This window comes from Lactuca sativa, chromosome 8, assembly GCF_002870075.4.
Source record: "Lactuca sativa cultivar Salinas chromosome 8, Lsat_Salinas_v11, whole genome shotgun sequence".
Lineage (NCBI taxonomy): Eukaryota > Viridiplantae > Streptophyta > Magnoliopsida > Asterales > Asteraceae > Lactuca > Lactuca sativa.
The window spans coordinates 9,763,801-9,835,889 of NC_056630.2; the positions used below are offsets into that span (position 1 = coordinate 9,763,801).

At 35.3% G+C, this 72,089-nt stretch overlaps 2 protein-coding genes and 1 pseudogene across 3 annotated transcripts; 1 reads left to right on the top strand and 2 right to left on the bottom strand.

Moving 5' to 3' along the window:
• Positions 1-821: 821 nt before the first annotated feature.
• On the bottom strand, positions 822-3,314 carry LOC111908410 (60S ribosomal protein L24). The gene is made up of 6 exons (XM_023904243.2): positions 3,174-3,314; positions 2,227-2,327; positions 1,654-1,729; positions 1,461-1,562; positions 1,226-1,374; positions 822-1,140 (listed from the first exon to the last, which is right to left on the bottom strand). The coding sequence occupies exons 1-6, from the start codon at positions 3,312-3,314 to the stop codon at positions 993-995; spliced, it is 717 nt and encodes a 238-aa protein (XP_023760011.2). The 3' UTR covers positions 822-992.
• Positions 3,315-21,166: 17,852 nt separating this feature from the next.
• LOC111908514 (60S ribosomal protein L2, mitochondrial-like) lies at positions 21,167-25,107 on the bottom strand (annotated as a pseudogene).
• Positions 25,108-45,720: 20,613 nt separating this feature from the next.
• LOC111908396 (homeobox-leucine zipper protein ANTHOCYANINLESS 2) lies at positions 45,721-51,162 on the top strand. 2 transcript variants are annotated; one of them, XM_023904237.3, is made up of 9 exons: positions 45,721-45,884; positions 47,118-47,344; positions 47,433-47,550; positions 47,643-48,359; positions 48,442-48,543; positions 48,649-48,843; positions 49,714-49,891; positions 49,997-50,361; positions 50,451-51,162. In XM_023904237.3, exons 2-9 carry the CDS (start codon positions 47,127-47,129, stop codon positions 50,841-50,843), a joined length of 2,286 nt encoding a protein of 761 aa, XP_023760005.1. In that variant the 5' UTR covers positions 45,721-45,884; positions 47,118-47,126; the 3' UTR covers positions 50,844-51,162. The 2 variants fall into 2 exon arrangements, with proteins under 2 accessions (XP_023760005.1, XP_023760001.1); XM_023904233.3 differs by lacking the exon at positions 45,721-45,884 and adding an exon at positions 46,368-46,955.
• Positions 51,163-72,089: the final 20,927 nt, after the last annotated feature.

Genomic DNA, 72,089 nt, shown 5'->3' on the forward strand with positions numbered 1-72,089 from the left:
TTAATTCAAATCTTCAAACTTTTAGCAAATATTAGTAAATTATTTATGCATAACTGATTTATACAAAAAAACTTCGTAACTCATACCTGTTAAAATTCAAGGTATGACTAATATCTTTATAACTAAAATTCAAGGTATGACTAATATGTTTATAATTAAAATTTAAAGGTATGACTAATATCTTTATAATATAGTATAAGATTTAATAATTTATAATATAGTATAAGATTTAATAAGGAGTAGCATGGAGATTAGAAAATATTATTTATATATATTACAGACTACATTATTTTAGTGTTTTTCTTTGTGGTAAAGCAACATCAACGACATCCCACATGAGATGCGATAGTGAAGAGATTAGACACAAAGTCATGTCTCTACATGGGTAGACTAACGGTTTCGTATGTGTGACTCTGCAAATGAATATACAACCTTGCAAAACAAGACTTACAATGGGTGCGTGATCAAATGTAAATCATATTACAAGGGAAAAAAGACTAAGTACATATTAGTATCAGTCTTTTATTCTTTTAAAAAAAATCACAAGAAAGACAAGTTATTTTTACTATTCAATCACTAAACTATTTTCAAAAACAAAAGAACTACTTTCAACAAGTAGAAAAAAACTAATTCCCACGTTAACTACAGCATTATACCTTTTTCCCACTTACATAGCCATCAAGGTAAAATACAAAACACACACACACACAATATACTTCTATTTCACCATTTTACCAATATAACAATCAAATAATCTACGTTGGATCACAAAACAAACCAACAACTAAAACGAAACAATAGAAGGATCGCTAAAAATCACATGACTGAAATCATAACCCTAATTTGATTCAAAACAAGATATTGCAGATGCTTAACTCTCAAAATTGGTAAAAGAAAATAGTAACAAACATCTAAAAGACAAGTTTGCCCAGAAGCAAATAACATAAACAATACAAAATATTAAAATGTTCAACCAAGAAAATCAACAAAAATCAACGCTTGCCACCACCACCTCCTAACTTAGGTCCTTTACCTTTAGGGGCACTGCCACCCTTGCTTTGAGTCTTTTGTTTTGACACCACCTCTGCTTTCTTTGCTTTCTTCTCATCTTTTGTCTTCTTAATCCTTTCCTTTATCTCACTAAAATTTCATGAATGTAAAAAAAATATAAATATAAGATTTTTGGTTCAAATGGTAATATCACAAAAAAGAAATAAACATATACCGAAGAGCTGCCTCCCTAGCAGCATCACGAACTTCAGGCTTCTCACTTCTTTTCTTCTGAATAACTTCCAAAGTGGCCCCCACAATGGCTCTCGAATATGGCTTCTTGGTTGCACGTCTTCTCTTCTTCACTGCTTCCTGAGCAATGTCCTGAAATAATTGAATGACAAGAAAGAAAATTGGTCAGATTATTATTAAAATCAGTGAAAAACAAATCAATAGATTTTGAGTCTCACCTTCTTGTGTTGCTTTCTGTACATGGCTGTCCATGTAAGCTTGGAAGGCTTCAACTTGTTATGGAAGTACCTTTTGCATTTGGAATTGGCAAAAAGGAAGACCTAGATTGAAGCACAAAAGTCTTTTAATTCAAGAATCTATGCAGCTAACAAGAAAAGTAACAATCTTGATATGTAAAATAAGATCATGTACCTGAGAGTCTGATCTAATGAATCTGATACCCCTTCCAGGATATATCTTCTGGCCACTGAAACGGCATAATTCAGTCCTACAAACAATTCATCGTAGTTTCACAGTTAACACGAGGGGTTTCCATGGTATGTAACGATTTACAAAAAGGAAATCAAAAGTGCATACGATTTCATGTTGAAGTGATATACAAGCAGAGATAAACATCTACATTTTTTGGTCGTGATCATAGATGTAATGCAACAGAAAGGTTTGGCCACATATGAATATAGAATCAACGTCGACAAAACTATAACCAATCCTAGATCTTACGAGCATATATCGTTGTATATCTCTAGTTGATCGCGTTTCTAACCCTAATAATACAACTTCGTCCTCTTTTACTTAAACGGTTTGGAAACCCTAATATGATTGCAACACATTGGATTGAAATAATTGGGGGAAAATGACGATTAAGCAGGTATCTAAAAAATTAGCCACCTTCTACCACTTCCTAATCAACAAAACCAACAATTGGAAATTCAAACAAAGAAGCTTGAAAACTTTCGACAAATTGTAAAGAAAATGGGAACATACTTCAAAACCATGGCGGCCGCTGCTACAGTTCTACACTTGCTGAAGGAAAAAAAAAAAGCCCTAGGAACACCAATTGTATCCGTCCTTATATAGCACCATCGCTTTTAACGAAAGATATGCGTTTTAATCATATCAGACAGCTCCCTTGAGGAAATAGAGATGGCGCTTGTAACCCCTCTAGTTTTGTTTTTATTTCAAAATACCCAAACTTTTATTTTTTTTCCAATTATATCATTGACAAAATTGCAAAAATGGTCATTGTGGTTGGCAAATTTCTGCAATTTTGGTCCAAAACGATACCTTGGTGCACCACTGGTCCAATTTTGGAACTTTTTATTGTTTTTGGTCCCTATGATTGACATATATATGTAGTGTTGGTCCAAACTCCACTTGAAATGACAAATTTGCCCTTAAATAATTTTCTTTTTAATTTAATATAATTCTCTTTCTAATTATTCTAATTAAAAAAAGAAAAAAAAAACAAATCACCCCTCTTATCCCTCCCTCCCTTGTCGCCTCCCTCTTCCTTTCCTCCGTATTTTTCACGAATAAACTCTTAAATCTAATCCTATTTTGCAATTTCACTACACGAGAGAAATAAAATCCATAAATCTATCATCCTTATATGCCTAACTGTGAATATATTTGATTTTAGTTTGGTTTTTTTACTTTTGAGGAAGATGAAGTGGAAGACTTTGGAGTTATACCTTTTGAATCGATGAACGAAAAGGCCAATTAAATCAAGGTTAAAGATGTTGAAGGTGTGAATTTGGTGAGGTGGGTGGACTGTAAGAGAAAGAAAGGTCAGGAAGTTGATTTGCATGATCCAACAGTTGTTAATGGTTGTTAGAAGTCTTCAATGCTCCAGGTCGGGAACGGAAAGCCCATCGATGCTTTTTTACTTCCCTCGGACCTGCTTTCCTTCCCTTTCATTCGCAGATCGCTACCTGAGTAGCCCTTGTTGCGTTTGTTTCCCTTCGTTCTTCTATTTTGCCAAAATACCTCACTGGAGATGGTGTGTTTACTCTGTGAACGACAAGAGCCAACAAACTCTTGTTTTGCCCCTTTTTGTGATCGATTGCCACCATCGAGCCACCTGTTGCTGAGGTCGATATCCTTCTTCTTCAAACCAGTTTGGCACCGGAGAGAGAGGGAGGTAGCAGTGGTCAAAGGGTGTGTTTAGGTTGTTGCTGATTGGCAAAAGTGATGAGAAGAAGTGGTTCCTAGTGATGTTCGGTGGTCAAAACAACACCACCACCACTCCTTGGTGGTGGCTGTTCTTGGCAGTGAAAGGAGAAAAGGAAAACAAAAAACGTGAAGGGTGGGTCTTGCAATGGATTTTACAATACAAGAGGGGGATAGAGAGTGGCCATTAGTGGTGGTTCACAACGGTGGGGGGTCACTGGTGGGTGGTTGAGGGTGGCAGCCCTTGGTTGTCCCTATTTCTTTCTTCGTTTATTTCACTGGTGTGTGTGTGTGTGTGTCTAAGTGTTTTTGAGGGAGAAAAAACAAATAAAATATAAATAAATATATAAATTAAATTAATTTATGTATTTTAGCAATTAAAAAATGAAAAATATAAATTATAAGGGCATTATCGTCTTTTTAAGTGTGTAGGGACCAAAAACAATAAAAAGATCCAAAATTAGACCAGTTGTGCACCAAGGTATCGTTTTGGACCAAAAGTATAGAAATTTGTCAACAACAACCATTTTTACAATTTTGTCTATATCATTACACGAATGGTCCCTACGTTTTGGGGTAGTTTGCGTGTTTGGTCCCTAAATTATTTTTTTTTCTCGGAAGGTCCCTATTGTTTGTTTTTGTTACGCGCTTAGTCCCCTACTGTTTATTTTTGTTACATATTCGGTCCCTGTTTTATCTAAAAAGACTATTATTTAAATAGGAAAAAATTATGGGGTATGTAAGGTAAAGTGAAGGGTGGAGTTGGGGGTGTGTTTATTTAAATAAATTAAAAAATCAAGGGCAAAATAGTCTTTTTAGGTAAGACAGGGACCAATCGCATAACAAAAACAAACAAGTAGGGACCTTCCGAGTTAACAAAATAAGTTAAGGACCAAACACGCAGATTACCCTAAACCATAGTGACCATTCGTGTAATTCACTCCTATACAAATATCTGTATGTTGCCTAAAATAAAACTATACAGTTAAAGTTTTTTTGTATATACATAAAAATAATAACTTTTATAATAAGTTAATATATATAAATTTATAATTCTTTGAATCATATTATAAAATATACATTTGTCAAAAGCATATCATTCAATTTGTGTTTACATAAAATTAAACATGGTTTTCGATTCAATATTACAATTTAACGTTATTATTGATTATTTTAGAAATTACTTATTTGTTGTTTTTTTTTAATTTCAATCATGATGGTTAATTAACATATAAACCATTGTTTGCAAGTTAACACAATGTATATTTTTTGTCAGGGAAAATGACATTGTAGCACAACAAAGTTTTAGCTTTGTCCCGGATTGGTCACTGAAGTGAACTTTTTACGCAATTAATTCTTAAAGTTTCAAATTTCATGTCAATTACACCATTTTGCAGGATATGAAGCAGACATCCGGTAATACGGGTGACATGACACGTCGTATCCCACCTTTATTGCCACATAGATCTCACACACTATAATAAATCAAATCCTATTATGTGTTGTACTCTTTGCAAATTTTCTTGTAACTCTTTGCTTCTTCTTCCCTAACCCAATAACGCCTTTTGGTGAAGTAGAGGAAGAAGGTGGCGATGTCGGTGGCGGCGAAGCATTTAGCAATGGTGAAGAAAGGTGAGAGATGGAGTGTGGTATGAGTTCATTAATAACTTAGTTGTTACATTAAGAGATGGAAAATATAGGTTTTCTTTAGTTTATCACCATGGAACCTAACTATCTTTTCCTTTCTTTCGTCTTCATTCCGATACGGTTTTCTATGTCGACTAAAGTTGATCAACATAAGTTGAATCCAAAAATGTTAATGGGTTTGTGAATCCAGGTGATGACACACACGATCGCATCACACACCACCTTATATCATCATTTTTTCTCAACACTAATTGACACCCAACAACACCACCATACCCCCTGTATACCATACCACTCTATAACAGTCTTCATCCTCCATTGCATAGACTACCATCTCCATCTTCGTTCCTTGCTATGTTTATCAACGACCCTTGATTCCAACTAGGGACGGATCTAGTATGGTGCCAACGGTGGCACCAACAACACCTAGTTTTTCCCGACGTAGTGCAAAATTTTCGATTTTTTTTCTTTTTTCTACTATAAAATATGCCACCGGCAACACCTACTATGGATCGGCAACACCTATTACGGACCGACAACACCTACTACAAAATCTTGGGTCCGTCCATGATTCCAACACCACATTGGATATCTATCATCACCATCTTTGCCCTCCATCATCGCATCAGCCAACACAACACATGTAATAAAAACACAACAAGAAGGAGAAGAGGGAAAATTCCACACACATTTTCAAAAATCAAATTCTATAGATATCAGACCATATTCACCAAAGATCGCAACCATTAGAGACCACATGTTCATTTGTTATTTTGAGTGAAGCCAGAAAACACGAAGAAGGAGGACTAAGAGTCGAAGATTAAGTGGAGGGAGTAAAAGATGAAGATACAGATCCGGGTGATTTTGAGTCTTGTGATGAATATGGTTTCCAAGGTGTTTGGTTTGTTTCCATGTACAATGATCGAACTGAAGATACATATAGGCGGTGGGTGGGTGAATTTCAGAAGTTGTTTCCAACGAGATTTAGTGGCGATGGCGAGGAAGCCATAGACGAGGTGTGGATGCGGCAGAGATATCTATGTGGCGGAGGAGATGGAGGCTAACCGATTCCAACCTATAAGAAAATCGATTGTGCGGTTGAGAAAAGAAGTAGTTTTCACTCTTTGGTGGGTTTTGTTTTAATTCATGGTTTTAATTATTAGAAAAATCATTTTTTAAATGTAGTTAAAGAAAATCAAAAAGCCACATAGATTATGGGTAACCGGTAAAATTGGGAAGATATTGGTCATTTCTCCTATTTAACAGGTAAAATAACACATTAGTGGCCTATTGCGCAAAAAAAAATGATGATGAGTCTGGGACAAAACCAATACTTTGTTGTGGTAAAATGTCATTTTTCATTTTTTTGTTAATTAATTAAAAACCATATAGTTGGAAAAATTAAATTATAATAAAAACTAGTTTTTTTATATTTGTTATTTAATTTGACTTGTCATTTTAAATTTAAAGTGTTCAAAACATTTCAACTATTTTGAATATAATTTTTAAGTTTATTTAATATTTTTATTGGTCTTTTGAATTTACCATAATATTTAAACTAATAAATGAATATATTATAATAATTATTTTAAAAGTTTACCAATAATAAGATAATATTTTATATTTTTAATAACATATTTTAATTTTCTAGATTAATTATGTTAAGTTAGAAATTAAAAGATTATAGAGGCTTTAAATGCATATGATGATATGAAAATGACTCATTTATAAGATATATAGATATAAATATAGATAAAACTTACGACCTATTTGGTAGGATCTGAATTTTTAGTAGGTATGGATTTTTAAAAGAATTTGAATTTTTAAGATCTAAATTTTAACATTCTGTTTGGCTGGAACATCTAAATTTTTATGTTAAATGATAAAAATTATCATTTTACCCTTTATGTATCATTTCTTTCAATTACGGCATTGTACTTTCAATTCTAACATTTTAATTATGTAGAAATAGGAATTACAATGTTACAATAATCTATCAATTGGAAGTATAACACTACATCTTATTATAATAGGCACAATCTATCACTATCTGGAACATGGGGTATGCATTCTATTTTCTCATAATGTAAAAAAAGAAGAAGAACTCAAGTGGTTGAATTTTATTTATTTATTTATTTATCTTTTAACATTATAAACGTTCAATTGTCATCAAATCGAGAAATGAACTTTAAGCTAAAAACTAACATTAAATCATAAAAAAAATGAAACTTAAGACACTAGCAACCATAATTCCATTGTAGTTCCATATATTCATTGATCGGGGACTTGAAACTACCAAATGGCAAAGAGACCTATAAAAACATTGTAGTGATCTTGTAAGATGCAACTACCAAATGAATCACAGTCTCATTAAATTAGCAGCTTTCGTTGCATCACAAATTCTTTCCTAAATGTGTCCGATGGTTAGTAACCAATTGCTTCTTATTTATAAAACTTCGGAGAAAACTTCATTGGAAATGGCAATGAAAGTACAATAGGGATATGATCGTATTGCTTTGTGATACCTTAATGTTGTGTAGATTTTGTTGTACATAAAGTAGCATACATACAAACCTACAAATCCAAGTGAGTTACTTATCAGAAAGTAGAGAAATATAAATGATATGTAGCAACTGCGACTTTTGACACCGATCGCTATTTACAAAAAGTGACAAACGTCGAATATAATAGACTTAATACACAATATATATCAATATATGATAAAAATGTAAGTTTTGTATTAAGATAAATTGGAAAAATCAACTGAATCATTCGTAAGTCGTAAAAATTAGTGTGCCGAAACACACACACACACACACACACACACACACACACACACACACACATATATATATATATATATATATATATATATATATATATATATATATATATATATATATATATATATATATATATATTATTTATGAAGTACGTATTTTCTTGGTCCCGAAAATATAAATTTCGTAAAAATTTAAAGATATAAATTTTATAAGATATAAAAATAAGTCGCGTAGTTAAATTATCAATGTCAAAACTACGAAGAGAATGGTTGACCTGTGGGTAAAGTCAGCAAAAGGAAAATCCTAATACTAATAATAAGGGCTACAAATAAATTCAAAATTTGCCAATACAACCTAAAGTAAAGTTGTAGTACTCATAGATAGCTACGCGTGGATATAAAAAACGTCGAAAACGGAGCTCTTATAAAGAAGTTACAGATTTTACAAGAACCGACATTTTCAACGCATGCCCGACACGCAATGCACGACACACACATACTTCTAGAAGGGGATACGTGGCACCACAAATTTGGACAATGGCAGAAGAAGAATGGAGCAACGTCACAAGCACACGGCTCGCACCCCAGATGCACGACGCACACTTGCTTTTTTCATCTCTATATAAAACGTTGAAACCACATATTGAATTCATCCAATTTCATTTTGCTAACAACTTTTTCGTTAGACTCTCAAACCATTCCCCATATTTCTTTAGGGTTTCTTTTATTATTATTATTATTATTATTTAAATCTTTTCTCCCTCAATCCCAAGTTATCCCGAGCCTCTGCTCATTTTCCGGCAGTCGCTAAAGCATGTTATAAATGTGAGTTTTACAGCTCCTTTTTCCAACGTTTTTTAAATATAGAGGGAGTACATGTTAATTATTTACCAATTGTTATATATCTTTACAATCGTTATGCTAAAAATATTATTTTTATAAAACTTGTTTGTGCCGTTAATCTATCCGCATAAATAGATAATTATTTTACTATGTTGTCACTCTGTCCGTATAAATATTAATAAGTATTTTACGTTGTCGTCACTCTGGCCATATAAATATTGATAGTTATTATACATCGTTATTACTCTCTCCGTATAAATATCAATAATTATTTTACGTCGTTGTCACTCTGCCTGAATATGCTTCGATAGTTATTAACTTATTATACGTCGTCGTCATTCTGTCCTTATAAATATTTATAATTATTATACGTTGTTGTCACTCTTCCCCTATAAGTATTGATAATTATTATACGTCGTCTCTCTGCCCATATAAATATTGATAATTATTATACGTCGTTGTTACTCTGGCCGAACCTCTAGAGCAACATTATACGTAGTCGTAGCGATGACCAAATTAAGATAAGGCATTGTACTTAATTGTTACTTTGCCATAGTATCCTGTTTAGCTTTAAAAGAAAATTATAATCACTCCAAATAGAAGTATCCAAATGACATACTTTTGAAATAAAAGATATAATCACTTATCGAATATAAAGCACTGTAACCGTATATCAAATTCATCTAATTTCTATTTCTAAACTACTTTTCCGTTCAACTCTCAAACCATTCCCCATATTTCTTTCTTTGGAGTTTATTTATTTATTTATTTATTTATTATTATTATTATTATTATTATTATTATTATTATTTAAATTTTCCCCCCTTGTGAAACATCCCAAAAATCATGACAAAAATTCCATTTTTAAAACCTTAATAAAAACCATAATTGTCCAATCATTCATTCAAAACATAAGTTGTTTTCTTCCAGACAGAGTATTAATTTAAAACATGTTTAATTTATCAGAGTAAACATCTCAGGCTAAACTTCTTGGTGTGTGCGATGCAGTCATCCCAAGCTCTTCCATCCGCTACCGGAAGTACCTGAAACCAAAACTGAAAACCGTAAGTATGAAGCTTAGTGAGTTCCCCAATCTACCACATACCATACACATAATCACGTACTCGGCCCCCGCCCGCTGCATCGGGACTTGCCCGGCATCGAGCCCCGCTCGGTATACAGATTTGTCTCTCTTAGGCCCTTCCTGTCTTTGGGCCTCACCCGCTATACACATACAATCGTATAAAAATGCTAATACATAAAGAACATACTTTACTATACTCCTGATCTAAGGTCTCGCCTGACTTGGGTCCCGCCCTTGGTCTGCTACTGATGAGTTATGGAACCCTATCCATACTCCTGCTGATAGTGAGATACGGGCCCCCACCCACACTCACTTCTCTCCTATCACGGGCCTCGCCCCTACTCTACTAATATTGAGATATGGAACCCCATCCATACTCAGCTAGTGATGAGATACGTGACCTCGTCCACACTCACCTCCCTACCAGTCACATACAAGTATCACAAAGACAACAAGTATAATCTAACATGCACATATCAATCTTCCTTCCTCGGGCTTGCCCCGACATCGGACCCTAGTCCGGAACATACTACCATACAAACATACTTCGGGCTTGCCCTGGTAGCGGACATTGGTCTGGAACCTATTGTACCATCACATGCAAGAATCACAAACACTTCTAGCATACTAACATTCCTCGGGCCTCGTCCGACATCGGATCGTGATCTGGAACATATAACATACAATGCCTAGGGCTAACCCCTAGGTCTTCCTACTATACACAACATAATGGGCCGACATTGTGGCCTTACCCATGCACATAGAAATAGTAAAATACTATTAGAAGATACGTTAAGAAAGTAAATCAAAATACTTTTATAATTCAATAAAATTACGCATAAAAGTATTTTGCAAGAAATATAACACTCAAACATGTGAGACATTTTCAAAACCTCATGTATTCCTAAGAAACTATGATTTTGAAGTTTGTACCTACGGAAGCAGTGGTTGATCGATGAAGCTACCGAAGATTTATTGTCGTTATAGTTAGGCATAGTTGTTAAAGCACCTTTTGTAACCAAAATTCTAGTATTTCAGAATCATATTCCGATGTAATATTTTATTCATAATGGAAGTGATGTTTATGTTTTTATATTATTTTGTTGTCGGCCGAGGGTGTGACATGATAGAACAATATTGTGCCTGCAAGCAAATAACAATAATATGTGTCGTCGGCCGAGGGTGTGACATGATAGAACAACATTGTGCCTGCAAGCAAATGGCAATAATATGTCTTGAGCTTTCTTCGTGTGTAATTGCATTTATCCTACAAATTTAACCAATACATTATACATCAATGATTGGAATAATAAAATGGCATAAATCAACCTCCATAAAACAATCACGAAACTCTATATTTTGTTGTAAATATTTGAGAAAAAACTTTTCCATTACAAAATCAAAACCCCAATTACTTGGCGATCCAAAAAGAATAAACTTTCTTCAAATAGATTCATACATACAAGTGTAAATAGGAAGTATCCATTAATTCTACGGAATTTAATGAATTCATTACCATTTCTAATTGGATATTGGTCGTGCGAGTTTGTAACCATCAATTACCTCGGAGCAAAGGACACAACACAAATAGGTAGGTAGGGAACTGGTTACTTGGGGTAAAACTTGAAGGCATTTGTTCGAGATGGCGTTGGGGAGTTGTTTGAGGGCGACATGATGTGCGACGTCGGCAGGCTGTGTATGGGCAATGTCGGTGGTTCGTGGATGACTGGAGCTGTGGAGCATCAAATGTAGAGGCGCAAAGGTAGGAGGCGAGAAAGAGAATGAACGAGTAAGATTAGAGCAGGAGGGAAAAACATGTATTTTTTAGTTTTTTTAAAGGGACTTTTACATTTGACTGAATAAGATGTATTTTTTTTTCATACAATTTATTAAGAGCTAAACAAACAACCTGAATATTTAAGATTCATATATGGCTTCTTTTAAGAGCCATTAAAGGATAAACAAATATTTAAGATTCATATATGGCTTCTTTTAAGAGCCATTAAAAGGTAAACAAACATCCCCTTAGTCCCGCCATAATAAGTCATTGTATATTGATTATTTAACAATTTAACAATTATGTAACCTTATGATAAATGCATTCATCGTTGAAGAAGTAGAAGTTAGTAGTCCCAACTCCCACGCTATTGTCTCATAAATTCTAACACTACATGGTCGACTATGCATGGAACTACACCACGATCGACATGGATGTGTACGATAACTCTAACTTTTTTCTCTTATAATTTAGAATTAAAGTTTTAACCGATGACTGATTTCAACGATGGAGGATATCAATGATATTCAACTTCATGAGTACATTCCACCAAAAAAATATATATATATTATAATCGTTATCAATTTTTGTTCATGTCCAATTTATTTCGAGTGAAAATGGCGATAATGTAGGAGGTTATTAAAGTCATGGATGAGGACGAACTTTCAATGATGGAGGCTATGAAGCACATAGAGGCATAGAGCTACAACTACTGCAAGCTACAAATGAAGTATAAAATATAATTTCCAAACCTGTTCATTCCGACGTCAGTTCTTTTCTCTCTTTTTTTTTTTTTTTAATTTTTTATTATGTACATATGGAATGTAATGGATGATGACGTAGGATGTTTGAAAGAGATGGATGAGGAAGTTTGAACATGGACTTGTAAGGTAATAATGATTAGTACAAAGTTTTATTGCAACTTTTGATTACCTTAAAATTTTGGTAATCATGCAAGAACAACATATAAGAAAATTTGACGTTAGTGTTGAAATCATAAGTTATGGACAACATTTGAAACTTATTCGTCGGTTTTAGCATGCGAAATAAGTTATGAAGTATTATATACCCTTTAAATTTTTTACTTATTATTATACTTTCTTATACGATTACTTATCATAGATTTGACATCTAGCAAAAGCCCACAAACAAGCTCGTCCAAACTAGAACTGGGATGAGGTAATTATGTTCAAATTTCGGGAGATGATAAACTAGGATTGGAATCAGACATGAATGATATAGACATGGATGATATGAAAGATTCATCACATGCCATTGTAAGAGAGATTGAGTTACCATTAGAAGCCGAAACAAAGTGTTTCATATCCGTGAAGACAATGAGTCTTGATACAATTTTTTTTGGGTGAATTTCAATATTTCATAATTGTTTGGTGGTTTGAAATCTAGTAAGAGTAAACATTTTGGTGGTATGTGTCAAAATATATCTTTCTATCTCTAAGTTCTTGGCGGAAATAAGAGAATATACACATCATGTACCATCAAAATCCGAAATATGAATGTTTCGTAAATGCTGGTAAATGTTGGCCATTTGGAATCCCAAAAGACCATGGTCATTTTCATCAATTTTCCACAATCCCGTGGTATTTTTGTGATATCCGTTTGTTTTTTATATCACTTCTTCAATTTGAAATAGCATACCTTGATAACTAGGAAAAGCAAAGTGAAAATTTTTAACTCGAAATCAAAAGTTTACAAACATCACAAGTCTAGCAGTCTAGATCAACAAAACAATGCATATTATTTATATAATTCAAATTAATTGAAGCCACACTATGCATTATCAGACACAAAGCATGTTCGGGGTGATCGGCCGCACACCCCCCAACAGTTGAGGGCCAATAACAATCTCGACCCCGTAACAACGTAGAGCCCCAACTTTGTTATATATAAAATGTGTCAGAAATTTATAACAAAATTTTTTTTAGTCTAACTGATATGGTGTGTGCATGATATACATGGGATTCGTGTTCAAGTATATTTGATGATAAATTTAAGGGTTTTTTTTTTGGTAGTTTGCGGTAGTGCTTCTCAAGATTTTTCTAAAATTAAACCACTCATTTATGTAAATCGGACATCCTAGGCATCTAGTATCCTTCTCATTGAATAATGAAGGTTATAGATACTTAAGATATAGATGTAAATGCAAGACCTCGAGTAGTTGTTTCGTAAAATGAAAAAGGGTCTTAGCCTGTTTGTTCCTTATAACTAATTACCAAACATAACCATGCTAACTAAGTTAATCTATTACTTTTTTTCCCTATGTAATATTCGCACGGTATATTTGAAGCTACAAAAGCTTTAGGGCGTGTTTGACAAAATTAGCTGGTAGCGGGTAGCTTTTAGCTTGTAGCATTTTGTTAAACGCTACATGAAGTAGCATTTGGATTTGGAGCGTTCTGTTTAAACTAAACGCTAGAAACTTGTAGTGTCGAACGAGACTTTCTGTTCAAAATTGAGCGTTTCGTTAAACGCTAGAAGCTATAAGCTCTCAAACGTTCTGTAGCGAACACGCCCTAAGTTAGGCATTTTAGATTTCATGAGGCACTAAATTAATTATTTTGATGGTTTGAAAGAAGTTCCATCCGTGTTTTTTTTTTTTTTTTTTTTTTTTTTTTTTTTTTTTGTTTTTGTTGTTGTTGTTGTTCAATTCATCAAGTATCCCACTATCAAATTTTAAAATCCAAAACTAAAACTTTCAGTTTCCAAATATGGCATGTTATTTTGGTTGTTTAGCTCAAAATCTTGTTTGCATTGTAAAATATTTTGGAAAATTGAGTAATCTAACCCTTATAAACGATGATTTTAACAAAAATAATCATTTTTTTGGTAAAAAGACCATTTGCTCCAGAACATAGCATTCCAGAGTTATGGTCTTTGTTTCGGAGTTCATACTTTGGATTATAACCTCAATCCTTTTTTTCGTCTCTTTTATATATATATATATATAATGAATGTTTTTTTTAACATTTGTCACATTCTCATTCAATTTGTCAAATGTCATTTTGTGGTTATTTTGAATTAATTTTTTTTTTCAAATGTCATTTTATGATTTTTTTTTATTTTATTAAATTGCACGTAATATTTTAATGTAATAAATGTAGTAATAAATAGATATCAATTTCATTAATCAACTTTCCTTTTTAATTTCAAAATTCCCAAAATTAAAGTTTATTAGTTTCTTTTGTTTATTTATTTAAATTATTTGTTTAAATTTAAAAGATAAAAAACATTTCTATTATAATAATTCATTGGTTTTCTTATTTTTCATATAAATTCAAAGTTCTCAAATACTTTAACCTTTAGATTTAATTTTTCTTTAAATTAACCTATGTAATAAATGGGTCTCACAACTAATATATATATATATATATATATATATATATATATATATATATATATATATATATATATATATATATATATATATATATATATGAAAAATCTTATTTCCACATGTCATAATCTCATTGATTTGGCCACATGTCATTTTGTGATTATTCTCAATTAATTTTTTTCCACATGACATTTTGTGGTTTTTTTATTTTATTAATTTCCACATAATATTTAAATGTAATAATTATAATAAATATAATAATAAATGCATATCAATTTCATTAATTGATTTCCTTCTAATTTCAATTTTTCTAAATTAAAGTCTCATTAGTTTTTTTTTATCTAAATTATTTGTTTAATTTAAAAGAAAAACAAACGATTTAATTTTAATAATTCAATATTTTTCTATTTTTTCTTATAAATTCAAACCTCTCAAATGTTTAGAATTTCATAATTTTTTTCTTTAAAATGAACTAATGTAATACATGGGTCTTACACCTAGTTTATATATATATATATATATATATATATATATATATATAGGTGTGTGTGTGTGTATATATATATATATATAGGTGTGTGTGTGTATATATATATATATATATATATATATATATATATATATATGTGTGTGTGTGTGTGTGTGCGGGCTTAGAACCTTACCTTAAATCAAGTAATTTGTAATTATCTCTTATAAAACAGCTTCAAAATGAGTTTCTCAAATAGTCAAACTTTAACAACCTGTGTGTGTACCTTCACAACATTAGACGAACCAACACACATACTTACACTCATATCGATTTGATGAATCGTTTCGAATCTTGTTTTGTGACTATAGGATGGGTGTTATATTATTTTTTACACTTTTCTATTGTTTCCTAAAAATATATAATGTTTCTACATCTAAATTAATTCATTTTTGTTCCAAAAAAATACAGATCCATGCATTCATAGGCGGCTTCTTGTCTGCCATCTTTATAGGTAGTGTCCCTCTTAGAGGGAATTACCTAAAAACAATGGTTGTAGCGGTTGTTATCAACGACAGTAACCAAACACTCCCTATAGCATTTGGTCTGGCCGTTGAAAATAATCTTTACTATATTACCTTGTTCCTTATAAGGCTAAGAGAAGCTCTGAGACGGGATAGGGAAGTATCGTTCATAACAAATATGGACGATGTTATTAGTTTTGCATAGAGCATGTATTCCATGATTCGTATCATGGTTATACTTATAAATATGTGTTCAAGTATATGCACACAAGAGGTGTATATGGCTGAACATTACAACCTTTGTTCTAGATGACACCCAACTTATATATTGTGTCTGATTTTGAAGAAAGCTTATGTCGGCTGACCCCTGATGCTCTTGAAATTTTTACCAACATCGGTCATGTGAAATGGGCAAGATCCTATTTCCTTAACACATGTTGGAATGTAGTCAACATTGATGTTCCTAATTTTTTTGTGCTATCGGTAAATCAACACAATGTACCAATAATAATGCTTACCGAGTCAATTCGTGACTACATTCAACAGACTTTCCATGAACACAAATTAATGGGAGGTAAAATATTAAATTTATTAAAATACTTGTAAAAGAACCTTATTTGATCATATTTACTTTTTAGCGAGTTTGACTACCGTACTCACCCCATATGCTGAAATGGTGCTTCATAAAAGAATGAAAAAGTTTGTTCGGCGGTAAGCAACAAAGATCCCGCCAGAGATCCCGTCTCCGCTCCCGTTTGACATTTATCGAGTTTTTGATTTTAACCGTCATACATGCTTATGTGGGAAATGACGCAGTTTGGGTATAGCTTGTGGTCATGCTATTGCGACATCACATCATTCGAACATCTATGAATTACCTCATATGGTTCAGATATATTACTGGACTGATGTGTTTCAGACTGCCTACCAGACACCAATCGTGCACCCTCTTCCACCTCCATCAGAATGGGAAATAACAGACCCTTTGATTGCAATTTTATTGCCAATGTAATTGCAATTAATTATGTTTGTAATTGATTTGCAGTATGTACTGAAAAATATTATTATTGTCCTAATATTTGTTACATATTACAAAGATAGAAAACCATAATTTACAAGAACCACGGTAATACTAACAAATAAGAAAACATTACATACTAAAAAGATTAATTAGTGTTACAAAAGGAAAACTTAGTTGATAAACATAAAACTTACAACTTGTACACAATGATTCTAAAAAAGAAAATCCAACTACAAATTAACGTTATCTTCAAGTGCATTTTTTGGGTTTCAAGTTTCTTCATCGAGCGAAATAAGTTACTGATTATCACCAAATTATTGTCTTTTGCTTTGTCAACCCAACAGATAAACCCAGACTGTGGTTCCTGAAAATTTAAGATCAAACACATGACATATATTGTGTAAATTAATAATAATTCAAAGAAAAATAATAAGATGATAACCGACATACCTCTTTAGAACAAGCGTAAAAAAGTCGTCCATGGTTATTTCTAGTAGTTGATGTCCTTGTAATACCTTCAGCGCCAAAATTGCAAGATGTCATTTACTTGGATTATGAGAAATGAATTTTTAGTAGTAAATTTAACAAGGTAAAGAATTTGGGTACTTGAATTCATTTATATAATGACGTTTACTAGGGTTATGGTTCCTGACACTATTCCAGAAACACATTCCGAAGCCACATTCCGGAATTGATATTTCGGACCCTAATTTCAGAATAATAATTATCCTAGATTCCTGACACATGAGTAATCATCCCAAACAGTAAAGGTCAGGGATTCCAGACATTATGTGTAGTCATTCCGAACAGTAAATGTCATAGATTCCTGATAGTGTTTCAGACTAGCTATTTTGGACCATTGTTCTGGAGCCAGGTTCCAGACCAACTATTTCGAAGCAAAGTTCTGGACCAGCTATTTCAGAACCACATTCCGAAAATTATATTTCAGACCATAATTTCGGAACAATAATTGTCCTAGATTCCTAACATATGTGTAGTCATTTTCCAATAGTAAAAGTATTAGATTCCTGACAGTATGTGTAGTTCTTCTGAGCAGTAAATGTCATAGATTCTTGAAAGTATTTCAGACCCTTATTCCGGATCCGAAGCCACTTTCTGGAATGACTATTTCGGACACTTGCTTTTCGACCTTAAAATGCACCTAGCATGAATCCTCAACATTGAAATAAAATTGGAATGAGTTCATCTCATGATGATGTTTGGCATTGTGAAGAAGAAGATTGTTATGTTTGTTCAAATAATAACCCGTTTCCGGAAGGCCTAAATTTCCCACTCCCGGGTAAAATGTTTAATGACATTTTCCAAGCTATGAAGGCTACTCAAGAAGCAAACGAAAGGGACTCTGAAAGAAGTCGCACACTCAATCGACGTGTAGACGATCTAGCGGAACAAGTAAATGAAAAAGAATATGGGTTGCAGAAGCGATGAAAGAAGTGAAACAAGCTAATAAGTAGATTGAAAATGCAAATAAGCAGATCAATAAGCTATGTGGAGAACGGGACCGTCTAACAGATGTTGTTAGAATTAGAGAAAATTTTGTTGACCGAGAACAAAATATGTATCCCTTACAATTCCCTGATTTGTGGAAACCAATCTAAGTATGTAATAGGTTAAATAACGGTTTTTTTGCAATAATGTTAATGAAAAAGGATAATTGTCATTTTAGATAATCATACCGTTCATTTTATAAAATTCAGTTTGAAAAGACATTACAATATCCGTATTTAAAATTAGATTACATTTGTGGCCGATAACTAAGAACTTGCATCCGATGCAAACTAGTTGTGTCTACATGATTTTTAAACAATTCCATGTAGGTAACAATTAGTTTGAAACCATTATCAGTCAATTCGACTCGATCTTCTGTTGTTGGAGTTGTCCTACGTGTTTCTTCGATGATGTTCAATGTGTTCACAAATTGTCGTATATCTTCAGACATTGTAATAAGGAGCCTTTACATGTTATACAATGCTACTTTTCTTCGGTCCTCAATCGGTGAAGGTGGTAATGAAATTTTCAGTATTATCATTCGTTGATTAGCATGTTGATAATCATGAATCATTTCTAATGCAGTCGTATCAACAAGATGTCGTTGCTTGTCTTCAAGACATGGTATAGCATACTCTATAGGCAACTCATCCTGATTGTTCGAGTGAGTGGATGTTGGATATTGAAAATAGAATATACCTAAATTATATTAATATACTATTTAAACACCAATGTGCATAAAAGTATTTAGTAATATAAAAAACACTACCTGAAACATATCCATAACAAAAAAAAGCATAATTGCAACTAGTCTATCGTTGTAGGTTTGTCTGCACTTGCTTTGGTGCCATCTTTTGGAGTCCTATCTGCTTTCGGTTTAAGTTTTAACACCATTTCTGATTTCTTTCTTAATTTTATGGGTGCCTTTGTTTGTTTATTTTTTTTTATCTTATTTTGAAACCCAACATTGTCGTTTTCTATCTACAAAAAGAAAATTCCAAGAACATTTTTAATACATTACTGTGAAAATAAATTATAATTACAAACTTATTGTTTTTCGATTTTACCTTTATCAGCCGCAATTCCGAAAGCTTCCTTAAAATACAACTTCGACGTCCGTAAAACCCATTTTTATAACATCCACACTAACTCGTCTTTGGACTAATATGAGTTGTTAAACAATACTTAGAGAAAATTGTATATTATAAGTATTCCGGATCATCATTCCGGAATAGATCATCAGGTTCCGGATCTACATTACCATTCTGGAACCCCTACAATACCTAATTTCGAACTAAAACAACCGATCAGAAACACATTACATAACATTCATACACGTACAACGAAAAAAGATAAAAAAAAAAAAAGATATTCCAGAGTTGTTCCTTTTGTTCCGGACCATTCCGGAATACATAATTTGTTTCAGAAAATCAAATGCAAAGTCTGCTTCTGTGTAGAACTTACTTGGTTTGACGAATTCATGCTGAAAAATTTGGTCCGAAATGCGGGTAATGGTGCTTCGGATTTGTTAATTCCTGAAAGCGTATTCCAGATTTTCTATGTGTGGGACCCATATATATACCATTGGGTTACATTATTGGGCTTGAGCCGGTTTTTGGGTCCGGAATGACCGATTCCTGAACAAAAGGTTATTTTTCAAAAGAAAAAAAAATAAAAAAATAAAAAACTTGGTTATATTTAAAAAAAAAAACAAAAAAAGTGGTTAGTTTACTCAATTTCCCTATTAATTTTGTGTATATGCTTGTCTAACAACTAGATTAATGCATGTTTGTCTAATAAAGGATTAAAAGAAGCATCACGTTGTTATTCCGGATTTCTCGTATAAACCTTATATTAATCTTTTGGAAAATTTAATGGTGCTGCTCTTGCCTAAAGTATGGAGTATTTTTTTGTATATACTCGATTTTTTTGTCATATGGATGCTTAATAATACGGATTTATATATTTGTATTTTGTATAGTTTACTTGTTTTGGCCTAACTTTAATAAACTGCAAATGACCCTCAAAATGTGATGGTCGGCCTTTACAATATGTCATGAAAAGCTACTTCCAAATACACAAGACTGTCAACAATAAATTTTCAGTAACAAAGAGCTCTGTTCAATTGATCGCTACTTTGTACCCGAGATATACATTATACAATCGTTAGGCTTAAAATACCATTAATGTGGATGCACTTTTTGTTAGAAAAACGCTACACAACACAAGTACGTTTTGATGACATTTTGATGTTATATAGTCTTTTGGAGGAGATTTAGGTTCTGAGTCCTCTTTCCATTTAATTTTCGCTCTCATGTTTGTTTTTTATTAACACGGGCCGAAAACCTCACCTTCGGAATTAAATCATGCTATGGCCCAGGTCCTCCCACCTCTATCCTATTTTTTGTCTTACACTTTCAACACACTTTAAAATTTTACTAGTCATTTACCCGCGCCAAGCGCTGGGTGTGAATATTTTATTCAAAAGTTAAATTGTAGAGACGATTAAATTGTGGATATTTTATTCAAAAATTAAAATAATAATATGTAAATGTACACTCTTGATTACAAATCCGATTATGTCAAACTGTATAAATGTTAAAATAATAATATATAAATGTACACTCTTGATTACAACCCTGATTAAATATTTGTTTTTTTAGTATAATTATGATTTATGTTGTTTTTTTTGTCATAACAGACAAGTAACAGATAAATCGACACTTAGATAACAGATAAATCGACACTTAGGTAGCCAATATATAACTCACATGAGCTCGATCCACTCCAAATTTCCCATCTTTTTCCACCTTTTCACTTTCTCTCACCTTTGACTTTGACTCTGACTCATTAACAACCCCTAAAATCCCCCGTTGTCTCAAACTCCCCCAAGAAACAACTGCTTTTCGTTTCATCTTATGCCCCCCACACAATACTATCCTTATCCCACCTTTTTACCTCATTAAGTAACAAACTTTCATTCTCTTTCACATCATCTTTCATTCTTGGAACAAAAAATTCCGGTTTTGCCCCTGCCACCGTCATTCTTGGAACACCCAACACATTCACAAACGAAGAAGGAGCATCATGTCTTTTTTTTTCCCATTTGAAGATGAAAATGCAGACAAGAAAACATCCTTAACATTTCTCATGTGGGTCCCCGTTTGACTTTAACTTTGACTACTCAAGGTCCTACTACATTTTGAAAGTCCAACCACTACATGATCTGTTTTAGGCCTTAAAGATTCCACCTTTTTGTCTTCTAACATTCCGAGAATTGAAGAGAATGAAAACTGACCTTTGATGGAGATGGAGGGTAGGATCTTGGGGGTGAGGTGAAGTTTTTTTGGAGGGAGTTGACTTTTTTCGGGCGGTCAAAAGCTGCCCTTTCGACCCATCTGACCACTGCGATTCGTGAAGTGCGATTTGGGTCATATTCGATTCGTTCAACTACACCTACTGACGAAGTGTTGCGTTTTAGGTCAATTGTTCTTTATGACCATTTTTCCCCTCTCCCTCTGTGGAAAGTTATGATACGACCCTTTGAATTTCTACCTGCTGACTTGTCTTTACTTGTAACGAATTGCCTAAGTGGCCTTTCAGAGCTCACATTTTGAGAACCTATAGGAATATGATAAAGTCAGTAAAACTGTTTTTGTTTGGATAAATCATAGATGAATTTCAGATAACAGTATAATCAGTAATGTTCAAATCCTAAGCACCACATCTCTATAATCAAATTAAGAAAGCTGGAAATGACATCTCTCTGGTACTGATTATCCATCTTGAATTGAAAATATGTAGCTTTAAATACAAATTTCTTTTTACTTTATCAGCACATGATTCATTCTTTCAATATATTTGCATTTTTACATGTACAAATAAGTGTTTACTGAAATGTACATGAAAAAAATCAACTCTTTTTATTTAAAAGAGTATACCATGGTCTAGGAATGCCAAAGAAAGTTTCACTTCTGATGTCAAAAAGGTTGTTTCTTATTGTAAAGTTGAAGTTAGGGTTCAGCAAGAAGAGCAACAAGCAAATAAATTCAAAAAGTCACATGTTTCATCAGCAATTCATAAAACAGGTGTTTTCGGCATTACGATTACCAAATTAACACTCTGAGAGAACCAATATCCCAACAAAGCTGAAACCTCAAAAACAGAACTTTGTCTTAGGTGACTACCGATACCCTTAAGCATTTTGACCTTATACAGACGTGGGTTTTGAGGCTAGAGACACACAGACGACACTCGAACATGTAATAATTTGAAAGAGCTAGGTTTGACATCAAATCTGGAACAAAAAATATGTATTTGCACATTAATTCTGACATCAAATTCAATCTTCATTGAGCCCCTTTTTCAGATTCATTTCTCTTAAACATGACAATTTCAACTTCGAATTTGCAAATATATATATATATATATATATATATATATATATATATATATATATATATATATATATATATATATATATTACGGCTGATAGAGTGCTTGGATCTCATCTGAAAGCTGCTAATCCTCGAAGTAATCTCAAGCGAGTGGTGCGAGTGTAGAGGACATAGGAGATAAAGAGAGAGCGTGGTGGCTTCCCGTTACCGAAAAAGTGTTGCGAGAGCACAGTAGGTGGCGGCGACGGCGATTAGATACAGATACAGTGAGTGGTGCGAGGTTGGAGAGTGGGTGGTGATTCACTACTGATGGTGATGATGACGATGAATAGGCGGATGAGGTGCGATGTCGACTTTTCAAAATAGGGTTTTTGCTATTTGTTTGAGGGAAAATGCGAGTGTAAAGGACAGGGGAGAAAAATAGTATGTTTACTTTTTTAATTCAATTTATGAAACGTCAATGTTAATGCCATTAATTTGACAAACGAAAATGTGAATATTTAATGCAATTAATTTGTAAAACGGAAATGTGACAGGAGTATTAAAAGATATGAATAAATTGATTGTATATTATACAGTAGGTGTAGTACCTCTTAAATTTCAAGAAATATGCAATATCCTTAATAATATAGTAAAGATAGTAAAGATTACATATTCAGTAAGCGTCCATTTTCTTTTTACAATTTTTGGCCTGATTTTTATTTTTTATTACGAATTTAGTCTCGTCTTATTATTATTATTATTATTATTATCATTATTATTATTATTTTCTTTTTTTTTATTTTTCTTATTACAATTTTAGTCAATGTTTTATATTTATTACATGAACTCGACTTTTATTTTTATTGTGAATTTGGTCTCCACTCCATGTTTTTATATATTTTTACGAAACTTATACTTTTTTATTACGATGTACATTGGTTCAAACTATTTAAAAAATCCAACTCTTTTTTAACAAATTTTATTTTCATATGTCTTCTAAAATATATTTTTTTTCTATAAAAATACAGTTTTGAAATTTATTTTATCTTTTTAACAACTTTAATCATATTTTAAATTATCTCTTACATATTATGCATATATAAAATCCCTGCAAGTATCTCTTACATATTATGCATACATAAAATTCCTGCAACAACTAACCACTAGTTAGTATACATATATAAGCTTTCACAAGTGACATAGTAATGCATAATGTATAACACTATAGATGATAAATATAGTACACACATGTGTACATCACATTGATTTTTTTTTTCATAGCATGCATTAAAGATAAATCGACATTTAAAAAAATTACCTCTTTGATTTATGGCCGAGTCAAATTGTTTATTTACTTAAAAACTCATAAATTCAACAAACAACTTGAATTAATCAATTCCTCTCTCAACAAAATAAAATCTCATAACGTACTCATGGGCTATTGGGCTGTATGGAAATTTGAAAACTTCGAGTGTTACACTACTTATATGGATGCCAATAAATAAACTTAATAATCTTTTTACAATCAAACATAATAATAACAATTTTTATAATATAATAATAGTATATACTACTATCATAATATATCCTTACTATTAGTGTATTTGGATTTGTAGTGTGTAGTTATAGATTAGCCCATTATTCTAGCCCATTGTACTAGTTATGATGTATATATTTTCCATATCAATGCAAATCTCAATCATAGGAAAATATCGTTTGTAATATGGTATCAGATTAAATGCCTCGTTTACTCTAATTCTCAATCTGATCCTATGCCGGCAACCCTAACCTACCAGACCTCTCTCATCTCTCTCGTCGTTCTCCTGCTTTCTCTTCACTTTCACAATGCTTGCATCTAGAAGTTCTACACCCACTACAAATCAAAAACCATTCGGAATCACAAACATTAAAATCCTTGTGCCTCGCATCTTGGACCTTAATCAGCTTAACTATGACGCGTGGAGAGAATTATTTGTTACACACTGTTGTGCTTTTGGTGTTCTTGATCACTTACACGAAAATCCAAACCCACATCTGATATAGATGAAGACTGGTATCCACTTGATTTTGTGGTCAAAGAATGTATCTACACCACTCTCACTCGATCGCTTCTCAATATCATCTTGAAGACCGGAGCTACTGCACACATAGTTTGGATTTCCCTTGAAAACTTGTTTCGTGATAATAAAGACATTAGTGCCATTGAACTTGATAATGAGTTACGTTCTATGACTCTTGGAGATCAACCAATTGCTGACTACTGTGAAAGAATCACCACCATCTCTAATCTCCTTGCAAACATCGACCATCATGTGCCCGGGAGAACACTGGTTACCCACCTACCCAATGGTCTATCAATGAAATATGACCACATTGCCATGATTCTTTGCCGTAATGACCCATTACCGACATTCCTTCATGCTCTATCAAAACTCATTGCTGAAGACCAGTGCCTTAACCGTTAATGCCCTCAACAGTCGGCTCACTCAGACCATTCTTCCTTACCTACAATAATCTACAACAACACAAGCTTGAGTAACCCAAATTCTTCTCGAGGAGGTTGTCACAATCGTGGTAGTCGCTCAAATCGTGGGGGGAAGGAGTAGTGATCAGTGGCGACATCAATACTCATAAACAACCCATTTTCCTTATCCTTATTCACCATCTTGGGCTCCTTTTCCATGGATGTGCTTAACACCATGGACCACAAACAAACCTGATAGACCAACCCCATCTCTACAGCGCAGTCAATAGGCCCAACAACCTTCACCTAGGCTTCTTGGACCTCCACCAATGCAACAATCATCCCACCAGCCCCCATCTTCGCACGAATCAACATATCACACAACCACCACTACATCGGGTCTTGTCACTCCTCAATAATGGTTCCCTCTTATAGCTCAATATCAAGCAACTTACCTTGCTCAAGCTTACAACACCGTCTCCTTAAATAACGAGCCTAACGCTTCATGGTACATGCAATGTTATAAAACTCGCCGAGCTGGCCGATTACTCGACCGGGTACTCCTTACTCGACCCCTTACCGAGACGAGTTACAAAATCCAAGTACTCCCTGATCGGCCCCTTACTGAAGCGAGCAATGTTGTTAAACTCAGCCAACTCGGTGATTAATATGTATAATGTCGCACCCCCGAACCAAACAGCGGAAACGTCCGGAGGCGGGTGACTTCATCTTGTAATATCATCACAGTGTATATAAATGAATCAAAGACAACATCATCATCGTACATGAAATATAACAACCATCATAGTTTACATCAAAGTGTTGGTTCACAAATTACATCCCAAATGTTAAATGTATGATGAAAACAAAAATACAACAAAAGTCTACATTTCCTTGACGACCGACCTGATTAACGAGTCTCTGAGAATACAAGTTATTTTGAAAACGTCAACATATATAATTTTGGTGAGTTCATAAGCATGTTTGTATGAAAAGTTTTGTATCATTTTGTAAACACTAGAAATCCAATATTTCCGTAAAAATGGTTTGAAAATTTTGTTTCAAATCTTGTATTAAAGCATGCGTGTTCTTGTTTAGTAGTGTAAAAAGAGTGTTTCCCAGTAAATCCGATATTTTCTGAATAATGTAAAATGTAATGTATAGTGTATGTTCCCCAGAAAATCCGATATTTTTTGTTTGTAAAAGTGATGTGGTCTTAAAACCCTAAGACCCGAGTAATGTAGTAAATGTATAGTTCGTACAATGTATCAAGAGTATAGTAGGTGTATTCCGTAAATTTATTGTGTTTGTTAATCCATATGTGAGTCGCTATAACCATACTTGATATGACTGATATGTCTGTCATGACGTTCTTCAGGCGTCGGTTAGGTAAGACATTTGTCACCCTAGACTGGCCCCTCTAGTTGTAGCAAGCAGCTCAGGTGTGGGGTGTCATCCCCGTATAGATCTATATACAAATTCTCGCTCTCCCTCAAGGAGACTCTGGTTATAACTACAAGACTTATGATGTGCACTAGGTAGGTAAGAATGAAGGAGTGTCTCACAAGAGCCTTAACTAAATATATGTGAATAATGTATCACATTATTTAACGCTTTAAATATTGTTTCGAGTATGTATTATGACTACAAATCTTCAGTGATAAAACTATATTTGTTTTTATAAAAAATGTCAAATATTTATTTGTCGTTGACCCGATTAACATAGTAGGTGTCATAAAGGCCCAATTAGGAATGAAGTACTAAATATAGTCCAATAAGCATGTAAGGCCCAATTAGAGTAAAAATGTCGTAAATAGTCTGTTTGTTATCAAAATGTTTGTTTTAACTCAATTATTACCAAAATGACATAAAAGACCAACTTTTATTAAAATTGACCATTTTGACCCAACAAAAGCGAAATTTATAATAAAGGCCCACTTTTGTTAAAAATGACCTTTTAAGCCCATTAAAGTCGAGAATTACAACAATGGCCCATTTTTATTACAAATAACATTTTAGGCCCATTAAAGCCGAGAATTTACAACACGACCCATTTTTTTGAAAATGACATTTTTGGCCCATTAAGTTGAGAATTTACAATCAATGCCCATTTTATTAAAAATGACATTTTAAGCCCAATAAACTGTGGGTTGTCACATAAGACCCATTTAAATGAAAAATGACAATTTAAGCCCACTAAACCGTGATTTTTTGTTGGATTAGTGTCTAAGTCCGTAACTATATTTGGTATGTACTTGACCCGGCTATGCATGGTCCTTTTGGGTTGCCTTCACCAAAGCAACTTGATAAGGTAATTTGAGGAGAGAGAGAGAATATTATGGTTTATTAATATATTATAAGAATAATATATTAAAGGAGAAATCATATTTATATAATTAGTATTGGTCATAAATTAATTAGGAATTAATTTGGTGACTAAAAGAGATTAATTAAATAAAGGGGTATAAATTGTCAAATGTATGATAGTTAAGTTTTAGGCTAAGGAAACCTAATGGACTAAGGGGGAACGAAATTATGATGAAGGATCATCATATTTTCGTCTAAGGGCCTTATTCCAGAAGGTTCCTTGGGTTACTTGGTGGCTAAGTTATCCATTAGGGTTTAGACTGAAACCCTAGCAGCTAGCACTATAAATATGACCCCAAGGCTCCAATTGTCGGACACTTGCTTTCAAGGGAAACCCTAGGGCCGAAAATTAGCATCCTCCCTTCTCTCTCAAAGTTTCCTTCTTGCTTGAGGTGTTTGTGATCCATTAGAGGAGTTACAATTTTGACTCTAAGCTCAAGAGAAGAATAGAAGAAGATCTAAGCCAAATTTTGAAGAGGTAAACATCTAGATTTGATGTATTAAGTTAATTTTCGAATTATGTATGCTAGATTAGGGTTTGCAAGTCTTGGATTCAATGCATGTACCATAGAGAAACCTAGATCCAAGCATTAGGTTTTGTATGAGCACATAGGATTGTTCTTATGCATAAAACCCATCAGTTTTAACATAAGGTCCATTTTTATGGAAATTTACACCTTAGGCCCAAAATAGCCGTGAGTTGTCAAGCAAGGCTCATAAAACCGTGAATTGTCAATTTAAGCCCATCAAAACCGAAAGTGACTCTAAAAACCCATTTTGTTTATCTTTGTTGTCAAGAGTGGTCCTTTTGTGTACATTCTTTGGGTTTTCAAGTAGCTTTTTCATGTTTGATCTTTCCAAACAAATCATAATAGTTACTTCAAGTAGTTTACTTGTTAATATCATCAATTCCTTGAAGATGTTTCAAGTTGGTGAATGTTTAACACATTTTCATGGCAATTTCACACAACATAACATGAAAATATACACATACATGCATAATAATAAGATTAACCACAAAACTAGCTTGTATTCTCCCCCAAAAGATAGTAAAACTTGAAAACAAGGGGGTATGAAGCTCACCTTGGTGTTATATCGTTTTTGAAGGGAAGAATGAAGAAGATTTTTGGTCTTGAATGCTCCTTTGAAGGGATTTTCGAAACTAAAAAGGCTCTAGAATCATAAACACGAAAAAAGAGTGATTTTTTAGAAATAATCTTAGCATAAGATGGAGTTTAACAACTTGAATGTGAAGTAACTTGCCAAGAGGATGATACTTGATGCAAAGCTCTTGAAAGCACACACTAAGCTCACGGAAATTGTAAAGGAAGTGAGGGGATTTCTTTGTGTTATAGAGAAAGATATGAGATGATCTTTTGGTGAGGTTTGAATTGAAAAATGGAGAGTGACGGGGGAGGTTTGGCCGAGAGTTTAAAGAGGAGAAGAGAGTGAGAGATTAGTGGCTATTACTTAGTGGATAATCACCCATCTTCCTAGATATATGCTAGGTATATTGCATAGATATACAACATGCAAAAATGAGGTGTCAATAATTTAAATCAATTCAATTTCTCTTTTTTTTATATAACCGAGAATAAGGAGAGGGAGGGAAAGAAAAAGACTATTGTGCTTGGATTTATGTGTAGTTGAGATTGCATTGGCCCATTATGAAAATTTTGATCCATGTGGTCCCACTTACGGGTTTACGGCCCAATAGGGTCAAATAAATAGTTTTCGGCCCAATGTGGTTAATTAAATGGGTTTTCGGCCCATAGAACCCAAGTGAGTGACTTTCGGCCCAATAAGGCCCATGAAGAGTCGTATGGCCCAAAATACTATTGCTTAATGAATGTGGGTCCAATTAGGGCCCAAATAAGGATTTTTAGCCCAAAAGAACCAAGTTGAGAGGTTACCGGCCCATTAGGCCCAATAAGTGAATCCTGGTCCAATAAGAGGTTTGAACCGGGAAGTTAGGGTTACAAGCCCAAAGTTGAGTGAATGTAGTGTATTGAATTAGGTTTAGAGATTTCACGAGTAAGTTTCGACTTGAATTGTCAGTTGTGAATGAACTGTAAATATTGTCATATGATTATGATAAAGAGGGATTACAAGAGTCTTCAAAGAAAAGCATAAAGACTAAAAAGAATAAAGCGGATATAAATACTAGCTAGACAGAAACCCTAATGGGCTAAAGACTAAAGGGCCCATAAACAAGCGGGCTAATAATATATAGACTAACATCCCCCCTCAAACTCACAATGCCGCAGCACTTAGCATTGAGAGTTTGTCACATAAGAACCGAAATCGAGAAGCCGGTAAAGCCTTCGTAAAAATATCCGCAAGTTGCAATGTTGATGAAACAAATGGAAGTGAAATGGTCCCGAGCTGCAGGTGATGACGGGTAAAGTGACAATCAATCTCAATGTGCTTCGTCCGCTCATGAAAAACAGAATTCTTTGCAATTTGTATCGCACTTTTGTTATCACAATGCAAGGGAGTAGATGAGGAAATGTAAACTCCCATATCCGCAAGCAGCCACCGTAACCAGATAATCTCACATGTAGTTACAGCCATAGCACGATATTCAGCCTCTGTAGAAGATCTAGAGACAACATCATGTTTCTTGCTCTTCCATGAAATGAGAGACTCTCCAAGAAATACACAAAATCTAGTGGTGGACTTACGATCATGACGATCACCATCCCAACCAGCATCACTATAGGCACGTAACTCAAGAAAAGATGTCGAGGGAAACAAGAGATTCTGAAACTGAGTGCCACGAAGATATCTCAGAATACGAAGAATAGCTCCCCAATGAACAGAGGTAGGAGCAGTAACAAACTGACTGACAACATGAACAGCATGAGCAATATCTGGACAGGTAACTGTGAGATAAACCAAACTTCCCACAATAGTGCGATAAAGATTCGGATTGGAAAAAGGAATACCATCAGTAGGAGAATATCGTGCATTGGTTTCAAGAGGAGTATCAGCAGTCCGATTGTCAGAGAGGCCCGCCCGTGTAAACAAGTCAGATATATATATATATATATATATATATATATATATATATATATATATATATATATAGTTTGAGAAAGAAGGTACCCTTTCTTAGACTGAGCAACCTCAATACCCAAGAAATAACGCAGCAAGCCCAAATCCTTCATAGCAAATCGATGAGCGAGATCATGCTTCAAAGACTCAATACCACCACGGTCATCACCTGTAATAATCATGTCATCCACGTATAAGGACAGAAGAATTTGTCCCGCACTCGAGCATCTAACAAACAGAGCAGAATCGTGATTACTCTGGAAAAATCCAAGAGAGGTAATCACAGTAGAGAATTTCTCAAACCAAGCACGAGGGGCTTGCTTGAGCCCATACAAAGCTTTGCGAAGCCGACAAACTTCACCCGACCGGTGTTGAATACAAGGGGGAGGAGTCATATAAACCTCTTCATGGAGATCACCATTCAAAAAGGCATTCTTGACATCCATTTGAAAGATCTTCCATTGTCGGACGGATGTAACTGCAATCATAGTACGAACTGTCGTCATCTTTGCAACAGGGGCAAATGTCTCCCCGTAGTCAAAACCATACTATTGGGAATACCCTTTTGCTACAAGTCTAGCCTTGTACCGTTCAACAGAACCATCAGCTCTAGTCTTTATCTTGTACACCCAACGACAACCTACCGTATGTTTCCCAGGAGGAAGAGAAACCAAATCCCATGTATGAGTCTGATGGAGAGCAATGAGTTCTTCAGCCATAGCATTTTGCCAAAGAGGATCTAAAACAGCTTCTTTATATGATTCAGGTTCAGACAGATGATGAATGCTTACTATAAATGAAGCAAACGGTCCTGAATATGTAGAGTAAGAAAAATCTGGTAGCTTGGTGGATTTGACAGGACGAGAAGATCTCCTGAGGGGTGGTGGTGGAGGTGGATCCTCAATTTCTATAATCGGAGGATCAGGCTCAGGAACAGGTGGAGACGAGGCACTCTCTGAAGAGGTGGGTGTGTCATGAGCTGAGGAATCATGTGACATAGATGAATCTCGAGCCTCTATATCTTCATCAAAAGGATCAATATGCAAAAGATCGGATTGTGTTACATTGTGGGCTGTAGCAGAGATTGAGTAGAAAGGAATATGTTCCAAAAAGGTAACATGCCGGGAAACATATAACTTCTGACTCACAGGATCATAGCAACGGTATCCCTTCTGTCCAATACCATACCCCAAAAATACACAAATAGCATATTTCGGCCCCAACTTGTTCCTTTCAACATGAGGACGAAGAACAAAACAAGTACATCCAAAAACTCATAAGGAAGAGTAGTCTGGTAGATGACCATACACCTTCTCAAAATGAGACATTCCTGAGTTCAATAAAGTAGGGATACGATTAATTACATACACAACAGTTAGGATTGCTTCTCCCCAAAAGGCACTAGGGACCTGTGCAGACAAAAGCAATGAGCGGGCAGTCTCAACAATATGACTGTGTTTTCGTTCTGCAACACCATTTTGCTGAGGTGTATCAGTACACGAAGACTGGTGTATGGTACCATCAGAAGCAAGTAACTGAGTGAAATCATTAGAGGTATATTCACCCCCTAAGTCACACCTGAAGCACTTAATCACAACCGAATGTTGAGTTTTAACAAGAGCTCTAAAATTGCTGTAAATATCAAAGAAATCATATCTGCGTTGCATAAAATAAACCCATGTATATCGAGTATAATCATCTATAAAAGATACATAACAGGTTGACCCACCCTTTGTGGGTCCTGGTGCAGGACCCCATACATCAGAATGAATAATGTCAAAAGGAGCAGTAGAACAAGACATACTTTTATTGAAGGGTAACGCAGAGAATTTTTCCAGTTTACAGCCACTACAATCAGAAATATCACAAGATTTTAAATGACCCAAAACACCACTAGATGCTAAAAAAATTCAAACGTGATACAGACACATGTCCCAAACGAGAATGCCAAAGATAAAACTCAGACGACAAAGGACTCAAAAGAAAAGACGATAAATCAATGCTGGAAGCAGCAACATCAGATACTTTGAGGACCTCCAAGACATATAGTTCTCCCACCCTACGGTCGATCCCAATCACCTTCTGGGTGTGTTGATCCTGTATAACACAGACAGAATCAGAAAAGAACACCCGGTTACCAGACTTACATAACTGACTGACTGAGGCAAGATTCAAAGTAAGTTTGGGAATGTAATAAACATCAGGAAGAGTGATATGAGAAACAGAGACAGACCCAACAACCTCAACTAGCATAGATGTATCACTAACAGACTTAACAGAAATAGATGACACTTGCGACAAAGAAGCAAATGATGACAAATAAAGAGTCATATGATGAGTTGCACCAGAATCTAAAATCCACAAAGATGAGGGAATACCTGATGTATCAAATGAAGAAGGGCCAGAATAAGCCATAGATGTAGACATGGCAGTGGGATTAGAGGCCAAAAATTGTCTAAAACTCTCAAACACTTTGGGATCCAATGCAGATGGTGGCATGTTTCCAACAGATTTTGTGTCAAATGGTGGCACAGCAGCAGCAACAAACTGCGGAGGACGAGAGGTCCATGGAGGAGTACCAGAGGAATGTGGCTGAAACTTTTGTTGACCAAACCTATTTTGTTGCCCTGACTAAGGTTGACCAGATTTACCCATGTTAACTAACAATGGACACTGAGCTTTCCAATGATTTTTCTGTTTGCAGAATGCACACTCATCATGAGCAACCCTTGAAGTTTGTCGAGACTGGTTGGAGGAAACAGCAAGCACAGCAGGAGCGGGAGTAGGAATAGAGGTTGTTTTAAAACCTTTATCCACATGAGACTTGATACAGGTCTCTTCTGCAATTAACTCATGGACAACAGAATCCACTGAGGGAAGAGGAGAGCGATGAATAATGGTTCCACGTAGGCCTTCAAAATCAGAATGCAAGGCCATCAAGAATTGGACCAAGCGTTGTTCTTCCCTCCTAGCAATGTAAGGCTGGAAATCTTTTAACTCTTTAGATTCAGTAAGAGCCAATTGATCCCACAGATCAGACATAGCAACATAGAAATCTTGAATACTCTGGTCATTCTGTTGAAGGGCACGAATATCATGTTCCAACTGATATTGTTTAGCAAAGTTGGACTGAGTATACAGTCTCTCCAAGTGATTCCAAACTTCTTTTGCTGTGTCATATTTAGCCAACTACATACCAATAGACAGAGTAACAGAGTTATTGATCCAAGTAATGACCTTGGAGTTATCAGTCTCCCATGCATCAAGCAACAAATCATAAGTCTCAGTTTGAGGCACTGTAGGTTTTGCTTTTGTCCCAGTGACATAGCCCCCCATATTATTCCCACGAAGGAAGTTCTTCATAATGTAACTCCAATACGTATAATTATTTCCATCCAAACGAGTACTGACTGACTGAAGGGAATCATCCTTTCCGGCCATGTTGATAATGAATAAATAACCACAATGACAATATAAGAATCTGAGAATAAGGAGTAACAAACCAGCGGAAGCAATCAATTGGATAACAAATGAACAACAATAACGAATCAACAGTAGCAACGAATCAATAGCAGCAACAAATCAACAGCAGCAACAAATCAAAAGCAACAACGAATACTAGTGGTAGAAAACGAGTACAACATGCTATAGAGACTTCTAACAACGTATCGATCCGCGCCACTGATGACTGCTACAAAGACTTCTAACAACGTATCGAACCTCCGCTTTGATACCATGTAAATATTGTCATATGATTATGATAAAGAGGGATTACAAGAGTCTTCAAAGAAAAGCATAAAGACTACAAAGAATAAAGCGGATATAAATACTAGCTAGACAGAAACCCTAATGGGCTAAAGACTAAAGGGCCCATAAACAAGCGGGCTAATAATATATAGACTAACATGAATAACTTGTATAACATCAAACTTAGGATTACAAGATACATCAGGAGTCAATTACACATGGACAGAATTTCCTAGCCCTAAAATGATAGTTGTGACATATAATATACTTAATGATTTATTCTTTAACATACACACATGATTATTACTACATATATATATGTAACGCCCCGTCTCTGGTATGTTGCTTTCGTGGCATTTATTTAGAAGTTTTCAAGAGGGACTCGGCGAGTCTATAGCCCGACTCGTCGAGTAGGGGCGGGATTTCGAGCACGTGTTAGTCGGCGACTCGGCGAGTCCATATTCGGGACTCGGCGAGTCTGCCTGCCAGGAAGAAACCCTAAATCCCCGGGTTGCTCACTATTTAAGCAATGTTATGTGCCCCAAACTCGCCTCCTTCACCCTCAGAGAGCTGTGAGAAACCCTAATCCATCCCTTGACTGTTTTAAGTGTTTTTGTGTGGATTTTGAAGGCTTGAAGAAGAAGAAGAAGAAAGGAACAAAGAGAAGAGGTGTAGAGCAACGATCCAAGGGCAAAATCAGAGTTCATTAAGGTATTTCTCGGATTCCTTCTGTTTTATGCTTTAGACCTCCATTAGAACACTTCTAGGGCTAGTTTGATGTATTTTCCAAACCTTATAGTTGTATGGATGCCTTAATAGGTCGAGATATCCCTAGATCTGTTCATTTAGGAGTTGTAGAGCCCGGATCTATTGCCTTTTTGATGATGCTTTGCATAAGAACCCTAGATCTAGCCTTTATTATGCTTTTTGAGCCTTATTATCTGCTTGGACGCTTATGGGCACGTAAAGATAGAATCTTTACGTGCTAATCGAACTAAGGAAGCCCAGATCTATAAGTTTTAGACGCTGGATTCAAGCAGAATCGAGTTTAGAGTAGCTGCATGGATGTGACTCGGCGAGTCGGAAGAACGACTCGGCGAGTCAAGTCACGAGTCCCGTTTTTTCCCCTTTTTGAGTGATGTCGAGTGGGAGCCTGTGAGTAGTAGAGTGGACTCAGTGAGTTGGAGGGCAGACTCAGTAATGGAGGGACTCGACGAGTTGTTCATACAACTCGGCGAGTCCAAGGCAATCTTCTTAGCTCAAGAACAACTCACCGAGTTGTTCATATGACTCGGCGAGTCGGATGCAGATTGTATGAGTTCTTGGATCGAGAGGGTACTCGTCGAGTCGATGCCATACTCGACGAGTAGCCACGAGTAGGGTTGAGAAGTGAGACTAGAGACTCGGCGAGTTGGCGGCCCAACTCGGCGAGTCAGGTCAACTGTGGGTTGACTTTGACCGGGAGAGTTGACTTTGACCAAGGGTAAAAGAGTCATTTTACCCCAGTGCAGTGATTAGCATTTGATTGAGTGTGTTTATGGATTTGTAGCCGGGGAGATACCGGAGCAGCAGCAGTTAGCTTCCAGAGCCATACACGCAGCAGCCAGTTCACGAGGTGAGTTTCCTTCCAGTAGGAACGGGTCTACGGCCACAATGCTGGCCCGTTTAGTTAGCAGTAGTTCCGGACTTTAGTCCGATGCAGTAGTTAGAGTGCTTGATGTCTTTGTGATTCAAGCATGTTTGTGTTATGTGTTCCGGACTCTGTTCCGATGCAGTATGCAGTATATGTGTTTATATTAGTTGATATGTGTTATGTTATGCTATGATCAGTCAGTTCCAGACTTCGGTCCGATGCAGTCAGTTCCGGACTTCGGTCCGATGCAGTCAGGTCCGGACTTCGGTCCGATGCAGTCAGTTCTGGACTTCGGTCCGATGCAGCTAGTTCCGGACTTCGGTCTGATGCAGTGGGCAAGTCCCAGTATGTGATTTATATGTATTGTATGGTATGTGGTAGTCTGGGGGAGCTCACTAAGCTTCGTGCTTACAGTTTCAATTTTGGTTTCAGGTACTTCCGCAAGCAAAGGGAAGAGCTCGGGATGATGGCATCGCACACACCACAACTTCAGTTTTTGTCCTGGGAGTTGATTCAGTTTCTTGATATGTTTAGATACAGTTGTGATACAGTTTTTCTCACAGTATTTTATCATGGTTTGTGAAATACGCAACGTATGGTTTTGTTATGTGGTACTTGGTTTCATGGTTTTGTTATAATAAAAATTGAAATTTTTGGGTCGTTTCAATATATATATATATATATATATATATATATATATATATATATATATATATATCTTAAATTTTCAGTAATTATTCATGAAATGAGACCATTTTGTGTTTTTCAGTTTTTGTGTATTCACATATATCTAATTTTGTTATATATTTCAATAAACTTATGATTTTGACATATATAATTTCCCTAAAAAAATTTCTACATGAATTAACGAATCCGAGTACTCCCAAGTACTCCTGAGTACTCGCTACTTGGTAGTCGGCTGAACAAGTACCGAGTAGTAAGTTCTACAATCTAAGTTACATGGATACATGAGCAACTTCTCGCCTAACATCCAACACATGTAATCTATTTTATGTTCAAAATAATAGTCATGAAAAATTCCTTCTTGTTGGAAATGGTCATTTCATTACCGTCACACACATCAGTTATTTCAAACTCGATTCCACTTACCGACCCTTACATCTGTATAATGTTCTTGTTACACCCAACATCATTAAAAATCTTATTGTAGCACCTGGTTCCTGGTATGTAAGATCTATCTGGGTATTTTGTATTTTGGCCTTGGACTCTGCGAGTTGGAGGCCCGACTCGCCGAGTAGAGACGAGACTTGGGACGCGGTTAAGTTGGCGACTCTGCGAGTCCGCGCTGTCTGATGAAACCCTAATTTCCAAGGGTTTGCACCCTATTTAAACGACCATTTGCGCCCCAACTCCGCCCCATTCGCCCTCAGAGCCCTAACCCCCGTTCAAAGCTTTGTTCCTTGAGAGTTATAAGCATTCCTAGTGTGTTTTGAAGTTCTGGAGAAGGGAGAAGAGTGGATTAAGAAGAAGAAGAGGAGGTCATCCATCTTTGAGCAATCTCAGAGTTTCCCTTGAGGTAAAACTCGATTTCCCCCTCTGTTTTCATGCTTATTGTTCCTTATAGCTCCATTAAAGCCCTTTTGATCCATTTCCAAGCTTATGTATGCTTGTGGACTCGTAATAAGTTGGGTAACTCCTAGATCTAGGTGAGATCGAGCTCCAGGAGCTTGGATCTACTGCCTTTATGGACCCATATTGCATGTACACCCTAGATCTACCCTTTTTGGTGCATTTTGAGCCCTAAAATCCCCCATTAGTGAGTATCTACACGTAAAGTTGGAAACTTTACGTGTTATTCATGCTCTAGGAACCCAGATCTATGGATAGCATAAGCTGGATTCAAGCAAAATCGACCATATAGAGATTGCATGGTTGCGACTCGGCAAGTCGTTCATCTGACTCGGCGAGTCTGCTCGCGAGTCTCCGAGTTTGTCCCCTTTTCGTTGTGTCGAGTAGAGTAGTGAGTCATGGGGTGTGACTCAGTGAGTTGGAAGCCGAACTCATCCATGAAGGAACTCGGCGAGTCAATGCCCTGACTCAGCGAGTTCAAGGCAATCTCCTTGGATCAAGATCAGACTCGGCGAGTTGTTCATACAACCCGGCGAGTCGCAGCATAAGTGTTCATCGGATGAAGATGAACTCGGCGAGTAGGATGAAGGACTTGAACATCAGTTTGGAAGGAGAGCTCGTCGAGTCAACGCCTAACTCGACGAGTAAAGACGGGATCCAGGTCAGTCGATTGGACAGGGACTCGGCGAGTTGGGTCAACTGAAAGTTGATTCTGACTTTGACTTAGGGCATAATCAGGGGTAAAATGGTCATATTACCCAAAGGACAGTTAGCAGTGTTTGATTAAGTATGTTGTGGGAATTACAGCCGGAGGATTTCCGGAGCAGCAGCAGCAGTAGGCAGTCAGTTCCCGATCAGATCAGCAGCTACTTCGAGGTGAGTTACCTTCCAGTAGCGGTGGGTCTACGGCCACAATGCCGGCCTACCAGTAGGAGTTGTATGTAGATGATTTTCTCTGTGATATTCATCTAGGGATTACTACTACCTGTGTTATGTTTATGTGCTAGTATGATATGATGCTATGTGCTAGTGACAGTAGGGGGAGATAGTCCCCGAGATATCCGGTCGGTAGGGCCGAAGGGGTAGTCATACCCAGCCATGTTAGATAGATTCCGATATTGCGATACATGTTATGTGGTAGTAGAAGAGGGGAGAACTAGTTCCCCAGTATCCAGTCGAGAGGACCGAAGGGGAGGCCATCACCCAGATATGCTAGGCAGTATCCGGTCGAGAGGACCGAAGGGGAGGCCAACACCCAGATATGCTAGGCAGTATCCGGTCGAGAGGACCGAAGGGGAGGCCAACACCCAGGTATGCTAGGCAACGTCCGGTCGAGAGGGCCGAAGGGGTAGGTCGGGCACCCAGATATGCCTGACAATATATGTATTTTATGTGATTATATGGTATGTGGTACAGTGGGGGAACTCACTAAGCTTTGTGCTTACAGTTTACAGTTTTGGTTTCAGGTACCTCTTCATCAAAGGGGAAGGAGCTGGCGCGGTAGCGGCACATCATGCACACACACTGGTATGATACTCTGATATTTCAATTGGATTGTATGATTTGGCTTTTAGACATGGTTTACGTTGTGATGTGGTTTGATCAAACAATGTTTTAATTATTAATGTTTTCTAAACTAATGTTTTAAAAACGAAATTTTTGGACGTGAAAATTGGGTCGTTACACTTATTTATGTACGTCACTTTATAACTGATAATCATGTTTCCATTAAATTTAATCTTTATGGTTTTATTGTGAAGGATTTGGGCACTCTCCAGGTCATTCTTAAGTGTGACAGCTCTGGTGATCTTTATCATGTTCCACCATATTTCAGATTTCCATAGCTCTCCTTTCTAGCAGCTCACTATGACATCGACGCGTCGGTCATCCTAGTGCTCATGTCTTCAATAAATTAATTTCCACTCATTTTATTCCATGTAATAAAATTGTTAGTGCAGTTACATCTTGGAAAACACATTAGATTACCTTTCTTTAGTATTATTTCTACAGTTTCTAAACCATTTGAAATTGTTCATTCAAATTTATGACATTCACCAATCCTTAGCACAAGTGGTATTTAATATTATGTCTTGCTTTTAGACCATTACTCACATTTCCTTTGGGTATATCCGTTGTTAAACAAAAGAGATGAATTTAGCAAGTTCTTACATTTTTGTGCTTTTGTCAAAAACCAATTTCAAACTGATATTCAAAATTTCCAATGTGATCATGGCGGTGAATTTAATAACAATATGTTCGATAACCTCTTTGACCAAAACGAGATCATTTTTCATTTCTCTTATCCTTGAACTTCCTCACAAAATGGAAAGTCATAAAGTATGATACGAACCATCAATAACATAATTCACATATTAATTTTTCAAGCCCATCTCCCACCTATATATTGGGCGGAAGCCCTCCATATGGCCACTCACATCCTCAACATCATTCCATCTACATCAATCAAAAATGAAATCTCATATGCCAAACTTTTCAAAAACCCCTTGTCTTAACTCATCTTCGTGTCTTTGGTTGTTTATGTTACCCTCACATACCTACCCCACATAAATTAGCTCCTCGCACCACACCATGCATCTTTCTTGGGTATCCATCCAATCATCGTGGTTTATGATTCCTCAACTTAGCCACACAAAAAATCATAAATCCCTGCCATGTCATATTTAATGAAGAAGTGTTCCCTTTTCAGTCCATGACACCAAATTGCGACCCTTTATACAATTTTCTTGAAACTCCTCATACACTTTCCCTTATTTTTCATGATTTTCTCACCTCCGACCCACCCACCTCAACTCCCTGACTTTCTCAAGATCAACCTGATCCACCATCATCCTATACATCTTCTCCTACCAGTCTTTTGGCTGCCTCCGATCTCTATAATTACATATTTACATGTGTTAACACTAAAATGCTATATAATATTATTAATCAATCGTGATAAAAGTTTCATAAAAAGCATCTAACACATATCATAAAGACAAAAGTAATTTAATTAATTAAAAAAAAAACTTCAAAAAGGTCAACTATAAGAATGTTTAGATGGTGTTTTGTGATTGCTTATGGAAATGACTTACCGACTTATCGGTGTTTAAAAAAGTTAGTAAGTCTAAGAAAATGTTCAACATATGGATAAGTATTTTTTCAAAACCTTCAAAAACGAGTTTATGAAAACCCAGATCTTTCTTATTTTTCAAAAGTGATTATGACTTATTCACCTAGAATAACTATAAGTTAATTAAAATATTTTTTTAGAAAAATGTTTATCAACTTATAGTTTTCTGATACAAATAAACTAACTTATTATTTTTTTTAAAACTCATTTTTATAAGCACATAATATGCTTCAAAATACATAGTTGTTTTAAGATTTGATTTTATTTTGACAAAACTGCAACAATGGTCACTGTTGTATACATTTTTCTGAGGTTTAGCCCAAAACATCGACTTTTTTGGTTTTGTGATGCTTTTGAGCTAGTTTCGTTGCAGATTTGATCCATCAGTTGACTGAAATGACTTTAATACCCTTAGGGTATTTATTTTATATTTTCTTTCATTTTTTAAAGCTAATATTTATTAATTTAAACAATAAAAAAAATAAGAGAGCCTACCTCTCTCTCTCTCTCTCTCTCGTTGTATCCCCTTATAAAGTTCTACCAATCTTCATCCTACAACGATAATAAACCCACTCTTAGGTTTTTACAATAAGATCGAGACTGGTTACTCGGTAACCATCTATAATGGAGAAGTCGTTCTTGCACCCACCAACTTGATCCTCATCAGGTATATACCCTCTAATTCCTCCTTCTTAGATCAGCTCATCTGAATTTATTTTAGTTGACCTTTTTACCTTTTTACACACACCCATGTCAAGTTTTTTAGTATGTGCAACCAACAAGAATCCATTTGGGTTTGCCTCTCTCTATGTGTCTTCTTTCTCCATAACCCTAACTCTTTTCTTCTTCTTTCTCTATAGGATTTGATTGATTCCATTCCACATCCGAGGATCTATCGGGAGAAAACCGCTCCACATATGGGTATCTATTAGTGCTTCATTTGTTTTTTTAGTTATTTTTTAGTTCCAAATCATTCCATATACAAAAGCCACATACAAAATCTAGGATAATTCTGGAGCTTATCTCCAAAAAACCTGATATATTTTAGCAATTTAAGAAAAAGAAAAAGAAACACAAAGAAAAAAAAGAAACAAACATTGATCCAAACCATTGGGGAGTTGGGATTTCTTTTTGCTAGCGAAAACCAAGCTAATGAACAGTCCCTCTTGATGTGTGACTTGTTTGATGTAGGTGGATATTAGGTGTAGAAATAAAAATAAAAACAAGGAGAAGGGAGAAAATGGGAAGGGAAGGGTTCAAAACGACGAATAGTATTAGTTTTTTATTTTTTTTATTTTGTTGTATGTGTTTTATGCTCTGTTTTTTTTTTCTCTTTATCTTCCAATTTGATTTTTGCAGGTCATATATATATATATATATATATATATATATATATATATATATATATATATGATGGCAGAAAGGTTGGGATGTATTTAATTTTCTTCCAAAAACGACTTCAGATTCAAAAAAGAAAAATTGTTCCAAAAACGATTTCGATTTCACTGGTTTGGGGGGTTTGTCAATGTAGAAGAGAGGGTGGGTGGAAGGCTTCTAGTGCATTGTAGACGATGAAGGGTTTATCCTTGAGGGTTACTTTATCGATTCTCTTGGTAGTGGTGGTCGTGGTATATTTATATGTGTCTTCTTGATTGTTGAAGAACAAACCAATATGTGTTGGTTGGAGAGAGAGAGAGAGAGAGAGAGAGAGAGAGAGAGAGAGAGAGAGAGAGAGAGAGAGAGAGAGAGAGAGAGAGAGAGAGAGAGAGAGAGAGAGAGAGAGAGAGAGAGAGAGAGAGAGAGACCCTCTTATTTTTTATTGTTTGAATAAATAAACAAGTTTATATTTAAAAAAATAAAAGAAAAATAGAAAATAAATATCAAAGTCATTTCAGTTTAACGAATGACAAAATCCGTAACGAAACTAGGTCACAAAGACCACGAAACCAAAAAAATCAAGGTTTGGACTAAACCTAAAAAAAAATAGATATCACATGAACGAATTTTACCATTTTATCTTTTATTTATTTATTAACTCCTACAAATTTACGAATAGTTGATGCAAACTTTTTGAATGGTGCATGCCAATATTGCCACAAGGCCTGCCACATGAGGTAAGTCACAAGGTCACATAACACTATATCTACTATAATAAATGAAGACTTTTTTGCCACTTGTCACACTCTCATTCAATTTGTCAAATGTCATTTTGTGGTTATTTTGAATTAATTTTTATTCCACGTGTCATTTTATTGTTTTTCTATTTTATTAAATTGCACATAATATTTAAATGCAATAATAAATGCATATTAATTATCTTAATGAACTTTCCTTTTAATTTCAAAATTATTAAATTAAAGCTTCATTAATTTTGTTTATTTATTTATCTAAATTATTTGTTTAAATTTAGAGAGAAAAAAACACTTTAATTGTTATAATTCGATATTTTTCTTATTTTTCTTATAAATTCAAACTTTTCAAATGTTTAGAATTTTATATTTATTATTTTTTTTAAATAAACTCATGTAATACATGAGTCTCACACCTAGTTTTGAATACTCAAGGTTTGCACAATGAACTTCATTTATGAAATTTTGTAACACGTCCCCTAGACTCACGATAAAAATAATTTTATTATTTTATAGCTAATATAACAATAAGTCAGTTGTTTTTAGACTAAACTGCACAAATAGTCTTGTGGTTTGATCAAAAGTGTCACTTTGGTGCAAAAAGATTTGGACTATCACCATAGGTCTAAAGTTTTCATTTTGTTGCGAGTTTGATCCAATTCGTTTTAAATTTTTTCATAATGACGATTTTGCCATAACTTTTATCTTTTTTATTTATTTATTTATTTAAATATTTTTCTGTTTACAAGAAAAATAAAAAAAGAAAATTTGTCTTTTTCTATTTTACTTTTATAATTTTTTACGAAGAAATAAAAAATGCAATCTCGCTCTCTCTCTCTCTCTCTATGTGTGTCTCTCTCTCTTCAGCTAACAAGAACACCGAAAAGTCTGAACACTACCGCCGGAAAAGATAAACACCACCACCAAAAATGATGAACGTCACCACCACCACGACAGGTCAACACATCTAGCTTATACGACCACCACAAGTCAACACCACCACCATCTCCTTGAAAACCTCATATCTGAAAAGTATAATCGGAAACCACCGCCACCGCTATCATTTCTGTTGGAAACCAACAAAACCACCGTTGATACGGATCTATGTCGTCCTTCATCTCCACCATAGCTCGCCATATCAGATATGGAAAAACAAAGATGAATAAACGATGGTTGTTTGGGAGGGAGTCATAACCCTCTTTCTCAAGTCATTTAAGATCACTGCAACCCTTCGTCAGAGCTGTCGGAGCCTTCGACCGTCTTCATCAGTAATTTGCGATGAGAAAGATTTCCAGATCTACACTGGTCAACATCGACACCGCTTTTGAACCTCTTTGAAAACCCTTCGATCTCGAAAACCCATCTGAAAACCCTCCGATTTGAAAGCCTTCGTCACCTTAAGCTCTTCACTGCTACTGACAAAGAACCGACGGAGAAAGAACTGAGATCATAAAGGTCTAGCATTTTTGGCCAGTGGGATCTGAACATCGAAGTTTTATGGTCATCAACTTGATCTTGTCACAATTATCGGAGAAGACAGACCAAGTTCTAACAACCAGTGGTTGACGATAAGGTGGGTCTGATGAACCATGAACCACAAATATGTAAACAAAAAACCATAGTTAGGGTTTTTGCTATTGAAAACAGAAATGGAGGAACAGAGACGACAGGGTGGCGACTCCGACATAAGGGTTCTAATTGATCTGATTTTCCAGCAGCATATGTATGTGAAAACCAAGCCAAGAAGATATGAGAGAGAGAGAGAGAGATATTTTTTATTTTCTTTTTAATCATAAAAATATTTAAATAAAAAAAACTAAAAAAGCAAAAAATAAAGATAAAATCGTCATTACAAAAAAGTTTAAAGTAAATTGGATCAAACTCGCAACAAAATAAAAATTTTGGACTTGTGGTGCTAGTTTAAATCTTTTTGAACAAAAGTGACAATTTTCAATAAACCACAAAGACTATTTGTATAGTTTAGTCTTGTTTTTAACGATGTATATTTTTCTTAATATTTTTAAAAATTATTTATAAGCAAAAGCACGAATAATCATTACGTGTATTACATATTAGCGTGTCTTAAAGAATATATTTTAGCATCAAAATCTTCTAATAGAATATGAACCATTCATGCGCGCATTTATACACATAAGGATATTGTTTAATGATGAGTTCAATGTAATATGATTTCAAACAAATATGCATATTTTCAAGCATTTAGTGTTCAATATACATATTTATGCTTTATGACGGCATCTGGATATACTCTAAAATTGATATTTATTTTCAAAATTTTAATTACTATAACTATTACTGTTAAAAAACATAACTAAAATGTTGCTATATTAATTAGTAAGTCGGTAACATTAGTATGTATGGGTAAATATAAAGTTATCTTGCTATTTCTAATTGAAGATTTCATTTGACTATGTAATAACCTTTTTGAGTAATATGGTCATACGAATATTTGAAAATATATAATAATACAATGTACATTTTTTTTATTCATGATTAGAAATTGAAAAATGAAGGTGCTGAATTTTTTGTTATATGACTTTTTTTTTTCTGTCATTATTTGAAAACTTAAATGAATATATACAAAAACTCTTTGAACATTTATTTATGGTTTTAATTTTCAATAATGGTATGCAAGAAAAAATACCCAATACAAGAAGGAGCAAAAACAAGCCCACGCGCTTCCTTCGCCCACGCGTCTGAAATCCGACGTTGGGCGGACATCTCGAACCAGTGTCTTTAGAAAGAACAGAGAGGAGGCGACCCCTACCCCCTTCATTTATATATCCACTTCCAAACACTCAGATTCATGGACGCCATTATACGCTCCCACATCTCCCTTTACTTTTAGGGTTTTATTGTATTTTTAATTCTTTGATTATCCCCAAATCGAAATTTTCTATCTTCCCAACAGACTGTTACAGCCACTGATTCCGCCACCGTGATTCACCGTAAGTTAGATCTAAACATGAAGTTTTAACCTTTACCCCTATCGATTTAGCTTTCAACTCTCAATCCATGTTTGTTAATCTTAATCCATTCCATTTCGCATTATTTATTCATTGTTTTCGTAAATTTTCTGGGTATTTTACTGTGTCCCTGATCTCGAGAAACAAAGAAAAGAAAATAGAAGGGGGGAGGTCCACACGAATCTGAAACTTTGTATCTATCTGCTCTGTTTATAATATTTTATTGATTAAAAAAACAATAAAAAGATTCTACAACTTTTTTTTTTCTTTCTTCTTTTCTGGACTGTATGTGGTTTTCTAGATTACATGAGAGAAAAAGAGGGTCAACTACTCAAACTGGTCGTTTTTCCTCTATTTCTGTAAGGTAGCTAAAAAGTCAAATTTGATTCTTTGAAAATTTACCCCTTTTTAGCCATTTTTCTTTTCACTTGTGGGTTGTTCGAAAAGATGTAATCTTTTTTTTTTTTTTTTTTTTTTTTTTTCAAACTCGTTATTTCTTTCGTATATCGTACATGGAAATGGGGCCATTATTCACAGATGACAGCTAAACGGTCAACTTCTCGTCTGTCAGAGTCTAGGGTTTTGAGAGGGGGAATTAACGCGAGAGAGTAAGGGTTTTGGTTGTCTTGTACCCACCCCTTCGGGTAGTCTTTAATTTTTATGGCTTTTGGTTGTTGAATATGAATTAATTAAGAGACTAGAGTTTACATACATACCCATTACCCAGTTACCCACCCTCCCCACTCAAACACACATACATACACTTGATCTGGCTTTTCTCATGAGTGGATGAGAAACCGAATCTACAAATCACACCCATTTCGGAAGATTGATTAAGATTTGTAGTCTTACAGTAAAAAAGGGTTAGTTTCTGTTTTACTGATGAGTTTTGGGGGGTTTTACGGCGGCGGCGGCGGTGGTGTTGGTGGGGATTCACGAATGGTGATGGCTGATGGTTCTTTTAACAGTATGCCACTGCTCAGGGCTCCCATTTCTCAACCACAACTCATCGCCTCATCTCTTTACAACTCAGAATCCCTCTCTCTCGCCTTAGTATGCATTCTTCTTAATCGTGTTGGTTTTCGTTGTGGGCCTGTGTGTGTTATCTTCTTTCTGATAGGACTTGTTTTCTGTGTTCTTCTCGCGAAAATATAGATATGGGTACGTAGTATATAATCATATTTATGATTTGTGATGATTTAATTTTTTAAACAGAAGCCGAAGATGGAAGGACTTGGAGAAATCGGTTTGATAGGTGAAAACTTTGAAGGAAATCTGGGAAGGGTTAGAGGAGATGGATCTGAAAGCAGGTCCGGCGGAAGTGACAATGTCGAAGGTGCATCCGGCGACGAACAAGATGTCCCACCTGGCCCTTCTTCCAGTTCTCGCCGGAGACAGAAATATCACCGCCATACTCCATACCAAATTCAAGAGCTCGAAGCGTACGTAATTTCCTTTTTATCTATTAATTTAATTTCATGAATTTTTTTTTTTTTCGATTCTGGTTCATTATTTTGTTTGTTGCAACAGTTCCTTCAAAGATAATCCTCACCCAGATGAGAAAGAACGATTAGCGCTCGGAAAGAAGCTGAATTTGGAAAACAAACAAGTCAAATTCTGGTTTCAGAATCGACGAACTCAAATGAAGGTGATTGATTGATTGATTGATTACTTCCTTAAAATACTAAAATTGTAACTGATCTTTAACATTGTTTGATTAAATAAACGACATTGTTGCAGACACAACTGGAGCGCCATGAAAATGCTATCTTAAAACAAGAAAACGATAAACTCCGGATCGAAAACATCGCCATGAAAGAAGCAATTCGATCTCCAGTCTGCAACAATTGTGGGGGGCAAGCAATTCTGGGTGACATATCAATCGATGAACACCATCTCAGAATCGAGAACGCCCGGTTACGAGATGAACTCAGTCGAATATCGATTCTAGCCAATAAGTTCCTGGGAAGGCCATTATCGTCATTTGGCGGTGGTAACATGCCGCCCGGAATGGCTAATTCCAACTTGGAATTAGCTGTCGGAAGAAATGGATTCGGATTAAACATAAACCCGATGGATGTGGGTTTACCGATGGGGTTGGATTACAACAACGGAATCTCAAATGCTTTGCCATTGATGTCACCTTCAAGACCCGGAATGGGGATGGCGGCAGGTGGTGGTGGTGGTGGTATTGATATGGCGTATGATAAGAATGTGTTTTTGGAGCTTGCGGTGAATGCCATGGATGAATTGATGAAGCTTGGGCAGGTGAATAGCCCACTATGGCTTGGGAACATGGAAGGTGGTGGTGGTGAAGTTCTTGATTTAGATGAGTATATGAGAACTTTTCCTCTTTGTCTTGGTATGAAGCCACATGGATTTGTCACCGAGGCTTCCAGGGCTAGTGGTGTTGTTATGATCAATAGTTTGGCACTTGTGGAAGCTTTACTCGATTCTGTATGTTATATAAATTTTCATGTTTACAATGATTTTATTATTATTATAAAAAAAAATGATTATATTGTTTTTTATTATGCAGAATCGTTGGAGAGAGATGTTTCTTGGTTTGATCGGAAGTAGTAGCACTGTCGATGTGATTTCGGGTGGATCCGGCGATTCGAGAAATGGGGTTGTCCAACTTGTAAGCGTTGTTCTTATTTTTGTTCCTAAATTTTTAAGGTTTTTTGAAATTGAAAAAACTTAAAGAAAAGATTTTTATTATTTTTTTCTTTTTATTTTTTTGCAGATGCAAGCCGAGGTTCAATTGGTTTCGCCTTTAGTACCGGTTCGCCAAGTGAGATTCATTCGGTTTTGCAGACAACACGCGGAGGGTGTATGGGCGGTGGTTGACTTGTCTGTTGATGGCGGAAGAGAAGGATTTATATCTAGGAGACTTCCGTCTGGGTGTATCGTGCATGATATGCCCAATGGTTATTCAAAGGTAACATCTATCAATATCTGAATCAGTATCGATATCAGTATACAGTGTCGGTGGTTAACTACACAATATCATTTAGTGTTATTTGACATCTCTAATAATTAGTAACCAGTAATGATAACTTTAAGAACAATAATGGTGTTGATACCATTTGTTGCACCAGAAATGGTGTACAAATTAGTTCTTTAATTTTAAAATTTTTGTTTATTATTTATATATTCTATATAAATTTATTACTTGTGGTGTTCTTTTTTAAATTAAATACATACTATTATTTTGTATGTATATTGAATTTAACTTTTATGTTGTAAAGTTTTAATATTATTATTTTGGTGTTAAAAAGAATGTACTTGATTAGAGACGAATTCCTGTTTGCATTAAATATTATTACATCATTTATATGCTGTCACATTTTTCTTTCTTTTGTATTGTTTTATGCTGTCACATTTTTCAAAGATTGAAGTATGATCGTCACATGCATGGTGTAAGATCAGAATACGTTTTTTCAACTAAATCGTACATTGAGGCATCAAATTGATTCTTTTACGTGTTGAATCCCGATAAATATTAATAATTTTTTTATATCTATAGATAGAGAGGAAGAAAAAAAATAAGCCTCGAACTGTTCATTTCTTGGTGTTACATTTATATTATATACAAAATCTATCACTCCCACCGTACTTACCACTCCATCTATCGTGTTTTTTTTTTATCAACCACGAGGTTAAGTATGGCCTGGATGTGGTCTGTTACTAGTACTATCAGTTTATTATATTTACTATTTAGTTCAAAAAATGATTTTTATGCTAAATATGACTGTAAAAAGTAAAAACCATATAATTATCATTAATAATATAACTTTTTTTTTAACAGGTAATGTGGATCGAGCATACAGAATACGACGAGGGTGTCGTACACCATCAGTATCGGCCGTTAATTAGATCGGGGTTAGGGTTTGGTGCTCAGAAATGGATTTCAACACTACAAAGACATTGCGAGTGCATGGCAACAATCATGTCACCTGATTCTGCCACCGATGATCATAGTCCAGGTGGATTTCCACTTTCCATTTTCACACCACTTTTCTTATTTTCTCATTATTTATATACACTCTAATTAATATCTGTTTTTTTTTCGTGTGACAATATTATAACAGTGTTACCTCCCGGTGGTAGAAGGAGTTTAACGGCTCTTGCACAGCGTATGACGTCTAACTTTTGTGCCGGAGTTTGTGCCACTGGTGGTCATAAATGGGAGGTGATTGGCAATGGAGCCGAAGCAGCTAAAATTATGATCCGTAAAAGTTTAAATAATCATGGGGACCCTTCGGCAGTGCTGAGCGCCACCATGTCAGTGTGGATGCCCATGCCACATCAGCGCCTGTTCGCGCTGATGTTGAATGAAGAACTACGGTCCCAATGGGACGTTTTGTCCCATGGGACCGCTATGCAGAACATGATTCGTTTCTCAAAAAGTCAAGACCATGGCAACCTGAATACCATCTCTCTTCTACGTGCCAATGTGAGTCTGTTTCTTTTTTACTAAATGGACTTAACAGGTTAAGCATTTAATCTGGAAAACTATAGGTAATTTTTTCTTTGTATTTGTAGACTTCGGGTGGAAATGCGAATCAGAACACGGTTTTGGTGCTTCAAGAAAGTAGTACGGATGTGAGTGGATCACTTATAGTGTATGCAGCTGTGGACATAAATTCAATTGATGTGGTGATGCGTGGTGGTGACTCATCATGTGTGGCTCTATTGCCATCTGGGTTTGCGATCATGCCGGACTGTGTGGGTGAGGCGGGTGCACCGGTGACCAAACCCGGGTCAGAAGGTGGTTCGTTGTTGACTGTTGGGTTCCAGATTTTGGTCAATGATTTGCCATCGTCTAAGCTTACAATGGAGTCGATCAACACAGTTATTAATCTTATTTCGCGTACTGTTCAAGGGATTAAAGAGGTGGTGAACTCTAACCAACAAGGAAGGCAGATTAGTAGCTAGATAGATTGATTTTCTCTTTATAAGGAGAATTACTTCTTGTGTTTTTAATTGAACAAGATGATGGTATGTGTGGATTAATTTTTTTTAGGAAAGAGGAGAGTGGGGTTGGGTTTGATCTCACGAACTAGGGTTTGAGTCAAGAACGAACCGCGATGAACTTTTGTGGTTCGGGTATTGACTCAGTTGACCTGTGAGGTGAACTCAGCTTCGTTGGCTTCTCTTGTTCGTTTGTTTTTCTGTGTTTTGTATGAATTGAGTTGGGACTTTGGTTTTGTTTGCCTTTTCTGATCGAAAATCTCAGTGTGCATGTTTGTTCCAACTTTATGAATCGAAAATCCACTTATAAATCGTATTATAAACATGATACATTGATACCTGTATTTGTAACCATAATCATTGTAGGTTCAAGATATGATAGAACTAAGTCTTTCAAGAGCCTTAGATATAAGCGATGGGTGATCATCAACAGTTTTGCTGTTAGATGTAACCTGTTGGGCATCTAAATGTGAATGAACATCAATGTGCGAACAATCAATCTAGTCACAAAACCTAACTATTTCTACAACTTGGATCAAATCAGGCCTACGGCGACTCATTGAAAATGATATAAAGTTTTTGTTAAAAGTATCTCTGAAAAACAAATAAAGTTAGTGTTTGCATAATATTAATTTAATATGGATATGGATATTGAAGGTCCTAGTGATTTGATATGTTTATGGAATTGTTGGGCTGTCAAACTGACAAACGGAAAATTGTCTAAATCACGTAAAAGAAACGTTGATATGGGTAATACCGGCTATAGTTGATACAAAGCTTTTGCAACTCGTTTTATACCAAAACTTGTTTCACTTGGTTGGTACAAATTAGTAAAAATATATACAAACTTCTTTATAATTTCCTATAATAAGATTTAAAGATCGGCAATCACATCGGATAAATTTGTTGTTTAGTAGAGAAATTAGTTAAATAATTCTTTTAATTTATTATAGAATTCAGTTAACGTTACTTTTTTAATTTTTTAATTTAACAAAATAATAACTATCTATTTGACTAAATGAATTATATATGGCCTCTTCAAATTTTTAACACAAACAAACGGTTGACAATTGTATATTTGAATGGTTACGTGATTTAGAGAGGAGGTTAGGTTTGTTTTAATGATTGAACCATGATTAAGAGGATCACTATTAACTATTAATTCATAAGAAGGTAACCTAAAGTTGTATATGAAAACATAGGTGACTTAAGACTTAAGGTGAATGATTCATGTTCTCATGTGTGCACCTTTGACTCCATGAGCCATTAAAGACCTTTACGTATTAAGAATTGAATAAGATAATAGTTTGTTTGAGTAATATTTAAAGTGGTTAAGACTTATTATGCATAAAAGCATCATTTGGAAGTGTTTAGGAAAGATTAAAAACCAAGAGAGAAAAGTACATTATCTAAATGGGAAAATGTTGTTTTATTGATATACAGAGGGTCCACATGTCGTGAGTTTTCCAAGAGGAAAAATGCACGGGTTGTGTGTTCTCATGGAAATCCATGGTGAAATTCAACATTTTGCCCGATTTTCATAGTGTTTGACCTTTAAGGCTGGAGGGAGTGGCCTCACTACCCCTCTCGCCAAAAGGTTCGCTAAGAGATGCCACACCATCCCCAACAGTTCGCTAAAGAACGCGCCATGAAGAACTCGTTAAGAAGATAGCAAGATGAGAAAGAATGAAGAACTTAAATCTGATTGGTTATTTTCTTTTTCTATTTTTTTTTTCTTGATTCACCTTTGGTTTGCTGCTGTTGCCTCCCTCAATCTCCTCTCCACAAATTTGAGTTATTCACTTGCTTTCAGAAAAAAAAATCGCAATTTCTAAGCTTGAAAATGGAAAATGGAAGACTGTCGCTGCAACTAATTGCTGGGAGGAAGAAGACAGAAAATCTGAATTTGACAGAAATAGACCTCCAAAAATCACATACTTACACATCGCACCCCTACCTTAATTCCTCTTACAAACTAAGTTTCTGAAATTACCAAAAGGACCCTGCACTTAAATTTTATACTTATTTTCATGTAATTGATTTATATTATATTAATTGTTGGTGATTTAAAAAAATAAAATTTGATTAAAATATGCGCATAAAAATATTTGTGTATTAAAATAAGTGAAAATATTTTCAGATATTTGATCAATTAGATTAAATGGTTGCTCGGTGGTTTTTTGATTTTTTAAATAAAAGTCAAAATTTAAATTTTTCGGCATAAAAATTGTTTGTCGATTAAAGTAAAATAATTTGATTAAATAAGAAAAATAAAATAAAATGCTAGAAGTGTTACCACTCCCTACTAAATGCTAATGTTAGATGTTAAACAGTAAAAAAAAGAGGTGGCACTTAAAAATCTTACATGACAAGATGTTAAGAGTGTTACCACTCCCCTTAGCCTAATTACCCCTAAAACTTCTATAAAGACTTATATTAAGAGTTTAAACTTAAAAATAAAAAAGACCATTTGGCTCCCTAATTCTTTATCGTATCCTTTTTTCGTTAACGGTTGTAGGTGTATTTTGATCATTTTAATGACCATTTGATTATAATTAATAATTAGTTATTAAGAGGCGTTATAAGCTAGAAAGGAATGGCATATGAAACTATATATATATATATATATATATATATATATATATAAATGATTTCCTGATTTAAATCATATATATATGATGTTAATATCTATGTGATTTGCTTTGTATGAATTTATGTGCATTCATAAAAATGATATTTTGAAAATCATTTTGATGATGACTAAAATACTAAATTATTTTGGAAAGAATTTTCCTCATGAAGTAGTGCATCCGCTTATGATGTGTTAAGACTTGAGTGTTCAATAATGTTCCATGGAAAATGACTATGTTAATGACAAAAGACCCATTGTGTAACGCACATACTGACACCAGATGCTCGACACGTGTCACCACCTAGAACATTATTGAACACTCAAGTCTTTTGCATGGCGCACACTGACCATTTGCACGACGTGCACTGCTTTTCAGCTGAATAAATATGTAAGTTAAGCTGCACTTTTGTTTATTCAAGTGTAACTTTTAATTATAGTCATAGTCGTTATTATGAACCTATAATTAAGATTTATTAGTGATTCCAAGTCATTATACTGATTGCTCTACTTATGGGGAGGATATCTAGGCTTGATTTAATGAGGTGTTTAAAGTGAGATTTCCAAACAGTATACTCTGTATACCAAATGAACCCTACCTCCGATATGATCCTACCTGATTGTTCTTTACTTGATAGATCTTGATGTAGACATTGAGATTAGTGAGAAATCTAGACTATAATTATTATAGTCATCAGGATTATGAAACTAGACTAAGGGTTAGTGCTTTATAAGTCTAGGTCTCTATGGAAGTGTGAAGCGAAGCGCTGCCGAAATCGTCAGTCACCCCTTTTATCAAGTGAGTGTATAGTCCCTTTCATGAACATACTTTTTATAAAAATAATTATGGAATGTATTAAATTTTTGTGAACTATATGCTTATTTTCCTGAAATATGTGGTAGAAATATATATGTTTATATACAAGATGCGAACCAAATATGGTTCTATTTGTGATATAGTATATAGATAATATGATTTTATAATAATAAATAATCGAAGTATTATTCGTGAGAAAGAATAAGAAAATATAAATACCTAATACTCTATGTTAATATTAGGAAAGGGTTTCCTAAAATAGAATTGGTATTTCAAGGAAAGTTCATAAGCCCGATAGTATTTCCTAGTAGGGAAATAAGACTTACAAATGATGTTTAGTTCAATTAGGTTTGAATAATGGGTAACATCATGTTATGTGCATGTACATTAGGAACGGAGAGTAAACCTCTTGTAACACCCGAAATCTTGAGTATCAATTTTTAGGAATAATAACCTTTTGAGGATTGGACACGGCGTGTCTAGATAAGGTCAAAACGGTGTGTTGCAATCAACACGATGTGTTGCCTCTGGGAACGCGACGTGTTGACGGCTGGAATGTAAACCCTAATCTTCCGGGTTTTTGCTCCCTATTTAAAGGAATAAGATGGATAGGGTTTGTCCATCCTCAGCCCCAAGCCCTGAAAGAAACCCTAATCATCTTCCTTCATTTTTAGAGCTAGTTTGGCGCTTTTTAAAGATTAGAAGGAAAAAGGAGGAGGAAGGAAGCAAAGATCAAGCAATCAAGTCCCTATTCTCCACCTTGGCATTCTTCTGGACTTATGTAAGTGTACAAGACTCGATTTTTATCATTCCAAGTTGTTAGATCTTGAGTTTTGTTCCTTCAGCTTCTTCGTTCTTGAATGATGGAGTGGTTAGATCTTATAAAGTTTGCAACTTTATGAATCTCCAGGTTATGGTGACCTTGTAGTGTTTTGGATCTGGATTATAATCAAGTTTTGATTTCATGCATAGAGATTAGGTCATAAATCCCCATTTTGAACTAATATGGGTTTAAAACATGCATTGGACATGTATGTATATAAAGCACTAACCTTTGGGATGGTTTTGGTGTTTAATTCACTTCTGGAAAGGATGGACTTTGAACTTTAAGGATTAAGTGCTTGTTAGTTAAGCTCTTGCATGAATAAGCTTCATGAATTGAGTTTTAAACCTTTTGGGTAGTCCCAATGGATAAAGTTGGAAACTTTATCCTTCTGGACCATATTATGGAATATATATGAGCTTTAGAGCTCTTGGAATCGAAGAAAATGACTTAATGCGTTAAATTTTTGGAACTTCGGCAAACACAACATGTTTCTTAGTCAATGCCGTGGGGTTTCCCTGACTTTTTGGATGTTGTTGGCACATGGTATGGCCATGGGGCAACACGAGGTGTTCGGTCAACATGGACTGTTGACTTTGACTTTGACCAAAAGTTTTATCAAGGTTGACCATGGGATATTTTGGGCCATATATGGGCATTGGTTAATTATTTGGCTTTTGGGCCTTTCAGATTGTGAGTTTGGGCCTTAGTCTTGGACCAAGCTAGGTTAGGGGTAAAATGGTCTTTTTACCTCAAGTATGGATTTATGGATATGAATTGGGACCCAAATGTTGATTGGGTGTTGTTTTGATATTGATAGTTCGAGGAACGGTCAACCAGCAGCCATCGATTCATCCGCGAGATTCAGCAGTGCGAGGTGAGTCTCCTCACTTTGTTTAGCGGGTCAAAGGCACCAAAGTCGGCCCATGGTTTATTATGCTAGGATGCTAGATGTCTGCGTGACTCTTGCTTGTATATATATTGGTATGTATGCCGAGCGGGGCTCGATGCCGGGCAAAACCCGATGACTGTATTGTATGTTGTTATCTTTGTGGTTATCACATATGTTAGTAGGATTATGTGTTTGTATGTTGGGCGGGGCCTGTTATGTGAGTATGGGCGGGGCCCGTATCTCAGTAGGTGGGGCCCATTATGTGAATGTGGATGGGTCCCGTATCTCAGTAGGCAGGGCCCGTTATATGCTTAGTTGAGTATGGTATGAGGTATCTTGGGGAACTCACTAAGCTTTGTGCTTACTGTTTTAGTTTATGTTTCAGGTACTTCGGCTTTTATATGGAAGAGCTCGGGATGGTTGCGGAGCACACACCATATGTTTCCACATTCTGTGATTTACTCTGATTGGATGATGTTTTTATAAACCTTGATTACCTTGGTTTTATGGGAATGATATGTATTAACGATTTATTAATCTAAAAACAAAAATTTTATGTTATTATATGTGGGACATTTCAAGTTGGTATTAGAGCCTTGGTTTGAGGGATTCAGACGCACTCTCGGGTGTGTCTGAACTCAAACTAAGGATTTGGTAAAGTTTTTCAAAAATGAAAGAAAAATGATTTAAAAAGGGAAAACAAGTTTTCTAATACAAGAAAGGGTGTGGTACATGCAATCGACCAAGCCTAAGTAAGTTTCTCCCAAAATACCCATACATGTTATCTGATATGATTTGATTTATGAATATGTGAATCGCATGGTAGTTAGGGCTAAGGATCTGCTTAGTTTTTGCATGATAGAATTCTAGGAGATATGCCTTGTATGCCTATTGTATAAGCTTGTGGACTTGCATGCTAGTTCTGATTATCCAGTGATAAATTGGCCTGATATGTGATGCCTTGTAGCCTAGGAAGAATGGGATGCTAGATTGGGTATAATTTGTGTGCATAAGGCAATCAGCAGTGGGAGTGAGAGCTCCTAGTATGAGTGGTAGTATGTGGGACTGGATGCTCGTGATTATTCTATGGATTAGAGTGCTACTGCACGAATTGTCACACCCCAAAACCCAGGGCGGAAACGTTCCGGGGCGGAGGTGACTTCATGTTAAGTATCACAACCAATGTACATAGTAAGCGAAGTAAACAAACATTACATTACATATTAGAGTTTACATTTGTTTGAAAGTAAAAAGTTACATGTGTTATACATATGTATATATGTTCAAAAGTAAAGACGTGTCTTCTACGTACTCCATCTTCGCCAAAAGGATTGTTGAGTACCTGTCTAATGCTGACCTGAGAATACAAGCAATTTGAAAATCAGCATAAAGCTGGTGAGTTCATAAGTGGTTTTGCTTTCTAAAAAATGAACAAGTTTCCTTTCGGTTTCTGAAATTTTTTTTTACGAATCCAAGAAAATCCTATATTTTCTTATATGTAAAGTTTGGTTATCTGTTTTGTTACACAAATCTGGTTATGAACAATTATTATCCCAGGAAAATCCCATATTTTCCTAAAAGTTGGTTACCGAACTGAAATGTAATGTAAAAGATGTATTCTGAAAACCTATTTATCCATGTGAAGTGTATTAGTTTTCTCATGTATATAAAACTAATAAGTATAAAGTAAGCTAGTCACTAAGCCATTATTACTAACAAGTAAATCTCTGTTATCCAAATTGCGAGTTCCATAACCATACGATAGACTAGATATGGCAATAAGTAGTCCACATCACCTTATGACTTTCGTCACCCTTGAACCTTTCGGTTCGGCTGTAGCTAGCAGCCAGGTGTGGGGTAGTCAGCCCCGTATAGATCTATACACTCAAGTCACGCTCCATATCTAAGAGATTCTGGTTACGGGGGCGGTCCTCCACTCGCGTATCTCTGTGGAGTGTTTCCGAGGACGTGTTTCCAATTTATAGGAATAACAAATTTACTAGTAATAATACAGAAAATCTGTTACAAACAGTGAATCCTCCACTCGCGTATCTCTGTGGTGTGTTACCGAGGACAATCAAATGTACCAATATGTTGCTTTTAACAATAATGATATGGAACTAATCATTTGTGAAATATAAAACATAACAGTTTATAAAGAATTTCACAAATAGTTTGAAAACTGACTGTATAGGTTTAATGTTTGGTTAATACTGTTTTCCATTGTTAAAAGCATGTGAATATCAAACATTTTAAATGTAATAAATACTTTAAGTACAATATATTCTTGTAGTTTTGCTTGTATTCTTCCCCTGAAAACATTGAAAAACACTAAAAAAGGGTAGGGGTATGAACTCACCAGTCGAGGAACGTGTCGTCTAGGATGCAAAGTGTCAGATCGGGGCTTGATAACGCGTGAGGTTCCTACGAAATATGGAATGATACACAAATGTACCTAATTAGACTTCAAACCACTAATTAGATAAGAGAAAACACTTCTAGAAGCGAAAACACTTCAATTCAAGTGTTTGGAGTGACCCGGGTAACATCTATGGATGAGTATGGCTTGGATATGGAGTTTACTCTTCAAGAGTAAAATCCTTTAGGATTTTACGGTCCAAATGATCCACTCCCCATGATTTTACAGCCGTAAACTCATGGTGGGGGTGTTCTTGGTTGCTAAATAGCCTTATAACTCATGAGGGGTGATGCTAAGCTTGGTTTCAATGCATTTGAATGAGATTTGAACATCCTAAGGGCCATTTGAGGAGTTTACGGCAGTAAACTATGAGTTTACGGCCGTAAACTATTATGTGTTATGTCTTAAGGTTTTTTGGTGGTCCTAGGTAAATTACAATGCACATAGGAAGGTTCTAGGGTTGATTCCATGGCTTAGGAAGTGATTGGGACTTGAATTGACCTTGGAAAAGTAGTTTACGGTCTATGAAGATGTTCTTGGGAGTTTACTACCTTAAACACATGAGTTTAAAACCGTAAACTCATGTTTGTCCATGATTCATGGGTTTTAGTGGTTGTTGATTAATCATACAACGTTCTAGGTCCAATTCCAAGCCATACAAGGTGTTAAAGGCACTTTAACACCCATTGGAGGATTTTATGGTCTAAGAAGGTGTTTTTACGGTCCAAGAATGTTCTTGGGCCGTAAACTCAAGTTTTTTCCATTTGTGTATGTTTTAGTGCATCACATGAAGGATTATAAGGTTCTACACTCTTATGGAAGCATTTGGAGGTGTTTAGGGGCATTTTGACACTTTAAAAGGAGTTTATGGTCCATGAATGTGGGTTTACGGTCCAAGAATGTTCTTGGGCTGTAAACTCATGGCCAATACTCAAATGGTGTGATTTTGGGGTCCTAAGCTCATGCATGCAAGTTTCTAAGCCATATCTAAGCACTAGAAGTGGTTTGGAGGGGTTTTGGGGCTTCAAAACCCTCTTTAGGGGTGTTCACGGTTTTGGGAGGGTCCCCAAACCATAAACACATGTACATGGGTGTTTTTGGGTGATTCAAACATAGATTTGCATGCCAATCAAGTTAAACAACAAGCTAGGATAGATTGCTTACCAAATTGAAGCTTGAAAGGGGGTTTTTAAATCAATCTCGAGTTCTAGAGAGAGAGAGAGAGAGTAGTGAGAGAAAGTGATTTTAGAGAGAGAAAAAGCTTCAAAATGATGTCACTCAATCCCTTATATATGGGTTGAGTTTATGGCCCGGTGGAATTCTACCCGATACTGACGTTAGACGAGGCTTTTGGTCGCACCCGATTAAGTTGCCTTAACCCGATATGGTTGAAACTAAAAATTTTCCAATTATTAAATTGGGGTGTTATCATGAGTTTCTAATGTGTTTGGACACCCATTAATTCATAATAAACGACCCAAATTTAATGACTTAATTTAATAACGAAACGGAAACAATTCGAAAACGACGAATTTTATTGACGGAACGGGTTACAATAACGGAATGAACTTCGGGTTGTCACACGAATGCTGCTTGCTTTGTGCTTTGTGGAAGTCTCAGGTGATGGGAGTTAGCTACTAAGTGAATATTTCAAGTCACATGTGACAAAGGTTGAATAATCTCAGAGTGATGGATTTGACCCTATTGCGCATCTCTTGTAGAGTGATGGATTTGACCATTTTGCGTAGCTCTTGTATGAGTCCAACCATTGTAGGGATGAGTCTGTTGCTCAAAGGATTATCTAAGCTTTGTTGCATATGATTGTATTCATGAGGTGGATAACTGACATTATGGGGAATTCTTTAGCAGCTGATGGTGGGGTGAGGTCGGAAACCTAGGAAGGCCTAGGGATTGCTTCAGTGGGTTTTGCTGCGTTGGGTAGCGAGTGTTTGGTGTATGGATTTGAGAAGGTGATTTAGAGGATTCAGGAGGATTATGTCACACCCGAAAACCGAAACGGTGGAAACGTTCGGGGGTGGAGGACGTCATGTTTAGTATCACAAGGCATGTATCATAGTAAGCAAGTAATGAACAACCATTTCATTAAAAAGAAAGTGTTTACAATGTGTGTGTTCACAAAACATAGAATACATATGCAAATAACAAAACAAGACTTGAAGCTATACTTCTCCATCTTCTGATTTCCCAAAGCGAGTACTTGTCTACTAGTTTCCTGAGAATACAAGTTATTTGAAAGAGTTGATCAGCAATTAAGCTGGTGAGTTCATAAGATTTTAGTGATGTAAGTAAGTTGTAGGAAGTTGTTGAAAAATGTAGTTGAAATGTAGTAAGTTATAAGTTCTGTTTTAGAAAAATTCGTATGTTCCTCTAGAAAATCCTATATTTCCTAATTTGATGAAAGATACATAGAAATGATTTTACAATCCTTTCTATGAGTACTAAATGGATACAAGTTATATAAAACTCAGAGTAAACAAACAATCGACTGTGCACATCTGCCCTAAGCCCACAACCAAACAAGGAACAGGAAGTCAGGCGGATAGCACACATCCCATTGTTTGTTAGGTCCTTGTTGTATATAACCCTGGTGTATTCACTTGTTACTCATGAAGTTAATTGTAATAGTTCATTTATATTTAATGAAAAGACTCTTTAAGAAAACCCTTATTTCTTATAATAAAATGGTGACCACAGTGATTAATTCTATAATCACTTAGTTTATACTGGCTATATATGATCTAATATCGCATAGTTAGTTAATTGGGTGAATCTGCCCTAAGCCCACAACCAAACGAGGAACAGGAAGTAAAGCGGAAAGTACACATCCAACTACCTGTTGGGTATTAATGACATATAACTATGATGTATAAACTAAGGTATTATAGAGTCAATCACCTAAAGTCCTTTAAGTTTATACTGGTTTAATAAAACAGATTAAACCCTTTATTGGTAAGTTTCTAGTTTTGTATACCAAAAGTTCTGATTTGAAAAGTATGCTTTGTACTAGAAAACTGTGCGTTTGAATTTGTGTCCTATGAACTGACCCATACCTGGTACCCCTTATGATGAATTAATGTATACAGAACATATATATAACTAAGATCTAATAGATAATAGGCTGGTTGAATATGCTCTAAGCCCACAACCAAACAAGGAATAGGAAATGAAGCGGAAAGCACACATCTTATTACCTGTCGGATCCTATTAATATATATATATATATATATATATATATATATATATATATATCCCTTGATGTATACATTAAAGAATCATAAGGTTAGCATTATGGTCCCTTTCTACTGAATGTACTAGACCTGACTGTTCTGTTTTTCGCTTTGAAAAGGTGTAAGTATTACCTAGTTTATAACTATCTTATCTCGAAAATAGTTTGCATTAACTTTCAAGTGGAACTGTCACTTTATGAAAGAAATGGGAAAATGTAAGTACTGTAGTATTGTATATAGTAACTACTTATGTACTAATTGCCTTAAATTGATTATTAAGGTATAATGTGATATAATTGTAACCATACTTGATCGACCTAGTATAACACGATGCTCGAAGACGTCGAGATGGTATGACATTCATCACCCGAAGACCTGCAGGTCCCACTGTAGCTAGCAACAAGGTGTAGGACGGTCAGTTCAGTATAGATCTATACACGAATTCACGCTCTCCCTTCAAAAGACTCTGGTTACAAGATGAACCATGACAGTTGCCATGCCCCGAAGTAGTGCCTCATATTTGTGTGATAGTGTGTATGTATTGTATGTACTAGTGTAGTGAATGCCCTCTCTGATTCTCATCATAGTATGTTTCTTTTATATAGTATATAGTGCGTATGAATTGTATGCACTAGTGTATGCTCTCTCTGTATACTGTATAGTATGAACTGAACCCCTAAACTATACCCATTATAGTTTACTAGTATTCTACTTGAACTGTTATTGAAAAAGACTCATTTTACTACCAAGTTATGCTTGTACTTTAAAAACGGAGTTTTGTTAAACTATAAAGCAACATAACTTTAAAAGAGTTTTTGAAATGATTTGATTACTTAGAAAAGGCATAAGCAATCTTTTGAAAGATGTTTATAACAAACATTTACACAATTATCATTGAGTTCAACTTGTATCCCCCCCCTAAAAGCATTTAAAACAGTTAAAAGATTCATTTCGGGGTATGAACTCACCTGATGTGGGTGATTCAAGCGAATACGTGTGTAAGGATGAGAAGTTCCACGAATGAAGTCCCGGGATACAATAAGTCCTAAATGACATATATTGGCATGAATATGGTGTTTATAAGCAACTATATGAAAGGAAACACCTTCCGGGACTAGGAAACACTTTGACCAAATGTTGGAATCACATGTGATTGGACTAAGGAGTGTGGAATGGCACTAACAAGAGTTTACTACCATGTTTTTACAGCCAAAGGGAGTTTACGTCCGTAAACTCATGGTCAAACATGCATAAGTGTTTGTTTTAAGGCTAGGGAAGTTTGAGGGACTTTTGCTCTACACAAGGATGAGAAAGATCAAACCAATGGAGGCTTTTGATGATTTTACGGCCCAAAGGAGTTTACAGCCGTAAACTCATGGTCATTATGCATTTGAGAGTAGTTTAATGTCCTATTTCCATCAAGGAAGGGTTCTAGGTCAAAGGTTTGCTTGTTGGAAGAGTTTAAGGCCCAAACATGCCCTAACATGGAGTTTACAGCCAAGGAAGATCTTGAGCCGTAAAATCATGATCTTCATGGGAAAAGGCATGTTTCAGTGTCGTAAATAAAGGCCTCCTACTAGATATGAAGTGTAAGGAAGAGTACTTACGATATAGAGGCTTGAAATGGTTGATTTTGGCCAAGAACACTAGTGTGTGTTCTTGGTGTTTCTTGAAGATCTAAGAAAACATGATTTCCATTGATGAAATCATGAGATGATGCTAGTTAAGAAGGATTAACATCAAATTAAAGGAAGAGCACTTACAACTTTTGATGATCTAGGATGAAAATCGGGATGATACTTGAGAGGATTTGGAAATGTTCTTGAGGTGGAATGAGATAATGAATGAAAAAGTGAAGGATATGAGCTTATATAGGGGAGTTTACGGATCACTTGGAGTTTAAGGCCATAAACTCCAAGTGTTGTGGCCGTGACCTCAGGGTGGTGATGGTTAAGGCTTGTATGTTGCTCAGTGGCTCTAGCAGGCACTTCCTATCACTCATTCCTTGAGTGTATTAGGCTTAAAACTCCTTAGAATGACCTTTAACCAGGCTAGAACTCATTACCAATGAGTCTGACACTCAGTTGAGTTGACTGACTGAGCTTTCAATGTAAAAATTTTCAGGATGTCACATCATCCCCCCGTTAGATGGAAATTTTGTCCTGAAATTAGCTTTCTTACAATGCCACAGGGTTGCTCTCCTCTGTTTGGCAGAATACTCACTCGTAGACATGGCAACTTTGCCCTAGTGTTCACCATAGTATTTCATACTCGGTCCATTTATCATTACCTCGTGTATACAAGCTGTATATATGATTAGGGTTAATAAGACGGTCAGATGTGCGACTCTGCCCCAGGTCCACAACCAAACAAGGAACATGAAATAGGGCGGAAGCACACATACTAAATCTGTGTAATCGTAATCATATACCACCCTCACATATACCCTGAATAGTGATAGGTGGGCTGTATCTGTCCTTAGCTTTAGTGCTCGAACTTGGTCTGTTGGACGAGTGGTATTTCGTGACGGTCTGCGGACATATGACAACAAGTCTTCGGAGGAAAAAGTACCCTCCGCATGAGTACTTCGGGGTTTAGAATACGGAAGATTAAATTGAGGTTTATGTCGGACTGTCGATACGAATGACGAAGGGTTCGAGAACTTGGCTGTCGGGGCGTTGGAAACATATGAACTTAGTATGGTGAGGACTACGCCAATTCATGACGAATGACAATAACAGTCTCTTCACCGAACAAAGTTTTGGCCAATTTGAAAGAAACGTATGATATACGATGATGCATCCCTAGTATGTTCAACAATGTACTCTTAGTAAATGTTAAGCTAATGCTCATGTCTATTCAGACATACTTCTTAAATACAGCAGACACTCATCTCACAATCATCGCTTAGCATTCTAAGTTTAAGTCTAGAAATTTCCTAAAATTCCTAGTTCGCTTAAACTAATGCTCTGATACCAACTGTGACATACCCAAATTCACAATCATTTTAAAAGTTTTATTTATGCTTATTTATAAATCATAGTGTCCATTTGGAAGAATAATATTGTAGAATTTGTTCCCAGAAAACATGATAAATATATTATCAAATCATTTCCGAAGAAATGTATTTTGTTTATATTAAAACTTTGGGATGTCATTGTCAATACAGAAACATATATATATATATATATATATATATATATATATATATATATATATATATATATATACACACACACACACACACACACACATATATATATATATATATATATATATGTTTTAGAACTCACAATATATATACAATTTAACCTCATATAAGCAATTTTACTCCACCCCGTCGATCCTCACAACGACACTATCTATACTCTCGAATCTAAAATTAACCTCTTTACCTAATCCATACTCGCGGATCAGGTATGTGTAATACATGCTCTCGGATCAATAACTATGCCCATTCCATACTCTCGGACTAAGGACAATTGACTATGTCTAATCCATGCTCCAAACTCAAGCAACGCTTCGCTTCTAACAATTTTATTTTCCTCCGACGAAACCTAGTATTATAACACTAGATTTTAGTCTAATATTTATTGTGACTATTTATGAGCAATATTGTTTTATAAGTGTTAAACAATACTTTCCAACTACTATGTACAGATAGGGGCCAGACATGAAACACCTGAGGGCATGACTATTTTGGCATTTAAGCTATTCTGAAATCCAACAACCCTATGTGGCCCTTCAAACCAGATTCCCTGTACTGCGAGCAGTTAAAATGTATTATAATAACACTTTGTATATTTTATAATACTTACATATATTGTTTATAAGTTCATAATAATGATAATGAACTTAAACATAAGCTATACTTAAAGTAGGGTAAGCATAACTCACTTACAATGAAGTTTAGTGAAGAACCAGGCTTTGCGCGGGAAGAACTTTTGAGCCGAAATCTCTTCTTCTCGGAGCCTTCTAGAGCTCCGGGACTCGCCTCTTAGCCCTTGAGAAGTACTAGGGATTGGGAGGGGTTTAGAGAGAAGTTTGAGAGAGAAAGAATGGGAAAGGTGTGAGTTTTATGGGTGATTTGTGCCTCTATTTATAGGCTGAGTTCGGTTCGAACGCGAGGTGTTCTCTTGCTAAATGTTGGGCGTTCGTGGCCATGTGTCATCATCATCTGGTGCCAAGCCGTGGTGAGGAAGCAGTGGCTCAGATTGCGCCACGTGTCGCTTGTTGGTTACTCCAAAAACTAATTATCTTCTAAAATCCATAACTTTTGCATATGAGCTCCATTTGTATGTTCTTTATATCCACGCGTAGGTATCGACGAGATCTACAACTTTCGTTTAGACCCTGTCGTCTAGTTTTGAATTTATTTTTAAATTTATATTTTAACATACTTAGACAATTAAAATCCATTAAAAATTCATAACTTTGTCATCCGCCGTCCGTTTTCGACTGTATTTATATCATTAAGCTACTATTAGCGAGATCTTCAATTCTCGTTGAGATTGTGTCGGCTAAAAATCAATCAATATAAAATTCGAATTCCGGGTTGTGCACTACTATGGTAAATCAAAGAAAAATCATAACTTCTTCATACAAAGTCAGATTTGGACATTCTTTTTATGCACACTCTCGTTTTAACGTATACTACGACTTTCATTTAGATCGCTAAGGCTAAAAAGTAATTTATCAGAAATTCACTTTTTTTACGTTACACGATGTCGTGTCGGTTTAGTCGTAAAACTTCGACGGGTCGCAACTTCTTCTTTATAACTCGGATTTCAACGTTCTTTGTATGTACGAAACCCTTGTGACATATACTGTAACTTGGTTAAGATTATTCATTCTAAATAATCTTCTATCAAAAAGTCATTTTTGATGCTGATTGTCTCTAAATTGACTAACCCGAATATGCGGGCGTTACTACATCTTGCTTAGAAAACAAGGAAACAACATTAAATATCATGAGGAAACATGAAACCTTTACCCGCGCCTATTGATAAAACGAACGATCGCATCTTAGATCTTAACATCAAGTATTACAGGATTGTGTAGGAACCACAATATGCTGTGAGTCGAAATAGACCAAATGATAAAACTCTAAAAGTATACCTTCCTAGGTGTCAAGTCTCTAAGGAATTAGTCCATATAGGACGTTTTTATAGACTTGTTATTAAGAATAAATCGATATATATATATATATATATATATATATATATATATATATATATATATATATATATATATATGGATCTGATTCCTTTCTCAGACCTTTTTAAAAATGATTATGTTAATGATAACATGAAAACGATGTGGACTGGTAAAGTTGAAACCCCAAAATGGGGCTCGTAATAGTTAAATTCATGGACCTTGTCATCTTCATAAAAGGAGAAATGGTTGTGAGAAATACCCGATGTAGTTAGGGCACTTAAGTACAACCCTAATCAATGGAGTTAAAGGATATGGATTTAGGTCGGCAGGTTGTTAAGCTATCATAAAGGAAACTAATATAGTACTTTTTGTTTAGCACAAAAGGATCGGATAGAATAAGTACTGTGTGGAAACAAGTACTAAGGAAACTCCTTCGTTGAGGATTGATAGGCGTCTTGGGAATCACTATTCAACACTATTTGCTGATGATTTTGGGACATAATCATCGTAAGGGGGAGGTAATTGTAACGTCCACAAATTCAGGCTAGACATTTAAGATATCATATATAATAATTATATTATAAATCCTCGATTAGGATTATCATTAGTCGTCCACATTACATACTACGTATTATAAAGCCATTTTAGTAATTTCTCGATAAACGACAAAATGATAATCTTGATAGAAGATTATTTAGGATACATAATCTTGATGGAAAATGTAGGAGTTGCAATATGAAACCTGTACACATAAAGCACACTCAAATATGACTTCGTATGAAGAAACTATGGCCTTCGAAGCTTCTCATTCAGACAGTGTATCGTAAATAGTAAATGGGATATAGGTTGCTTATTAGCCTAAGTAATCTAAATGAAAGTCGTAGGAATCACGAAAGCGGACCTGTAAATATAAAGAACACCCAAATCTGATTTCGTGAGAGGAAGTTATGATTTTTCAAAGTTTCAGTGCAGCAGTGTGCAACAGTAATATCGAAATTTAGAACGGTTGATTGTTAGGAAAAACAATCTAAACGAGAGTTGAAGATCTCGTTCATACCTATCCATCGATATAAAGACACTCGAGAACAGATATCATATGAGAGAGTTATGATTTTTACATGGACTTTAACAGTCTAAGCCTGTAAAAATATAACTATAAAAATAAAGTCAAAAATAGCCAACGGAGTCTAAATAAGGGTTATAGATCTCATCGACAGCTACGTATGGATATAAACCCATCGAAAATGGAGCTCGTACGTAAAAGATATGAATTTTCTAAGAAATCAGAAATTTTTATGCGCAGCCGTGTTCACAGACAGCATGTGCGGCGCATACTGACACTCCACCAGATGCTCGACACATGTCACCACCCATAAGCTGCCATGTTACCTGGCCCGAACAATTACGCAGAATGCACATAGCATTGGTGCGGCGCACACTGCTTTTTAGCCCTATAAATATGTTCGATTCTCAATTCATTTCTCTACACCTCCACCCCGATTCTATCTGAAAACTCTTATGTATCTCTAGCCCTTTTAATCCCGAGTTCCTAGTTAATTTATGAAGGCCCTGCGGTGTCAGATCACCTGCGAATAGAAGCCCCGGATCAAAGTTTAGCCCACATAATTCCTGATTTTCATCAGAATACTCTGTATGTTAAGCCACACTTATTTTATTCAAGTGTGACTTTTAATTATAGTCATAGTGTTATTATGAATCTATTATTAAGATTTATTGGTGATTCTAAGTCATTATACTGATTAATCTACTTACGGGGATGGTGTTTAAGCTGGATTTAGTGAGGTGTTTAAAGTAGGATTTCCAAATAGTATACTCTGTATACCAAGCGGACCCCACCTCCGATATAATCCTACTTGGTTGTTTCTTACTTGATAGATCTTGATGTAGACATTGGGATTAGTGAGGAACCTACACTATAGTTATTATAGTCATCCGAATTATGAAACTAAACGAAGGCTTAGTACTTTATACGTCTAGAGCTCTTTGGAAGTGTGAAGCGAAGCGCTGCCGAAATCATCAGTCTCCCATTTTATCAAGTGAGTTCATAGTCCCTTTCATGAACATACTTTTTATACAAATAATTATGGAAAGTATTAAAAATCTGTGAACTATATGCTTATTTGCCTTAAATATGTGGTAGACATATATATGTTTATATACAAGATGCGAACCAAATATGAAATTATTTGTGTTATAGTATATAGATAATATGATTATATGAAAATAAATAATCGGAGTATTGTTCGTGAGAAAGAATAAGAAAATATAAATACCTAATACTCTATGTTAATATTAGGAAAGGGTTTCCTAAAATAGAATTGTTATTTCAAGGAAAGTTCATAAGCTCGATAGTCTTCCCTAGTAGGGAAATAAGACTTATAAAGGATGCTTAGTTCAGTTAGGTTTGAATAATGGGTAGCATCATGTTATTAGCATGTGTGTTAGGAACGGAGAGTAGACCTCTGTCCTATGACATTATTAGATATCGATGTACAGTAGATCCGTACCGGAGTACGTCTTAGTATTCCTTTTGGATGACCAGAAATGGTGGGTCCAAATCAGGAAACTTAACGGTATGCCTGGTCATCTCCCAGAGTAGGATGACAACACTTGACCATTCTAGCCAGTCTTGTGAATTAAGTTGCTAGTGTAGACTCATAACCTACAGATGTAGATAAAAGGTAATACCCTATTCATCAAATTGATCTGAAGGCTCGAGTTTCTTATGACTTACACCGACCAAGGAAGCCCTTAGTTGTGTAGTCAAACCCTTACCTTAAACGGTTCATCGGGGAGATAACTCTCCCTGAAAATCATGGACTAGGATATGTGAGGATCGACTAGGGATGGGTATGTTTGGATAAAAGGTCTTATAGATATTTAAGTTTGAGCTATATCTATATTGTTTGGTAACAATTGGTTTTGCAGGTATGGTAATAAGGAATATTATCATAAAAATATTATGGGATTGAAATCCCTATGTATCTCACCAGGTTTTCCCAAACCTAAACCACTCAGTTTGTATTCATCACATGTATCAAGATTAAGCTACTGGAACTTGATTAAGATGTTGAGTAATTAAGAGACAACCTGCAAAAGAGTTCAGGACCATTAGGTTTTTACGTTGTAACTTTTGTATCTATATTGATTATGACATCCTTAAGGTTTTATTAAATTGAGACAATCATTTGTACTCAAAATGTTTCAAATATACTGGGATTTTCCGCAACAATGACAAAATGAAATTGAAAGTATAAAGAAAAAGTTTTAATTGGTTTTGAAAATTAAATGATGTCACACATTGTCTTAGTGATGGTATGCTAGATACGACTCACTTACACGCTAACTACCTCATGTACAATACACCCGATAATAGCAAACTTGTACCCCAACTACTTAATGACTAAATGAGAAGTAATATATAGTGTGCTTTGTGTTAGCTGTATATAGGCTTCAGTGAGCTATCATTGGATTTATGATAAATGACTAGTGACAATGGACACAAGATGGCTTAGGAAAGGGTAAAAAGCATATTGCATTGCATACAAGCCTTTTTATATTAAACATATATTACAACTTTTAAACGTTATATTATGACTTATAATTAATGACGTAAGAGTTTAGGAATGTATGTCATTCCATCAAAGAAATTCTTTATTATAACTATAATGATTTTAGGGATTCTCATTTGTTTAAGGAATGTGCCAATTAACTTAAAAGATGATGAATCCTAGTATTATTCACTAGGCATTCCCAATGCCTAAACTACATATATTGATACATATTCATATTAGAGGGAAGATTAAAGATATTTGAGGAAGGCTTGGAAATTTTGAAGGCCATTGTTATGTAGTAGTTCATTTTGAACTAATGTAATGATATTATTATCGAGGAACCCTCCTACTTAAAACTCTTGTTTGGAAACTTATTAAAGACTAAGACTATAAGACTATATATTTATGTAAAGATGATTTATAAAGAGTATTACATGTTTTAAAACAATTTAATCTTTTAAACCGAAAGAGAAATGTCTTAAAATGACTCTTAATATGCATTATCTTTAATGACTACATAATGTCAAAAATAAGATTGTGAACTAGCTAACAAAATTCTTAAAGTGAGAGGTTGTTAAGTAAAATAAGACGACTTGTGAATAAACAAGCCATTGTGAATGGAAACCCAACCTATGTTGATCGAAGATCCATAGATGCAGATCCAAAGATATGGGTTCAAAGGGATAGCATAATTACATATAGGGTGTGTTCAACAAAAATAACTGGTAGCGAGTAGCTTTTAGTTGTTAGCGTTTTGTTAACCGCTATGTGAAATAACATTTAGATTTGGAGTGTTTTGTTTAAACTAAATGCTAGAAGCTTGTACTGCCAAACAAGAATTTCTGTTCAAAATGGAGCGTTTTATCAAACGCTACAAGCTAGAAGCTCTTAAACGTTCTCAAGCGTTCCGTGCCGAACACGCCCATAATATAACGGGATCACAATATGGGTAGGACCCAATTCATACCTATGACAAATAGTAATCATGGTATGTTTATAGATATTAATTTTATTTGAAAACTGTGAAGTATTAGTTTTTTACGATTATATTAAAATCACTTATGTGCCACTTTGAAAAGGAATTATGGAGGGCTCCATTCCTACGATGACGGATCTCCTACAAAGCCAAACGAATATTTTTGATCATGAAGAATATAACAATGACAACTTAACTAGGTTAAAGAGAACCAAACAATAAATATATTGATTGTTTACACAAACGAAGAAACAATTTAAAGACATTGAGTTTACTAGTTTCCTAGTAAAATTAGTATATATATTAAAAGGTTTTCAAAAGGTAACACCTACATATCATATATAGAGTGTCATCTTGGACTTTATATTAGTATTTTGAGACTTCTAGATTAATCCCCATTCATATTGGGTTGGGATTGTTTAAAAAATAGATTTTTACCGTTTGAACCATAAATTTATTTTGTCTATTCTCAATATGGAACACAATTCTAGATTAGTCTGATCATCGATTTTACCTCTGTTTTAGGATATTTAATACCCAAAAGAGAGACCAAAATGAATGAAAATTAATCACAAAATCATGCTGCTAAAAGTCATTTGTGTTGGAAAAAATTGTTTGGTGCTGAAGCTTATTTTCTAAAAAGAATTAAACGTATTGATTTCGGTAGTTGTGTT

Coding starts and splice junctions, on each gene's coding strand:
- LOC111908410 (XM_023904243.2), bottom strand. CDS start 3,314: ATGGTGGCAATCGATCACAAAAAGGGGCAAAACAAGAGTTTGTTGGCT. Junction 1,563..1,653: donor TCATTAGATCAGACTCTCAG/GTACATGATCTT, acceptor GCTTCAATCTAG/GTCTTCCTTTTTGCCAATTC. Junction 1,375..1,460: donor ACAGAAAGCAACACAAGAAG/GTGAGACTCAAA, acceptor CAATTATTTCAG/GACATTGCTCAGGAAGCAGT.
- LOC111908396 (XM_023904233.3), top strand. CDS start 46,785: ATGAGTTTTGGGGGGTTTTACGGCGGCGGCGGCGGTGGTGTTGGTGGG. Junction 47,551..47,642: donor ATCGACGAACTCAAATGAAG/GTGATTGATTGA, acceptor ACATTGTTGCAG/ACACAACTGGAGCGCCATGA. Junction 50,362..50,450: donor TCTCTCTTCTACGTGCCAAT/GTGAGTCTGTTT, acceptor TTGTATTTGTAG/ACTTCGGGTGGAAATGCGAA.